The 71,360-nt window shown below is 44.2% G+C and overlaps 3 protein-coding genes, 3 long non-coding RNA genes and 2 pseudogenes across 9 annotated transcripts in view; 3 read left to right on the forward strand and 5 right to left on the reverse strand.

The window, feature by feature from the left end:
• The window catches only part of LOC108158787, a 2,869-nt pseudogene extending 2,489 nt beyond the window's left edge, over positions 1 to 380 (reverse strand).
• An 848-nt stretch (positions 381 to 1,228) lies between these two features.
• Positions 1,229 to 2,490, forward strand: LOC108158789 (annotated as a pseudogene).
• Positions 2,491 to 2,762: 272 nt separating this feature from the next.
• Positions 2,763 to 3,698, reverse strand: LOC108158790 (vacuolar protein-sorting-associated protein 25). Its single transcript, XM_017291472.2, has 2 exons — positions 3,580 to 3,698; positions 2,763 to 3,527 (listed from the first exon to the last, which is right to left on the reverse strand). The coding sequence occupies exons 1-2, from the start codon at positions 3,627 to 3,629 to the stop codon at positions 3,053 to 3,055; spliced, it is 525 nt and encodes a 174-aa protein (XP_017146961.2). The 5' UTR covers positions 3,630 to 3,698; the 3' UTR covers positions 2,763 to 3,052.
• A 4,406-nt stretch (positions 3,699 to 8,104) lies between these two features.
• Positions 8,105 to 8,722, reverse strand: LOC117191746. The gene is made up of 2 exons (XR_004474060.1): positions 8,555 to 8,722; positions 8,105 to 8,477 (listed from the first exon to the last, which is right to left on the reverse strand). It is a non-coding gene; the product is annotated as an uncharacterized LOC117191746 (long non-coding RNA).
• A 7,193-nt stretch (positions 8,723 to 15,915) lies between these two features.
• Positions 15,916 to 31,670, reverse strand: LOC108158785 (latrophilin Cirl). 2 transcript variants are annotated; one of them, XM_033394877.1, is made up of 13 exons: positions 31,190 to 31,670; positions 30,988 to 31,052; positions 30,720 to 30,835; positions 30,266 to 30,455; positions 28,754 to 30,204; positions 28,454 to 28,681; positions 28,182 to 28,395; positions 27,873 to 28,113; positions 20,325 to 20,490; positions 20,024 to 20,253; positions 19,865 to 19,962; positions 18,083 to 19,795; positions 15,916 to 18,015 (listed from the first exon to the last, which is right to left on the reverse strand). In XM_033394877.1, exons 2-13 carry the CDS (start codon positions 31,002 to 31,004, stop codon positions 17,574 to 17,576), a joined length of 5,106 nt encoding a protein of 1,701 aa, XP_033250768.1. In that variant the 5' UTR covers positions 31,005 to 31,052; positions 31,190 to 31,670; the 3' UTR covers positions 15,916 to 17,573. The 2 variants fall into 2 exon arrangements, with proteins under 2 accessions (XP_033250768.1, XP_017146955.2); XM_017291466.2 differs by lacking the exons at positions 30,988 to 31,052; positions 31,190 to 31,670 and having other exon boundaries at positions 30,634 to 30,724.
• Positions 31,671 to 33,710: 2,040 nt separating this feature from the next.
• On the forward strand, positions 33,711 to 34,536 carry LOC117189819. 2 transcript variants are annotated; one of them, XR_004473580.1, is made up of 3 exons: positions 33,711 to 33,813; positions 34,117 to 34,336; positions 34,398 to 34,536. It is a non-coding gene; the product is annotated as an uncharacterized LOC117189819 (long non-coding RNA). The 2 variants fall into 2 exon arrangements; XR_004473579.1 differs by having other exon boundaries at positions 33,712 to 34,025.
• A 15,223-nt stretch (positions 34,537 to 49,759) lies between these two features.
• Positions 49,760 to 50,060, reverse strand: LOC117190915. The gene is made up of 2 exons (XR_004473880.1): positions 49,974 to 50,060; positions 49,760 to 49,917 (listed from the first exon to the last, which is right to left on the reverse strand). It is a non-coding gene; the product is annotated as an uncharacterized LOC117190915 (long non-coding RNA).
• Positions 50,061 to 63,301: 13,241 nt separating this feature from the next.
• The window catches only part of LOC108158788, a 31,230-nt gene continuing 23,171 nt past the window's right edge, over positions 63,302 to 71,360 (forward strand). Inside the window, exons 1-3 of one of the 2 annotated variants that reach the window (XM_033394913.1) lie at positions 63,948 to 64,041; positions 65,046 to 65,997; positions 66,056 to 68,297. In XM_033394913.1, the coding sequence (XP_033250804.1) occupies positions 63,948 to 64,041; positions 65,046 to 65,997; positions 66,056 to 66,587 (1,578 nt within the window). In that variant the 3' untranslated portion in view covers positions 66,588 to 68,297. Of the gene's footprint in view, positions 64,042 to 65,045; positions 65,998 to 66,055; positions 68,298 to 71,360 lie in introns of those variants that run through there. The other variant, XM_033394914.1, reaches the window with a different exon arrangement.

A 71,360-nucleotide genomic window follows, 5' to 3' on the forward strand; every position in this document is an offset into this window, starting at 1 on the left:
GCGAAGCGTGGGATAGCCCATGACCTCGTAGGTCCGACAGATACCATTGTTCTCCTCTGTCGCGCAGTCAATGGCACCGACTATGACCACATCCTGCCAGGAATGCAACTGCTCGGCCACCTGCTTGTAGATGGGAGCGAAGCGCCTACAGTGCCCGCAATAGGTGTTGTAGAATTCCACCAGAGAGCCGTGATTCTGCTCCAAGACGGTCTCGTTGAAGATTCCCACACTCAGCTGGACAACCTTGTCATTTTCGTCGTATAGACTAATGATGTAAATTTGAATGAAAACATCGATGTCCATGTCCATCGATGTTGTCAAAATCAAACATCGATGTTGGATTGATACATCGGATTTATTCTTCGATGCATCGTTGTATGACCGATGTTTCAAAACTTTCCCATTTGATTATAAAACCGAATATTCAACAAAGGAAAAATTAAACTTGAGCTTTCATAGCAGTCTTTTACATATCATAGGACTAAACGAAACAATATTTAACATAAAAGAAATGATTATGCTTTCATAGCAGTCTTTTACATATCACTGTAGATATCATCATATATAACTAATATTTCAAATAATTACTATTTGTCAATGCTTTGCAAAAACCAAAATGCGGCTTAGTCGCACAGGTGAAAGTCTATTACGTTTTCGACTTAATATGTTAGCAGCCGCTGAGTACACCCGTTCAAAATACACCCAGAAGATGCTATTAACGTCAGCATTGTATTTTGCGTAAAAAAAGATTATAGCGAAATTCCGTTCTATTCCGTCGAATATTACTAGGTAAAAAGATCGCCCATACCCTGTTTACACTAGGGTTTCACAATTGCGTTATTGGCTTAGCTACTAAGAACAGAGAGAGAGAGACAGCAAAAAAAACTCTAAAGATAAAAATATGGCTATGGAAAAGAGTAAATACAAATTTTAACGAACTGTGCGTTACTCCAGTGGGCATACGTCTCGCTGTGTTATTACGTCTTGCGTTACGAAAACAGCTGGTTTGTTTTTTAAGACATTATGGAAAGCAATTAACAAATTATGGAAAATATAGAAAAAAGGATGTGAGTTCTTCCTACCCATGAAAACACTCATACAGTGGAATTGTGTTAATTTCGATTAAAATATAAAACGCGCGGCAGTGTAACTGAGTTAAAACTAGCTCGAACTTGAACTAGTTTTTGTTCACTGATGCTCCATTAATCAAAATTAGTAACTGCCAGTGTGGAAAGTCATTTAGTTGTTAGTTTACATTTTAGTTTAAATTTGAAGTGCACCATTGTCACCCGAAACAATATGTCTCTGTCAACTCCCATTATATTTAGAGCAGTGAAACGAACTAGTATAGATGAACCTTCTTATTGGTTCATCACTTATTTGTCAAAACAAACCGTGGGGGCGAAAATAACGGAAATGAAATGATTTTGCGTTCATGGGACCGGGTTCGACCGCGATGCTTCGCTGATTTGTCGTGCTTACTACTGTTGGTGGTGTTTATCCCCGTCACATATGTCTTCCATATGACTCTTGTGCTGCCGGAGTTGTTTGGAGTCGGCAGCTTCTGGTACACGGTGATTTGGGTGGCCGCTCAATTTCTGAAATTTAACACCGCCGCGAATTTTCTTCGCCTGCATGCTGGTGGACACCACAATTAGAAGTAAGTACAATCTTGCTGCTCCAAATGCGATTTCAAAGTTTGCCTTTTAGTGGAGCTTCTGAAGCCGCCTCTAGATCCCGATCTGCGAGTCCGTTGGCATATGTGCAACGAGTGCCAGGCGCTAGTGCCACCCCGGTCCTGGCACTGTGAGGTCTGTAACGTGTGTGTGTTAAAGCGGGACCATCATTGCCGCTTTACCTGCTGTTGCATTGGACATCACAATTACAGCTATTTCGTCTACTTTCTACTGTATCTGATGATTGGGTCTTTCGTTGCGGGCATCCTGGGCGGCATCTATCAGTGGAATGTCCATTTCGACTTCTATTATAGGCCATTCACCATGATCACAGTGTTTGTGCCCGCTGTGAGCCTCACTCTGAGCCCCAGCTGGGAAAGCTTTTATTTACTTACATACCTACTCACTTGGCTGGCCTTCGGTATATCCACTAGTCTACTACTAGTCTACCACTGGCCTATATTAAAATTGGGTTCGGTGGCAAAGGAGCGCCGCAGTCGCAACTACGACCTCGGGATGCGGGCTAACATGGAAATGATTTTCGGCAGGCGCATGTACTTGGGGTGGTTATCACCGTTTGTGCACAGAGAGCTGCCTCACGATGGCATCAACTGGGAGCCGGTTCTCACACATCTAACGAAAGAGGATTAACACTGTCAATCCTCACTAGTCAGCACTCGAATAGTTGGATCTAAATTATATCAATATTATAGTATTTAGCACATACCAAGGCATTTTCTTAACAATCGTGTTTATAACAATCAATTACAAACGAATCTTTACAATAAAGTTTACTACTTCTCAAGGAAGCTTTCGTCGACCAGAAACTTCAGCTGGTCTAGATGCGTTTCGTTCAACGTGAAACCATATTGAGATCCTCCACAGACACTTGCAATGCGCTCACGGCGGGTGCGCCGGGAATACGATGGAAATCGGAGTTTTTACCGGTATGCAGCAGCTAATATTAGCTGCCCAGGCTCGGTATAATGCACTGCAGAATTGCATTAAAAGTGTCCAAATTGGAGTTGCCAACTCTGCTCGGCATTGTCCTTCAGAAAGCTGATGATTTTTATAGCCAAATTGAAACTGTTTGTGTCCACTTTTATAGAAAGTGCATTCATTCATCTCGATACATTTATATATGCTTTAAAAATTGCGATGGAAATTCTTTTAAGAAAGCAGTAAGCTGAAAAGAACTTCCTGTGACAGTATATCTTCAGATGGATATGGCTAACATATATTGACTAGTCTATTGATATTACTTTAAAATATAGGTACATATTACATTTATGAACATTCTTTATGGGACCGCTTTCTTCTTTGTTCATTTTAAAAGCCACAGTCGAGAGAATACATTTACAAAGCAACCAAAACACTTAGAATAATTTGACACCATGGCTACCATCTATCTCAATTAGCTCACATCTGCCCTTCTCTTCCAGCAGTCGTAGTGCATTTAGGAGCACTGACTCATCCACGCCGTGGAAATCCATCTGAGTGGTGCTCTCGCCAGAAGCTATTTCGTACAGGGTGCAAATGCTGTTGGTCTGGCCCGTCTCCTGTATCCAATCGTATACCATGTTCCCATACGCCTCCAGCGTGTACCAATACACTTGCCACTCCTGGCGGCGTTTGTCCAAAGCAGTTGCATGCCCACTCCGCTGCAGTTGCTCCAGTATCACTAGTATGAGCTCCGGCGAAAGGCGTCGCTGAATTGACTCATTGTGGAATAGTGGCAAGCTCTGTTCGTTGATGCTGAGTGAAAACTTATTCGTTTGCTTGAGGTATTTGAGAAAGAGATCCGTCCAGACCTTCAACTGCTTCTGTCTGGTTTCTTCGTGCGGCTGCAAACTGTCGGGAAAGTTTAATAATACATGATTCAAGTATTTGTAAATTGCCTTACGTGAAGAACGGTGGAAATGTGTACTCCCAGGGCCATTGGAATTCAGTCATATTTGTTTATTTTAACTTAATTTAATGAACAATCTCAAACAGCTGTTGATATAGCCCCCTCTTTTTAAATAGTTGAACTACTTGAGGTAAATGGCGGAGAATATTCACGATTGTGAATTCTTCTTGTAGATTCATCCCGTCTTTCTTCTGAACTTAAAAAATAACTACGATATCTTTCACCTGAACTGCGCTAACATTTTTAAATTTTCCTTATTTTCGGTGGAAAATTGAAACACCCCCTTGGTTTATAATAGGTTAATCGTTCTGCGTCCAGGATTGGAAAGCGTATTGCTAGATTTTGATGTTCCGTCGAATATTACTAGCTAGATAGAACCCTTAGTTCTGCCCACATATATTTATACGATTGATGAATCATTTTTCTATTTAACTGTCTTATTCTTAATACTTGCTTTTATTGGATTTTGCGTAAAAAAGGTTTTATCGAAATAGGTCAAACAAAAAAATCGTTTTAGCGAAAATGGGCAAACAAAACAAACGAAGAGGATAGTCGTTCATATTGCTTTATTTTGATATTCCGTCGAATATTACTAGCTATAAAGAACGCCCAGCTATACCCACATAATTTTATACAATTAATGAACCCATTTTCCACTTGTCTGGTTGATTTTTAACTCTTGCTTTTGTTGGATTTAGTCTAAAAAAATGTTTTAGTGAAGAAGGTAAAATAAAAAGAAAAACCTAATAAGACGTAAGAGAAAAATCGTTCCTTTTGCTCAATTTTGATATTCCGTTGAATAATTCTGGCTAACTAAAACCTTTAGTTCTGCCCACATAATTTTAGACCGTTGATGAATCAATTTTCTTCAAGATTGTCTAGTTTTTAGTCCTTGCTTTTATTGTATTTTGACTGAACTATGGCTTAAACAAAATAGTTAAACAAAAAAAATAGTGGCACCGTAACTGAGTTTGAAATGTCACGTCAACCAGAGTATGGGCATGTGAGTACCCTATTTCGTTAATATTTTATAAAGATACTGTTTTCCAAGCTGTTCTAAAATGTAATTAATAAAGAAATTATCTCAAATTTATAATATGAGATGTAAGACTCCCATCTTACTCTAGTAGACTACTATTAGTAAACCTCCCATCCTTAGTTAACCGTAGAAAAATGCTTGGTGTGATATTTATGCACAACTTGATCAGGGGTGACATAGACAGCCCTGATCTGTTGAGCCGCATAAACTTCACGATTCCTATTAGACTGACTAGAAATTTTATACCGTTGTTCCTTCCACTTTGTAGATCGAATTATTCCTTGCATGAACCGTTTAGGGTCTTATGCTCGGATTATAATTCCCTCTACCATATTATATCCACCACTAATTCTCTTCCTCTTATTAAATTATTAATCCTTACACACCTTTCTATTAATTAGTAACTGTAGTGGTATTTGTACTTTGATTGCATGCTTAGTTTCTTAGTAAGTTTAGTACTAATTTTCCTCGAATGTTATTCTAACAGCTATCTTTCTTGCATGTTCGCGTTTGGTTCGGCTACGCACCGCGCGTCATGCGGCAGCGCCCCTCGGTCGGTTGGGCGGGAGGAGGGCTGCGTTTTGCCTGGGATCCGCGCGTAACAGCCTTCTGCTGGTGTCACACGGGCCACTTGACGGTGCAGTAACTGCATCGCCTCTTGAAAGATGCAGTCATTGCATGTCAACGTCCACAATAATCATGCATATGGTTAGGGTCTTGTAAATATATCTCGATCCCGAAACCGATACTTGGTTTCTGTAAGAAGAACACTACCTTAAAAATATCGTTTAAATACCTTTAAAACAGAGACTAGTTTTGGCCTTATTGGTGCATTAGATGACAAACATTTTCTCAGTTCTGGAATAGGGTATTTTCCCAGGGTATGCAACAAATTCCAGAGGAAATCCCAAAAAAGTCCCACAAAACTCAAGCGTGAATGAGCGAAAATGATTTAAATGCAATCCATTGGAATAAATGACGTACGAAAGTACGAATTGAGAGCGAAAAATAAAAAAACCTGCGTATCGAAATTTCTATATTCAAGTCCGCAAAAGGGAACCCTGTATGCATTTGCGACCAGTTCGCAGTCCGCATAGATGGGCAGCGCTGAACAAATATTTAAAAGATGATTCAAAAAATTTAACGGCCCACTTAACCGAAACTGTATCTAATAATTTATTCTGGCAGTTGCTGGAATAGAATCCATTACGTTTCATTTTTACTCAGTCCCGGCCCAACCGAATTAGAACTCGGATTTTCCATTTACATTAAAATGAAATTTTTTAATTGGTCTTAAATAGAAAAAATTGTGTACATAAACATTTCCTCGGGCTTTTTCATACAGTTTGATGGGGTGTGGTGTCTTGCTTTGGTTTATTTCAAACGTTTGTAGTCCGGTTTCTCAAAGAAAGTAAACATGTAGAGAAAAAAATTTTTTTTTGCATTTTGGTGGATAATCAAAGTACTCACACGTATATATATATATATTTAATTGTATCTGCAATATATTCTTGTTTAATATACGTTAAGTACTAGCAGGCGCAATACATTCAATATATTTTTTCTGTTCAGTTAGGGTCTTTTTCTAGAGTCCTTTACTTGTGTTCAATCAGACCTGCGCGGCATTCTATAGGTTTGAAATCATTTACACTAATTTGAGTTTTATGTTATTAGCTGATTTACGTTAATTTGGTTTTGCTTATACAATTTGCATGATGTGGGTGCTTAATAACTATCTTTATCCTCTGTGTGTGTGCCTTGCCATTAACTATCGTAATACATTTATTTATTTTCTTTCTGTAGTAGGGAAAAAGGTTTCCTGTTGCTGTGGGATCGGGTCTAATGGGGATAGAGTTAGGAGGAGATCCTTAGCATGGTAGATACAACATATATGTATATAGTTATCTTTTGGTTTTGCACTTTATTTTATTTGTTTTTTTTTTGTACACATGCGTGAAATTCTCTAGGGAGCGAAGGTTTCTCTTGATAGTACCCTACCGTTTAGAGTATGTGTATTAGTTAGCTAATGTTTAAAGAGCTTTACAGTTAGTTCCTAGTTAACAAGTGAGGTTTGGTTGAAATCTTTCTTTGCTAGATAGGTATTCTTTTGTATGTTGTCTTACGTTTTCCCGCCGTATGCCTGCCATTTAATATCCAAGTCATTTACATAGCATTGCATTCGATTTATTTATCTTCCAGTATATAGGTATTATATAAATAATAAAGCAATTAAGAGTTCTCTTCAAAAAAATACAAAATAAATGGCTTCATGTGTGCGTGCTTAAAACATCTATATTGATGATGTAATGGGTAACGAGTACTTGGGCTAGATGGTATTACTCGGCTATGACCGGCACGTATTGGTTCCGGCTGCTGGCTCGTCAGCAAGGGGGTGGAGTTGTTTTATTGTCATAGTCCGAGGCCATTTACTTTCTTTATTTTAAATTTAACGTGCAAGAAAAAAACAAGCCATACACCTCACCGGACAGAGTTCACTACAAATGACCACATAACACGGACGATTACCTAAAAGACAGACGGACGATCCTCAGCTGTTTCGAGGACCCCTTGCCCACCCTACCTTGGTCATGCCATTCCATACATCTATCTGTCGGCCATGACCCCTTGGTGTCCGACACGCGCTACAGGGGCTTGGAAGGGGAGATCATAAGAAGGGTTTAGTTAAACATTATAATGATATTTATTGGAACTAAATTATACATAAAAATACGGGGTATATGTTCCCTCCCATAGGCTACCTGGGCCTGGTTCCCTTGAACTAGGATCAGGTAAACTTATAAACTAGTATTTGAATAAATGTGCAATGGTAAAGATTAAAATTTAAAGATAGAATATAAATGTTGATTCTTACGGGCTACGAAACGGTGAGGCAATTTGGTCGGAACACCCATAGACAATTTCTTCCATGCCCAAATGATTGTAATCAAATACCTAGTAAATAAACTCCCTTTTACTGCGGATCCACCGTCGAAAGCGCTTTCTGATGGTTGCTGCAAAACTGTGGTTAATATGATATTTTGGGTTCGGGTGTATTATTATTGCATTTCGGTTATAAACATATTGGTTCTTGTTATTTTTTTTGTTTTGATCTGTGCATGGAAGGTTATCTATTAATGGATTTGTTTTAGTTTCATATTCACTCTTCCTCTTGCCCTTCTTTTCCTACTCTATGCTCCCTCACTGCTGTTCTTCATTTCTGCATTTCTTTTTTTATGTATATGTATGTAAACTTAAATAGCTGTTCTGCTGCTCGGTAATATTCTGCTTACTCTTATATTAACTTATGTTACTTCTCTCGCCTTATCGCCAGCCCCCTTCGGATCCGGTGCTGGCGAGCGTTTTTATAGCTCGCTTGCTCTCCTATTGGGCTCTGCCTTTGCTGCTTGCGTGTTCTCTCTCTCCCCCGCTTTCACTCTCTGCCTATGCTCGCATCACCTTTGGCTCCGCTCGCCCTCTTTATTTTTTTGGGGCATTACCCTTGCAGCTCTGAGTATTGAACTCCAACAACACACTAACTCTTTCCTTCCCTATGTGCTGCGGATCTTAATTGGGCCTTGTTAACTGTATTTGCCATACGGCACGTTTAGGTAGGATTTGCGCTATTTTCCTCCTTTTTCTCCGTTCGTATTTCGCCGGTGCTGAACTTTCCGCTATCGCGGATTATCGACCGTCCCGCTTTGTGGCCGCCGCCTCACCGACGTCGATCCGGCTGCCCGCGAAGGTCGAGCCTCTCTGAATTTTTTCTGCGTCTCTGCTCCCTCGCTCTGTGCTGCGACAGATCAGCTGCTTGGAGCGCCGCTGCTTCGCCAGCCCAAATTGCTAGGCGCCAAATCTAGTGCAGGGAGAAAGAACCGTCTAACGTATTCGGCCCCGAAAGATCTGTGGTAACCCACTTTTTGTTCCTCTTACCCGTCAATCTTGGCCCCAGTGGCCGACCTAGCTTCAGTTATCGTAGTCCCGCGACTTTTGCTTTGCTGCTGCTGGATACCACTCGCGCTTTGACAATATTCTTTTCTTGACTTTGGAACTTTTTCATTAATGATTTTTGCTGAGCCTGTTCGGGGCGATGTTGGTCGCTCGACATCCGAATTCCAAAAGGAAGATGGACACGCTCCCATCCACTATGAGACCGGTCGGATCCGCTGGATGACGTTCGAATGTCATCGCTTTCTCCTCTTTCTCTTCACCTGCCATCAGCGTTAACTAACCCCCAGAGGGAGCCAACCTTTCAGAGCACCGTTTAAGAGCCCCTGACTCCAAAACCCCCTGTAGCAGCTAGACTTTGGCTGCCCATACAACGCCGTTGGCGGTCAATTTAGTTTACGCCCTCAGCTACAAGCCTCTTACAAAATCCCCCCTGCCAAAGTCAGACTTGGGGATATTGCCTGCCTTGAGGAATCCACAAGGCTGACTGGCTTGTAGCTACACTTGCCGGATATCCTTCCCGTGGTACCTTCCGATGAGCTTTCCTTGCAGATCTTCCAGCTCATAAATCGAGTTCCCCACTTTCCGTCTAACTCGCGCCTTAAGAAACATTGGCCCTAGCTTAGCGTTGTAGCCGGCTTGAAAATTGCTTTGTTTAAAATTTCGCCGTAGCACTTCCTGCCCCACCTGGTACGATACTTCCTGTGCCCTCAGGTCATAATGCCGTCGATTTCGCTCCCATTGCTTCCGCATCACTTCACACGCTCTCTTTCTGACGATATCCAATGAATCCTCACGTGTGAAGGTCGCTGCCTTGTACTCTAACATCCCCAATTTCCTCAGCAAAGAATACGTTGCGCCTGAAGACACCATCTGCTGGCCGAAAACCATATAGTAGGGCTTGGATCCTAACCCTGAGTGAACCGCCGACCTCAACGCACAGCATATTTTGCTAAGACTCTCATCCCAGTCTTTCTGGTCACTGCGAATATACGACCGAATGGCAGCGATGACCGAACGGTTGACTCGCTCCGAAGCATTGGCTTGGGGAGCGTGGACAGCTGTTAGCGTGTGCGTTATTCGATGCCTTCTGAGCAGGCCTTGAAACTTCTCGGATCGAAATTGCGATCCGTTGTCAGATACAATTCCCTCTGGAACTCCGAAAGTATGGAATAACTCCTCCTCTAAATACCTCAGCACAACATCCGCATTTAATTTTTTTACAGCCTTGAGGAAAACAAATTTCGAATAATGGTCCAGGACAATAAAAATTCCTATATTTCCACTGCGAGACCTAGGATACGGACCTAAGAAATCAATATAGAGACGCTGGAAGAACCTTTGCGACTCGGCCGCTTTTCCCATCGGTGGACGTAACGGAGCGTTTGGAGCTTTTGACATTTTACATTGCTCGCAGGCTGCCACGTAGTCTTTTACGTCATTGACGAGTCCGGGCCAGAAATAATAACGCCGAATCCGCTCGAGTGTCTTGTGGACTCCAACATGGGAAGCCAGCGGATCATCGTGTGCTCTCTTAAGCACTTCTTTGACCATCCCCCTGGGTACCCACAACTTCCAAGCAAACGCGTCGTTAAGGATGTTTCCTTTTACATGCTCGGATCGCCGATAGATCAGAGAATCAACTATTTTAAGGTCGGGGAGTTGAGCCATATTGCTCTTAATTCACTCCATCAGTTCCAAATATTCTCCCGATTTGAAATGAGCTGACTCAATGTCCACCAGCAAGCCATTGCTGAAATCCACTTCAGCCACTTGGTCATATGGGACCCTGGACAAGGCATCCGGAACAACATTCAGCTTCCCTCTTCTGTGTTGGATACTGAACCGGAAACCTTGCAGCTTTAAAGCCCATCTCGCTAACCTCGAATTCAAATCACTTTGAGACATGAGCCATTTCAGCGAGGCGTGATCCGTAATTACAGTGAACTCCTGACCCTCTACATAGGCTCTGAATCTTTTTATGCTCACCAGAGCAGCGAGACATTCCTGCTCTGTAACCGTATAGTTTCTTTGGGCTTTGTTAAGTTTCTTCGAAACAAAGGCTATCGGCAGTTCTTCCCCTTCGACCGACTTCTGTACCAGTACTCCGCCTACACCGCTTTTACTGGCGTCGCAATGTATAAAAAATGGTTTGCTGAAGTCCGGACTTTGCAAGACCGGAGCACTGCAAAGCATGCCCTTTAACCGCTCAAAAGCTTCCTTGCCTTCTGTTGTCATCACGAATTTTTGCTTCGGCTTTAATAGGTCGGTCAACGGGGCGGATACAGACGCAAAGTTGTTTATGAATTTTCGATACCACCCTGCCAATCCCAGAAAGCTTCTCAACGCTTTCAACGACGTCGGCAATGGAAAATCCGAAATAGCCGAGACTTTTTCGGGGTCAGTGCGAATACCACCCTCTCCTATTATATGCCCTAGGTATCTCACAGAGCGCACACAGAATTTACTTTTCTCGATATTTAAGGTCAAGCCAGCTTCCCGAATCCGCGAGGCCACGGTGTCCAAAACGAGTAAATGTCTCTCAAACGTATCTGACACCAGCAATAAGTCGTCCAAATAAACGAAGACTTCGTTTCTAAGCGACGCAGGAATGACTTTATCCATTAAGCGTGTCATGGTTTGAGAGGCATTACAGAGACCAAACGGCATGACTTTATAATGATACAAGGGCCTCCCTGGAACCGTGAATGCAGTTTTACACCTAGATGCCGGATCCAAGGGGATCTGCCAATATGCATCCTTCAGGTCGAGACTACTTATGAACACTGCCTTCGGTAAACGGCTGAGAATGCCATCTATTTGGGGAAGGGGGTACGCATCTTTTTCCGTAACCTCATTCACTTTTCTGCTGTCCAAACAAACTCTGACTTTTCCCGGTTTCCGGACAAGTACTACTGGCGAGGACCAAGGACTCTCAGATTCTTCAATCACTCCTAGTTGAAGCATCCTGTCAATCTCAGTGTACAATAACTTCTCAATTGCCGGGGAAACTGGAAAATGACGCTGCTTAACAGGCTTCGCGTTTCCAGTGTCTATTGAGTGTGACAACACCGAAGTTTTCCCGAGACCCGATGTCGCAAATGATGGAAAACGTTGGACCATTCCCTGCAATTTCAATTGCTGAATGTCTGTGAGAACGTGCTGCTCTGTGGCGGCTGATATTTCCGCCACCTCTAAGGGTGGGGGCAAAAGATCGAACGACATCCAAAAATCAATTCCTAAATAAACATCCTGACTTAACGAAGGGATTATGTATATATCTAATTCTTTACTTATACCTTTATACTCTATACTAGTCCTAAATTTACCAACTTTTTTCTGATGACTTCCATCAGCGGTGCATGCCTTGGACAGCACCTTTTTAAACGGCTTCCTGCTGATAATATATTCTTTGGCCAGTTTCCCTCCGATGCAAGTCAGAGCAGCTCCTGTATCGAGCAAACCCACTCGCTTATTATCCAGAAGACCAACTTCAGCATAAGGGCGTTTGTCCCCTTTATTTCTTCTAATGCTATTTATGTACTTTACTGACTCCCAGAATTTTTTTAACCGCCGACTGCTGCGAGAACTTGTCTTTGCTTTGTCGCCAAAGCTCGGAAACCCAATCTTCCTAATATTTTCCAGCTTAGTATGCCAAAAATACTCTGGCTGACCAGCCGAAAAGGAGTGTGTCATTTCCCGCTCCCCACCACTGCTATATATCCTCACTCCTTTGTCGCCGCTTGCGGGTTGGGAACACTGGTCAGTGGACGAGATGCTGCAGTGCTCCTTTGCGCGTTTTTTTGGCATCGCGCACATGAAGGTTTATAGGCACTAGAAATACCGCATCCATAGCAAAAAATTTTCCTTTTTTCGCGCAGTCTTGATACCTATGCCCCTCCTTCCTGCAATTCCAGCATACGAGAGCAAAAGCGCCTATCTCATCCTCTACCTCTCCTTCAGAAAATTCTACGGCATCATCGATGTTCGCTTCCTCCCAGAGCTCTGATATCTGCTTCTTAAAGACCGATGGTTTCTGATAACCATGATTCTTACGGACTTCTTCTAAAAAGCATTCCCTTTTCCTGCATATATCCCTCAAGGTTTCCATCGAATCTACCCGTATGTTAAGAATTTCATGCTGAGTTTCCGGACGTAAATTACGCCTCACAATTTCAATCAGCGTCTTCTCACTAAGAGGCTGGTCGAGTCTATCAGTTAGCTTTAGGATGGCATCGTAGAAACTTTCGAACGTTTCTTTTTCCCTCTGTTTTCTATCCCTTATCATTTGGCGGATATCCACATCCGTTCTGGAGTCTCGGAATTGCTTCCTCAACGCAGCACAAAGCTCCTGCCAACGAACTCCTCCTACCGACTTGTGATATCGCCAAAAGAAATCAGATGCCTTGCCATCAAATAGCGAATTCGCATTACCACACAGAAGTGAGAAATTTCCCTCTAACGTCTGATGAGTAAGGGCCTCAACTCTATAGATAAAGCTATCGATTCCTATTGTATCGGTGGTTCCTGAAAATCTTAATTTCCAGTTCGACATTATGTGGCCTACTTTGTCTGGTCTTTGGGCCAATTCTGAACCAACCGATCGGGCGCTGGTAGCACGCGGAGGTAACCCCGGATCTGGTTGCTGCCCATTGATTCCTAGTAGCTGCTTCAAAGAAGTATTCCTGCTAGTATTTGGATTTGGCGTTTGTCTTTGCTGTTCCATATTATTTATGTGAGCTTCTACATTGGTTTGAATGAGATTCGCCATTTGTTCTGTCAACTGAGTTAACAGCTCGTTCTGCATAGCCTTGACAGCGGCTGCAATTTCGGCAGACGTCTGGCTCATCTCCACGATGGACGGGTTCTCGCTCGCACTTAGCTCTTCACTTCTCGTTTCGGCCAAATCTGATAAGCTATCTGCTCTTGGGATTGGTACGAGTCTAGATTGCTGCCTCGTTAACACAGATGTGCTAGCTGGATTTGTAATGGTTTGAGCTATGCAAACCGAATCACAAGTTGCGCAAATTGTTTTAACAGTGAAATGCGTTTTTATGCATGCCTTATGAAACGGATGCCCGCACTTCGTTTTATAATTTTCCCCAGTTCCCAACTCGGACTTGGATAAGCTGCATTCTATGCTTCGAGGAGGCTCCCCTTTTCGTGGCGTTCTATCCAGACCCATAGAACTATTTAATTTCTTCCCTGAATTAATTACATCATATTGCGGAATAACCCCCCAATAAATGTATCAAATCTATTTATGTAGCCTGTATAATGAATGTACATATGTATGTGAGTATATATAAAAAAAATATAACAAAAAAAGATATAAAAAAAATTATAAAAAAAAATATAGAAGAAAATATAAAAATGTTTCTATAAAACAAATATATAAAGAAATTTAATTCTTTGAAATTATACCATCAAAAGAAAAGAATGATCTCCCGACTCCCAATAGCTCCCTGCAGAAGCTGCACACCAATTGTCCGCTTTTTTTTTTAAAAAAGGAGGAGGACAGGAGGCATTTCATGACAAAAAAAACTCTCCTTGTTTCCTACTCGACTCAATTTCTCGATCACAAACAAATAGAAGAACTGCCATGTTTCCGTTCCAGTCCATCTGCCGTGGTCAGAGATTCATCCCTAAGGTTGAATCAACTTGATTTCCAATCGTCAGAATGGCTTTTCAACAAAAACATCAAAACAAATAAAAGATAAAGTTAAGTGAAAACTATCGCTAGGTAAATGTGGTCAGAAGGCAACTGCTCGCAGCCGACCCATCCTGAATTCCTATGCATTCCATCCCAGTCGTCCCTTCACTTGTTGAAAATATAGAAATCCCGCTCGAACCCACATCTCACTGGACAGGTTATCGCCTCTGAGGCTAATTTGCCTGCATTCCAAGTTTTTGTCATGGTTCCATGCTCGCAGAAAACTTTGTAGTGAAACAGATATTTGCCATCAAAGCTATACGCTAACCAGCGTAAACTTTACGGACAGCTACCCTACGCTATTCACTCAGACAATACAAGGTTGTAAATAAGACAGATGGGAAAGAAGACAATTGTGGTCAATGTAATGTGTGAGTCCTCCTGGTATTAATTAATCGGAGTCAATCCGATGTACAACACAAGGTGGCCCCACGTTGGGCGCCAAAAATAAAGATCTTCTTAATTATTACTGTAATGGGTAGCGAGTACTTGGGCGAGATGGTATTACTCGGCTATGACCGGCACGTATTGGTTCCGGCTGCTGGCTCGTCAGCAAGGGGGTGGAGTTGGTTTATTGTCATAGGCCGAGGCCCTTTACTTTCTTTATTTTAAATTTAACGTGCAAGAAAAAAACAAGCCATACACCTCACGGGACAGAGTTCACTACAAATGACCACATAACACGGACGATTACCTAAAAGACAGACGGACGATCCTCAGCTGTTTCGAGGACCCCTTGCCCACCCTACCTTGGTCATGCCATTCCATACATCTATCTGTCGGCCATGACCCCTTGGTGTCCGACACGCGCTACAGGGGCTTGGAAGGGGAGATCATAAGAAGGGTTTAGTTAAACATTATAATGATATTTATTGGAACTAAATTATACATAAAAATACGGGGTATATGTTCCCTCCCATAGGCTACCTGGGCCTGGTTCCCTTGAACTAGGATCAGGTAAACTTATAAACTAGTATTTGAATAAATGTGCAATGGTAAAGATTAAAATTTAAAGATAGAATATAAATGTTGATTCTTACGGGCTACGAAACGGTGAGGCAATTTGGTCGGAACACCCATAGACAATTTCTTCCATGCCCAAATGATTGTAATCAAATACCTAGTAAATAAACTCCCTTTTACTGCGGATCCACCGTCGAAAGCGCTTTCTGATGGTTGCTGAAAAACTGTGGTTAATATGATATTTTGGGTTCGGGTGTATTATTATTGCATTTCCCTTATTAACAAATTGGTTCTTGTTATTTTTTTTTGTTTTGATCTGTCCATGGATGGTTGTTTTAGTTTCATATTCACTCTTCCTCTTGCCCTTCTTTTCCTACTCCATGCTCCCTCACTGCTGTTCTTCATTTCTGCATTTCTTTTTTTATGTATATGTATGTAAACTTAAATAGCTGTTCTGCTGCTCGGTACTATTCTGCTTACTCTTATATTAACTTATGTTACTTCTCTCGCCTTATCGCCAGCCCCCTTCGGCTCCGTTGCTGGCGAGCGTTTTTATAGCTCGCTCGCTCTCCTATTGGGCTCTGCCTTTGCTGCTTTCGTGTTCTCTCTCTCCCCCGCTTTCACTCTCTGCCTATGCGCGCATCACCTTTGGCTCCGCTCGCCCTCTTTATTTTTTTGGGGCATTACCCTTGCAGCTCTGAGTATTGAACTCCAACAACACACTAACTCTTTCCTTCCCTATGTGCTGCGGATCTTAATTGGGCCTTGTTAACTGTATTTGCCATACGGCACGTTTAGGTAGGATTTGCGCTATTTTCCTCCTTTTTCTCCGTTCGTATTTCGCCGGTGCTAAACTTTCCGCTATCGCGGATTATCGACCGTCCCGCTTTGTGGCCGCCGCCTCACCGACGTCGATCCGGCTGCCCGCGAAGGTCGAGCCTCTCTGAATTTTTTCTGCGTCTCTGCTCCCTCGCTCTGTGCTGCGACAGATCAGCTGCTTGGAGCGCCGCTGCTTCGCCAGCCCAAATTGCTAGGCGCCAAATCTAGTGCAGGGAGAAAGAACCGTCTAACGTATTCGGCCCCGAAAGATCTGTGGTAACCCACTTTTTGTTCCTCTTACCCGTCAATCTTGGCTCCAGTGGCCGACCTAGCTTCAGTTATCGTAGTCCCGCGACTTTTGCTTTGCTGCTGCTGGATACCACTCGCACTTTGACAATATTCTTTTCTTGACTTTGGAACTTTTTCATTAATGATTTTTGCTGAGCCTGTTCGGGGCGATGTTGGTCGCTCGACATCCAAATTCCAAAAGGAAGATGGACACGCTCCCATCCACTATGAGACCGGTCGGATCCGCTGGATGACGTTCGAATGTCATCGCTTTCTCCTCTTTCTCTTCACCTGCCATCAGCGTTAACTCACCCCCAGAGGGAGCCAACCTTTCAGAGCACCGTTTAAGAGCCCCTGACTCCAAAACCCCCTGTAGCAGCGAGACTTTGGCTGCCCATACAACGCCGTTGGCGGTCAATTTAGTTTACGCCCTCAGCTACAAGCCTCTTACAATGAAAATGTACACTTGAAATGCTTCGCTCTGGATCGCATAAAACATAAAATAAATACAGATGCAACAAAAAAATGGCATTAGAATTCCGCTCAAAATAGTTTAACATTTGCTTCGTAATTGGAAGGAATATTTGGTTCAGAGGTGTAATAATCAGCGGCAAATCAAATAAACAATTGATTCCTTACAAAATACATAAAACATAATCCGCCAGCAGTCAATAGATAATGTACATTTACAGTTCTCAGATCTTATACATACACATTCATATATATATTTGGGTTTTGATAATCTACTTAAAATGGCATGTGCTGACATGTATTACAATACATTATACATATAGTACATACATTTATATCTCATAATAGATCGATTTCCAAGTTGGTATAAAATGCATGCAAGTTGAAGGACAGACAAATCAAGTCCCTCCTATATTTAGGTAAAGCTTGCATTGCTTCGTGTGTTGGGTCTGGTCTTCGTGTGTTTTTCTATGTGTCTTCTGTTGTTGGCCTATGGTCTAGATTTGAGTTATTACATATACATTCATAAAGTTTTGGGATTCTAGAATCCCGTATGCACGTATAGTATGACAGCATGTTGTTTCACACATTTGTTTTGGGATTCTAGAATCCCGTATGCACGTATAGTATGACAGCATGTTGTTTCACACAATGCTCCATATTTTCGACTAACGACTAATACTAGGTATAGCTAGAGACACTAAGCTACAATTTTTGCCTAAGACTGTTCCGGGTATCCAGTGGCTTGCCCTACTTTGCAAGCGGCTCAAGGTAGCAGCGCACCGTGTTGTTATCATCCAGCATGGCCGATAGATGACGCTGTTGATGGTGAGGGGGATGCGGATGGGGGTTAATTTGTGATATATGCGACGACGATGATGTTGTGGACTGCGGTGATAGTTTCTGAAGCTGTTGCCGCTTCTGTGCAGGCGTCTGATTGGCAGGTGGCAGCGGTGGTCCGGCGTTGCCGTGACCAAATAGCTCGTTTACCGCCAAACAGGCGCTCGGTGACTTGGCATGCTGTTGCTGCTGTTGCCTAAGCGCGCCCCGCATGGAGCCCTCACCAACGCCGCCGCTAACCCCAAAAACCGTACCATTGTGTTCTGGGTGCGCTCCTCCTATTGCTGCTTGCACTGTTCCGGGGGTTTGCGTTCCATAATCAACGGGCGCTTCATGCTTGCGCTGCTGACGCCTAAAGTAGGATTGAAATTTACTTGTCGCCTTTTACCCTGAATTCGATCTTTGCGTTAGTAACTTACTGAAACCGCCGTTTAAAGTCCTCATCCTGTAGAGCCATTAATCGACGCATTCGCTCAGCACTTTGGGGTGGTAACCCGTGCGAATCATCCTCCATATCGCTTTCTTCGTCTTCCTCCTCCTCATCACAGACGCCATCGTGCAGTTGCTCTGCGGCAGTTGTCTCTTCATCATCCTCATCCTCGTCGTCGTCCTCGGCGGCAGTGCAACGTCTCGCAGATATTGGCTGCGCCAGCGAATGCTGCTGCTGCTGTTGGTTTCGGGATGAGACACTACCTCCACTTAGACTGCCACCATAGCGCCTACCGCCAGCAGCCACTGCCGCACGCATGTTGTTAAAAACGCCGGTGCCCACGCTGTTGTTATAGACCTCATCCACATCAAAGTCACTCACTTCGTAGTGCTGGACATCAGAGTTGCGATTACTGAGTATCTCCTCGTACACAGGCCCGCCATCCGCTCCGCCGACACTGCCTTGATTATAGTAGGCATCGCCCAGATCACAGTTGGAATGCTTATTTATATATTGACGCTGCATGAACTCCTGCTGGTACTGCGCCATGTGCGGCGGCGGAGCAGGGAGCTGTTGCTGGCCACCAGCTCGTCGCTGCTGCTGCTGTTGTTGCTGATGCTGCAAGTGCAACAGATGAGCATGCTGCTCGGCCTGCTCCTCATCGGAGGAGAGTTGCTGCTGCTGCTGTTGATAATAGGCAGCAGCGTTTGGTGGCTGTGGTGGGTCCAGGGCCTCTGCATAGTGCGGATGTGCTTGTTGTCCTGGCTTGGTCTTCTTGTACGATGGATAGAACAGCACTTGGGAGGCTGCAGTGGCCCGGCTGTGCAGGGAACCACTCGGAGAGGCCGGAATAGCTCCTACGCCACCCCTCTTTTTCTTGCCATGCTGGCTGTTTGGCTTTTGCGTCCAGTAGAACACCTCATGGGCCTGCTGCGGAGAGGATGTTGCTGCCCCAGCGTTGTTGTAGTACTCCCTTTGGGCCTTCATCCCGCCAGCCGTCTGCTTCCAGCTGTAGTAGTCCGGTTGGTGGTAATAGGCCTCCCCCAAAGGTGGCTGTTGCTGCTGCTGCTTGTGGGCGAATATCAGGTGAGTAGATCCTGCCGAGCTCGTTGGCGATGCATGACCGGTGGAGCGCAAAGTATTTCCCCTTTCCAGCACTACATGACCGCCAAGAGACTGAGATGGCTGCAGGGTGCCCTTTATTAGTCCGCTCTTTAATGTGCGTCTCTGCTGGGCTTCGTTGAGCTCACAATCGGAACTGGCGCCCATGATGGCATCTTCGGTAGCCGACATATGCTGCTGCTGCTGCTGCTCGTCGTGGGCGTCATCATTTTTCCCCAGCGGTAGTTTGGATTTCTTTGCAGTCGAAACGCTGCATAGCGTTCCAGCGTTGGTGCCACCAAGTCCAGTACCACCTCCGGCCACTATACCTGAAGAAATTGAGGTGTTGGAGCAACGCAGACACTTGGGAAGCCATGCGTGCTGTCGCACATATTTGCGATACTCTCGGCGAATTTTCTCATTCTGGATGCAATGGAACACAAAGATATAGAGTCCCAAGAGGGTGTTGAAACAGATGAAGTTATATCCATAGATGCCGGTCACGTCCTCATCCATTTTAGCTCCGCGCAAGTAGAAATAGGCTGAGCACCAAACAGCGCTGAGCAGCAGGAAGAACACAAACGAGCAACGTATGTCGAAGCTGCAATCAAGGAGACAGCACCAAAAGATTATCCCATCGGTTATCGACGGAAAGTGTGAGAGATCTTACCGAACAGTGGCAAGGCGTGTGTGCTCTTTGGTCTTCAATCCGGTCCGACTCTTGCGGCACATGATAATCCAGGAGAGGAAGGTGTATCCAATGGCAGCCTGAGAAGATTATTGGCGGTATTGATTGGGTTTTTCCAAGATGGTTTTTATGGGAGCTTACCATAAAGAAGATAAGCACTGGAACAACAAAGGTGGCATAGAACACAGCATTGGCCTCCATAAGGACGCAATAATCGTTTTGGGTGTAAGTGCTGGGATTGATGACCAGCGATATGGCCACCACGCTCAACGACAAGCCATAGGACAGCAGGTAATAGCAGTTCACTTTCGGTGTCTGATCCACCTCCAGGAGCAGCTCGTCCGAAGTGAGAGTGGAGTACGAATGGAAGGCTACAGGTGTGGATAGGATGTTAAAGCTGTGGGAATTTCTTTACATAGAGTGGCAGAAGCGGTGTGCTTACCTTCGTAGCAGAACCAGGAGGTGCCAGAGAGTATGGCACAGTGGAGGAAAACGGTTATGAAACCACAGAAGATGCTTGTTTCGGTCTGTTCAATGCCCAGTAGAAAGAGCAGCTCAATGGCCAGTAAGCAAATATAAATGTTGATATAAATCGAGATGCGTGCAGACTAGAATATCGAGAAGAAATAGAGTAGAAAATGGGGATAAGTTTTGGGTGTTGGATTCCAAGCTGCGAGCAGGCCAGGCAGAAGAAGAAATAGAAAGAGGAATGCCCCTCACCCCTCCCTAAAGAACATCATAAATTGACTGCGTTTAAAAATTCGATGCTCAAACTTAGTTTAGTATTTGATTTACAATAATTTTGGTGGTTGGTGGTGAAATGTAAAAAAAAAAAAGAAAAACTATGTAAAATTAATAAGACTAATAAAGAAAATATAGCGCATAAAGTAAGATATAGAACAAGACACGAAACAAGAAAAACAAAATGGAAGATACATATGTATGTACAAACGAAAAACTAAAAGATAATCAAATAAACAAACAACCAAAATGCAAGTTTTACAGGACAAAATTAGCAACATTTGTATATTTTATTAATTAAATACATACAAAAGAAAATTGGAAATGAATAAAGGAATTATATCAATGGTACGATGTGGACGTTGACATGCAATGACTGCATCTTTCAAGAGGCGATGCAGTTACTGCACCGTCAAGTGGCCCGTGTGACACCAGCAGAAGGCTGTTACGCGCGGATCCCAGGCAAAACGCAGCCCTCCTCCCGCCCAACCGACCGAGGGGCGCTGCCGCATGACGCGCGGTGCGTAGCCGAACCAAACGCGAACATGCAAGAAAGATAGCTATTAGACTAACATTCGAGGAAAATTAGTACTAAACTTACTAAGAAACTAAGCATGCAATCAAAGTACAAATACCACTACAGTTACTAATTAATAGAAAGGTGTGTAAGGATTAATAATTTAATAAGAGGAAGAGAATTAGTGGTGGATATAATATGGTAGAGGGAATTATAATCCGAGCATAAGACCCTAAACGGTTCATGCAAGGAATAATTCGATCTACAAAGTGGAAGGAACAACGGTATAAAATTTCTAGTCAGTCTAATAGGAATCGTGAAGTTTATGCGGCTCAACAGATCAGGGCTGTCTATGTCACCCCTGATCAAGTTGTGCATAAATATCACACCAAGCATTTTTCTACGGTTAACTAAGGATGGGAGGTTTACTAATAGTAGTCTACTAGAGTAAGATGGGAGTCTTACACCCGCATCCCAGTTAAGGCCCCGCAGAGCAAAGAGTAAAGAGTTTTTCTGTACTGATTCTATACGGTCCTGGTGTACTTTGTACTGAGGGCACCATACACAGGAGCCGTATTCTAAGATCGGACGAACAAGCGAGGTATAGAGAGTCTTTGTTATATAGGGGTCGTCAAATTCCTTTGACCACCTCTTTATAAACCCAAGCACGCTCATGGCCTTATTTACCATGGTGGAAATGTGTTCGGAAAACTTTAACTTGGGGTCTAACATAACACCCAGATCATCCACCAGGGTAATTCTCTCAAGAGAACCACCAAATAGGGTGTAAGGAGCCAACAAAGGGCTAGAACGATGAAATGTCATAACTTTGCATTTCGAGGCATTAAGGTGTAACAAGTTTGCACAACACCATGACTGAAAGTTATTGAGATCGGATTGCAAGCGAGAATGAAATGAAATGTCCTTGTACTGGACACAGAGTTTAACATCATCCGCATACATAAGTACTCGAGAGTATGTTAATACTGAAGGTAAGTCATTAATAAAGAGTGTGAAGAGTAAGGGGCCTAGATGGCTGCCTTGTGGTACTCCCGAAGAAACCTTTACTGGGAAAGAGAGGGAGTTTTTGAAGAGGACTCTTTGAGACCTAGAACAAAGATAGCTAGAAATCCATCTCAGGAGGTTGGGCGGAAACCCTAAAAGGTCAAGTTTATGCGCTAAAAGGGAATGGTTTACAGAGTCGAATGCTTTACTAAAGTCGGTGTAAATAACATCCGTCTGTAAGTTACCATGAAAGCCTTTAATAATGAAAGAGGTAAACTCTAACAAGTTCGTGGTGGTTGATCGCCGCCTTATAAATCCATGCTGAGTTGGAGATATAAGTGACTTGCAGAGATGTTGCAAGTGCGGAGTTAAAACCCTCTCAAACATTTTAGGAATAGCGGATAACTTTGCTATACCTCTATAATTTTTTGCATCAGACTTGCTACCTTTTTTATGGAGAGGAATTATAAACGATTCCTTCCAGATCGGGGGGAAGCAAGAAGAATCAATGGATAGGGTGAATAGTTTAAGCAAAGGTCCACACAGAGCCTCGGCGCAGTACCTGAGTACACAACCTGGAACCCCGTTTGGACCCGGTGAAAACACCGGCTTAACTAGTCGAAGATCATGAAGTAGGGAACATTCATTTAACAAGGGACTGAAAATGCCGTTCGACCTCGGTAAACCGTATGGGTACGGATGACCAGAGTAGCTTTCCTCAGAATAGGTGGTTTGGAAGAATTGGGCAAAAAGATCGGCAATTGCCTGATCATTATTTGCCGACGTATTACAAAATGATAGCGAGGATGGGTGTGCGGACGTTCTACGCTTACTGTTTACGAAGCTGTAAAACTGTTTAGGGTCCTGAGAAAAACGTATCCTGCATCGAGATAGGTAGTTCTTATAGCATTGAGCATTAAGAACTGAAAAGTTTGACCGAGCTAATACATAGCGAGAGTGAGAAGTAGGAGAACCCACTTCTTGAAATTTTTTATAAAGTCTTGATTTTAAGTTTTTTAGACTGGATAACTCTTTGGTAAACCAAGGGGGTTTTCCAGATCTAGTCGGACAAGAAAGCGGGACACAAGAATCGAAAAATGTGCCAAGAGCATTGTAAAAAATGTTTGTGCCTTTTATGATATCAGTGCACAAGTACAAAGCGGACCAATCAAAATCCCTAATGAGGTTATTAAGCTTCGCAAACTCGGCTTTACGAAAGCAGCGGACACGTTCGGGCAGCCTACTCGACCGATCCAATACAGTTGGTCCTATATCTAGCGACACCTCGAAAGTAGGGTGGTAGGCGTCTTCAGGTATAGTGAGCGGAAGGGCTCGGGTTAACAACACTATGGTCGGATCCGATACAAAGCACAGATCAAGCAATCGACCCAAGGAATTATTCACATGGTTGACTTGAGACAGGGATAGGTCAAGCAAGCCGTCAACAAAGTCATGTCGTGACATGGGCACTAGGATACTAGACTCGTTTACCGAAGACCAAACAGTTCCTGGCAAGTTGAAGTCACCAAGAACTATCATACGATCTTTATCAGATAGCGAGGAAGAAACAGCGGTTAAAGCGGACAAGTGCTGCTCATAAATTGAAATATCCGAAGAAGGTGGGATATACGAGCAAGTAATGAATATAGCGAAAGCGGGAAGAATCAGTTTTACACACAGGAAATCCAGTTCCTGTTGAACTTGGACTGTGAAGTGTTCCGACGTGAAGTAAGAGTCCACTGCAATTAGAACCCCCCCTACCCGTCGAGACGAACGGTCCTTTCTAAAAGTTGTGTACCGACCTGCCAAAACCTCGGAACTAAGAATGTCCGGCTTTAACCAGGTTTCAGTAAACACAATAACGTGGGAAGCAAATGCAACACTATCCCGGAAAAGAATGCTGAGCTTACTACGCAAGCCTCTTACATTCTGATAGGTTACTAAAAGAGAAGTTAGTTTTTTGGAAAGGTGGAAGCAAGACGGGAAGTTGAGGAAGAGGAAGTTGAGGTTGAGGTTGAGGGTGGCACACTGGAAAGGTTTGGAAGGGATATGGGGGGCCTATTCTTCTTCTTAGCCTTAAACTCCTTCACCACCAAATGCTCCGGCCAAAAATTTGGCGGAGCAAATGGTGTCAAATTGAGTTGGGGAGATGCTTATCTTAAACGAGGCTATCTCCCTGGCATAAGAGAAGTTAAATTTCTCCACCTTTAAACCCACGGCTTTTATTTTGCTTTGAATAAAAGCAATTACATCATTAGATGTGAGGTCAGGGGCCAGCCGTGAAACAAAAACTTGTCGTTTTGGTGGGACTCCCACCAGTGGTTTAGTCACCACAGGCCTAGTACCTGTGGTGGCAATATCCGGAGGTCCGGAACGTCTATTTACTGGTGGGATCGGTATAGACGGGACAACTAGCGAACTTGCGGACACCACGGACACGGACGCTGCAGACGTACTTGGCTGCACATTCTCCGAGGCGATGAATTCGGCTACCGAATCTGCGTCGCCAGCAGCTGTCGTTGCCCTTGGAGTGGCAAACGAGATCAACTGCTGCACACTTGGAGTGGTCGGAGTCAGTTTTTCGGCGGCGCACGGCTGAGTGACGGTTGGCAATTGCAGATCCCGCGGAGTGACCTTTTTGCGCCTCGGAGACTCATTCAGCAGTTTTAAACCGCTAAACTGAGCCTCCATGGCTAGGAGCCGATCGTATTGGTTTTTAAAACCAACGGTCAGCTCCTTAAAGCCACTCCGCGTCTGCCTCATGAAAGCCACCATGTCTTTCTCCACCGCACGGCATGCCTCGCAACTGTAATGCAAGCCATTACGTTTGGCTATAGCATCACTCACGAGGCCAGAAAATCCAGCGCATTTTGCGTGCACTACGCTGTCGCAGAGCCAGCAGGGGACATTCGGCTGATCGTGGGTGATCTGCTTCTTACAGCTTTTTTTGGCACAGACCACAGCGTATTCCATTTTATTTTATTATTTATTTATATATATACTATTATTTGCAAAACAAATTGGTATCAGACCAATGTGCCAGACAACGCTCAAAGCGGAATTGGTAAAAAAAAGAGAGCAGAGAGGAGAGCGGTTATAGCGAGAGATACTAAGCAGAGAGCGCTATTGCTCAGAAAGTTTAAAGAGCGAGAGAGAAAGAACAGTTATTGAAGTTGAGGTGATAGCGAGAGAGGGATAAAACAACAAAAGCTACCAGACGAGAGCGGACTGCAATGCAATGTAATGCGTACTCACTCACTGCAACAACACAAACACAAGCACAAGCCGACGCCGAAAAATAAAAAGTTAAATAATGTTTTAACACAAATCAAAAGGCATGCACTCGCGTAATAGAATAGGTTTCCAGATTGTTGTCTGGTTAGGAAGTAAATTTAGAATTTCGTTAGGAAAAGACCGGCTGTTTCTTCAAAACAAAAGGAAAAAATGCGGAGCGCAAAACAAAAACACGTCTGATCACTACGAAAGATACGAAAGAGGTTACGATGTCTAGGTTTAATTTGTTAGACAATGAAAATGCACACAACGGGATTAGGAATACACTCAAAAGGATAGATAATTATTGTAATTAAATAAAACATGCTAACAGATGATGATATTAATCGTTTGGGTAAGTGAACACAGACATCAATTTAAAACGAGGGGGAACGTTGTGAGTTGCTGCGGACACCGCAACTCTACAGTTATCCCCGATACTTAGTCAGTATGGCTCTCCTCCGGCAGACGCAGCTAATATTAAACGACACGACAAAGAGTGCGTGCGAGAGAGACAGAAAATCAGTCTGAGCGTGACGTCTGGTGCTGCGTAGCCAGTGCAAATTGATTTGTTCCTTTTGGGTATAAAAATGATCCGATCTGATCCAGATTCAGCAGTCTGATAGATATGGTCATTATCTATGATTCTGTGTTTTTAGTTTTCTCGAATCTGCAATATTGTGGATGCAACAGATTTTTGTCCTTTGTGGGGGCGGAAGGGGGTGGGGCGAAATTCTGAGATATACGTTTTATAGTGAGATCTAACAGAAGTGCGGATACCAAATTTGGTTACTCTAGCCTTAATAGTCTCTGAGACTTGTGGATGCCCCAGATTTTCGTCCTTTGCGGGGGCGAAAGGGGGTGTGGCGAAATTTGGACACGAGACGGCCAAGGTCTGATATCACAGGAGTGTGGATACCAAATTTGGTTGCTCTGGCTCTTATAGGTTCTGAGATCCTTGAACTCATATTTTGCAATTGGCAAAGCCGACCATGAAACCTGTGTGTTAGAGAGAGACAGAGCGAGAAAGAATGAAATTGTTTTCTTGATTCTGGCTATAATAATTATACGATCTGGTTGAGATTTTACACTCTAGAACATATAGTCATCCTCTACGATTCTGCGTTTTTGGCTTTATCGTATCTTTAAAAATTTTCGTCCTTTGTGGGGACGGAAGTGGGCGGGGCGAAGTTTTGAAATATTTTTGTAGCAGTGACATATCACAGAAGTCTGGATACAAAACATCGTTGCTCTAGATCTTATAGTCTTTGAGCACTAGGCGCTGAAGGGGACGGACAGACGGACGGACGGACAGACGGACAGACAGACATGGCTCAATCGACTCGGCTATTGATGCTGACCAAGAATATATATACTTTATGTGGTCGGAAACGATTCCTTCTGGACGTTACACACATCCACTTTTACCACAAATCTAATATACCCCAATACTCATTTTGAGTATCGGGTATAATTACCTCAAAAATTTATGGAGGCTTCGGAAAAAGGACACTAAACTTAGACTATGACAAATTACTACGATATAGAACTACATATAACTGAACTGGGAAAGTCTTCAAGTGAAAGCTGATGCTGTCAAGCGAACAGAAATCTGGATTAATTCGTAAATCCTAATCGCTTTCCTGCGCAGCTTCCGAGTCTTATGATTGAATTAGTTTGTCTCAGAGCATACGTTTTAGAATAATTTGAGATACTTAAGCATTATATCACATGTGTCTCTTGATCATAAATACATACATGCATATATCTACGAATAGAGAGCCTAGCCTAGCCTACGGTTTATGCTTGCTTCTCTTCTTTTTCACCACCACCACCACTTATATTGTAAATCATCAATATTGGCCTGATTATAATGTTCGTGTTGTCCATGACGTTGCCGTCCACATTCAGATTGTGGTTGCGGTGTGGGTGCTGTTGCTGCTGCTGTGCCTGCTGCTGCATCTGGTGCTGATGCTGCTGCTGCTGCCTGGCTTGCAGATAGTTGTGGCTAATGTTCAGATTATTGCTGGACACAGGATTGTTGGCCTGGGCAACATGCTGCTGCAGTGCAGCAGCAATCGAAGCAGCAGCTGCTGCAGCCGCCGCCGTTTGCTGGCCATGATGGTGAAGATTCAGATTTAGGTTATTCATTTGCATGGCTCGTTGGGGCTGGTTGGACAGCACCACAGCAGCAGCAGCAGCTGCCACAACTTGTTGCTGGTGCTGCTGTTGCTGTTGCTGCTGTTGGACATTGTAATTCAAGTTGTTGCGATGTGAGTTGCGAATGGAATTGTGTTGAATAAAGTTTGTATTGGTGTGACTTGGTGGGGCGACATTCGTCTGGCTGCTGGGCGTGGTCAAGGTCAAGGACTCGTGTGTCTGATCGCGAATATTATTCTGCTGGCGCCTGCTGCCCGCCCGCTGATGGGGCAACGTACTTGTGGCGTTTCTTACCTTGACAAATACCCCATTGAAAATCTTCAATGTCAGCAGTGCAATAACTATAAAGACCACACAGATGGCGATGCTGATGTAGATAAAGATGCGCATATTCCCATCGAACATTGTGAACAGTGAGTGCTGATGCTCATCCACCACATCCATGAGTATGGCGAAGTTGGTCAGATGATTGCAGCTGCAGACGCTGTGCGTGCGATTGGTTGACTCCAAGCTGCAACCGTTGGCAGACCAGGCACTACACAAGAGAAAGCAATTGTTGAATATCAAATGAACACACAACCTACAAATACTTTGGACACTCACTGATCAATATAATTCCAGAACACACAGGTGGGATTGGTCACATTCTCCGTTTTCAAATGCTTTAGCGTCAGGGTAATGGGTTGCGAGAGCTGTATATGTCGGCCCTTGCCCAAACTGGCCGAGATCACCTTGCTGTTTAATATGCGCAAGCGCTGCTGCAGATCCCCCGCACTAGCATCGCTATCGTTGGTCACTATGGTCACTGTGTTGCGCACTAAGGCAAATATTTGATTATTCACTTGTATTATATTCGGAGTTACTTTGGGACTTACCATAGCTGCGAGAGCTCTTCAGGTCAAAGTGATCATAGCTGGGCTTCAGTATGGACTCCAGGCGATCAAAGGCGGCAAATACAATACGCACCAGGCCGCCTTCGCTATTCTCAATGAGTGCAGCTCGGGGCAATTCGATGCGGTCAGAGCTGATAGGCCACTGATCAGAGTCCGGGAAGACCACGCTGGATTGGATTGTTTTCGTTTCCAAAACTCGGACCGAGAGCACTACAGAGAGAGACGGAGATTGTGTGATGAAAATATTGATGGATTGTCATCCCCCAGAGAGAAGCTACTTACATATATTCTTGACTTTTTGCACCACACTGCGCTCCCTGGTAATCGTATCGGCCAGAAGGAAGGCATTGTATTCCAAGCCTGTTAGCAGGGATGTGGCCACACGCATTTGATCCTCAGGATTGAGATCCAGCCACGAAGACAGCTGCGACTCATCCAGCAAGTTGGAGCCAGTTTTAACCACACAATGCAGGAGTTCCATGATCATAGCCTCCCTCTGCCGCTGATCGGGGAAAGTCTCCTTGTCGTGCAGCATTTTCTCGGACACGGTTTGGATGATCTTGGTGGTGACCAGCATGTCCCCGCCGTAGAGGGTTTTGCTGCTCGTAACCTCGGACATGTCATTGGCAATGGAATTCAGAGAAGAGTCTCGTTGGTTCACTCGCATCTCCAGATTGTTTAGCCACAGGCTGCGACACTGCGTTAGATCTGGAGTTAGTGGATGCCAGGTGGGCTCAAAGTTTCGCAGACGCTGATTGACCTTGTCGGCCATGGTCACTGGCGGCTCACAGCTGCTGCTATTGTGCAGGCAGTCGCCACTGGTGGGCATGGGGGTCGTGGTGCTGGTCCCAGTCATTTCTTCATCGTCCTCATCGAAGCTTGAATCTGGCATTCGTTTCATCAGCACACAGCGCCATTTGGCAATGCCGGCGGCACCGCCCGGGCACGGCTGAACATTCACATCCCCCACACGGGTCATGTTCCAGAAGAGATTCCTGGCATGAGTGGGACCACAGAAGAGCTTGGTCTCGTCATCGGCTCCGGCCATACCAGCAGCATTTAGATTGATGTTATTTATGGTTCGTACAGCGCTTCCGTTGCTTGACACCGATTGGCCACTGGCCGCTGTTCCCGGAGTCCGATTGGGAGAGCTCTTTGTGGTTAGAAGCGTTCCATCATCAGTTCCACCTCCTCCTACTCCAGTTAGGATGCGAGTATTTGAGGGTGCTGTGGCATTGCTTGCAGCTGGAACCTTGCCGCTGGGCTTGGTCTCGTCTGTGTGATGGTTATGGAGCTGTGGCGGCGGCGGTAGACCATCGCGACGACCAGCTGGATGCTTGGTGGTAGTGGTGGAGGTCGCTACTCCCTTGAGACGTCCGCCCGGCAGGGTGGCTGTGCTGCCCGGCGGCGTGGCAGGTGGTGGTACATTAAACATGCCACCGTTGCCATTGATTCCCACCACGCCAGGCAACGTCGGCAGACGGGGCGGAGCAGACGCACCTCCATATCTGCCGCCGATATTCGTCGGATGTATCAGACCGCTGCCATTGCCAAAGATTGGCGGCCCATTGTTCAGCACCCATGGCGGTGGACTGGGTCTGTTCGTCGTGGTCGACGTCTGCGCCGCCGAAACGCACTGATAATGTGCCTCGAGATATTTGTGTGTGCCGGGACAGGGGTCCCCGAACATGCTGGTCGCCGCCAGCACACTGCAACTGTTCTTGTGAGCACATCTGCAATTGGAATTGGATTGGAGAACGGGCTCCCGTCACGCAGTTCAGTTTTACGACTTACCTTGAATTCAGAACCGTGAGGGACTTGGGAAACATGCAGTTAACACTCCATTCCACATTGCCATGATCGTTGCATATGGTAATCGAGAAGCGTCCATAGTTGGCCCGTATCAGATTGATTAGCTCTCCTTGCTCGCACTCAATGGTCAGTTTCTTGCCTTCGCAGGCATAGGCTGTTTGGTACTTGGGAGCTGCAAATCGAACGATTCGTAAGTTGAAGATCATATGTAGAGTTGGTCGGATGCAAAAGAATATATGTAAGTATATATATATATATATGGCATATAGAGAAAGTATTGGGCGTTGCGTTGATTTGTTGTAGTTTGGTTTGGTTTGGTTTTGAGATGATGGATCTACAAATACACTTACGCTCTATATGGATACAAATATACAGATATTGTAGATAGATAATGTGATATTTAGCATGATACGCTTTGACGCTGCCTGGGATATACTTAGTATATATTTAGTGGCTGTTTGTGGTTTTGGTGGATCGATAGCGATGGATGCTTTGTTGCAAGTAGAATAGTAGTCATAAATACAAAGTCCTGCCAGCTTCGATTTGTAAAATCTTAAAGAAGAGAAAAGAAAAATATAAAGACATTGTTATTGAATTACTGAATATTAGTTGGCCTATTTTCAGAAAAGATCGAAAATGCCATCGACCCGTCTAAAACTTCTCTATAAAAAACTAGTTTGGTGACCTATTTTCAGATGCATTACCTCTTATAATATTCCATTCCGTAGCTCTCATATGGCAAAGCAGGCTTGAATGACTAATGTCTTATCTGCAGAAGACAAACCACACATAAGAAAATTATTTACTGAAATCCATTACAACACACACGCACGCACAGACACAGTGATAGACACTCAGGAAAAAGACAAATAAAAGATGGGAGAAAGGGAGCCTAAAAATACACACCCTTCTCCATGATCTGTATGTACATAGTTGTTGCTGGCCATCGATTTGCGCCTCGTCGTGCAGAACAAAGACCCGTTTTCTTTGTATACGTACAAAATGCAGTTGCATGTAGAGAAAAGTTGGCGCTGGCTGCGCTGCGACTGCAGGCAGTGCGCTTGCTTCATGCTACATACTCAGCACGCACGTATCCAAGTTTTTGCTGCTGCACAGTCGCTGCTTTGCCCCTTGGAGTACCATTTTCTATGGTTTTCTTTGTTCTGTCTTGTCGCTCCACCATATGCATTTTCAAGCACAATTTTCAGTGTTAAAATCAAAGAATTATGTGGGGTTTTGGTTTTAAGTTCCATTTTGGCACTTTAATTAACACTTTCTGGTTAATTTCGCTGGCTAATGGTTTTTCCAGACACTCGAAATATGCTGACGTTGGCTTGTATTTGGAAAATTGTGATGGTAGACTGGCTCAAGCCGCAGTTTTCATTTAACGTGATTCCCAATTTTCAATTTTTTAATCACAATATTTTTACAATAGGCCTTTGAAATTTTATTTCTCACTAATTCGAATAAGTTAATTTTTAAACCGTGGCTCAAGAAGAAAATTCAAGATAAATTCTGTATACTTGAATTTGTACAGAGCATGATGCAATTATACAAGGTGGTCTCGTCGGGAGCCGAAGTTCGTTCGTGTTGTCCCTTATCGTCAGTGCATGCTTATTATGTTATGAAGAAAAATTATTAATGGCTGCATAAAATTTAAATATTAATATATCAGTAAAATCATTTTATTTTAAAATTTTAAAACCCACGGGCCTGTTAAGGGTTAATCAACATCAACATATACCGTCTCACTCACACTCACTATACTATGTGCCCTTCACTCGCACTTATTGCTAGCATACGTTAAGGGACTAACTTTTTCCGACGAGACCACCTTGTATAATTGCATCATGGTGCAGCCACTTGTCCCTCTCCCTCTTTCTCTCATTCGCTCTCTCTCTCTTTCTCTATGTGTGGCTATTGCACCTTAGAACATTCAAGTATGCTAAGGGGATGGGTAGACGCTTGGAGGGTAAAGAATGAAGCTGAACAAAACCTGATCTGTGTGAACTAAAAGTAAATAAAAAGAAATTATAATTGAAGCAGGAGCTACCGAGAGAAACTTTGCTCACACATGCACATACACACAGGCACAGAACATAACTACAACTACACTAACACACGAGGGTTTCACGTAACGTAACGTAAGCTAAACACACGCACTAGTTTTCGCCTTTTACCCAATTTCTGGTGTACATATACAATACATATGCATGTGTACATATATTCTTGCTTTCTGGTTCTGTTCTGGCTAGTGTCCAGGTCAAGTATAAGCAATTAATTAATTAACACACAGCAGCCCTCTCTCGCTCTTCAATTACGACATGTCTATATTTGTTTCTATAGTTTTCTGGTTTCGCATACTAATTCGATTGTGTGACTGGCTCTGGCAATCAAATTAAACCCTATAGCTTCAGGCTCAGCAATAATTCAATATAAAACGAATGACGCGCTCAGGGTTCGGTTCCGTTTCTGAATATGAGTCAAACAAAACAGAATTTCATTTCGTTGGGGACACGGAAGCCCCACACTGTCTCACTCACACTCACGTGTAACCACACGCACAAGCATCACAAAATTGACCCCTTTCTATATGTTTGGGAATGCTTTATCGCTATCTGCACTTGTCCATTTTACATAAGCAGGCAGAGCACTTTATTATCATTTAAATTAACACTTTTTTGGCCTTACGTTGCGACGCCCGCGGGCGACAATAGTGTCAATGTGCTCCGCGCCAGTCAGAGCAAATACGTCACAGATCTCAAAATATACCGTAAATCTACTGACGAACTATTTGTACTCAAGTTCCATCATATTCCATCGCTTTGATATTCGGTTGAATATTACCAGATATCTAAGACCCTCAGCTCTGAACTCAGTATTTTATCCGATTATCACATCAATTTCCTACAAGACTGGTTAACTTTAACTTCTCATCTTTATTGGATTGTTTATAACATAAACTTTAAACAAAACCGGTCAACAAAAATTTCCACTAAATTAATAGCCTTACATGGTAACTACACGAAAACTTCACATTTGCTACATACATACATACATTTTTATGTAATTAAGGCGACACTTGACTGGGAAATGTGTACGTTTGCCCGTAGCTTTTTTCATATTATCCCCATGGAAGCGCCAGTGTGAAAAAACCCGTTATCCACTGTTTGACATGCCTTTTTTCGACATTTTTTAATAAGTGAGATTTTGATGGCAAACGATCAGGAATTCGGTGCTGATCACGAATAAGTATTCAATGTGGCCTGGGACATAGCTTTAAGTGGCATTTCTACACGGTTTCTACATTGGTGTAATGGACAAGAGGGTGAGTCCATAACGCGTCTTAAAATATACTGGAAAATACTATGAAAAGTATAAAAATTGCAAGATGTGTGAGCTAGACGTGGTGGCAAGAAAATAAGAAAATCCGATAAAGTATCCCTCTAGTACTGGCGGTGGCGATTGACCATGCCCGAACTACTGATTTGGCTGGTTCCTACATGGGTACTTTCCGGACTAACCCTATGGTAAACGAACGCCGAACCACTCAAAGAAGAGACAAAAAATGTTGCTCTGTATACTCTACAACCCACCGCGCACCAGCCACCGAACTAGTTCGGTTTGGATGCAACGTCTCACCAGTAGACGAAGAAACGAAAAAGCATGAGAGGAAAATGAAGAGAGCAGGTAGCTACAAATGATGCTGATCTGCTCTTCTCCTTTCCCTTTTCTGTTTTCGGTAATTTCATTGCTGGAATGTTCTTTGCGTTTGGCGTTTGTGCAAGTCAGTGCGGCTGTCCAAGTGATTATAATTATTCAATTTTAAACAGTAAGTCAAAGCAAATGTATAGCAAACGGCATTTGTGTAGGCTCAATAAAGAAATATAAGACAAATATGCAGCCAAACATAATCGTGTTAGCGGAGAAACAGTGTCGTGCAGTGAAATAGAAAAAGTTTAAGGCCGCGAAATAGGAGAGACAATCGACGAAAATGAAACAAATGGAAAGTGACACTGAAAAATTTAAAGAACTTCTTTAGAGTTTTGATTGGTAAGCTTATATGCTTTTGGTTTTTTTGTATGCCTATTATATCTGTATTTTATATTTATAGATGCCATAACTGTAGATACGGGGACTGGATCAGCTGAAGTCCAGATTAGGAAGGCCCTACAGCTGCAAAAAAAACATTTTTTCAAAAACAGTACCACCGCGAACAGCAGACCTTAATTAGTCAATTTAAAAACTTAAATGAAATATATAATAAAATAAAAATTTAAATATGAAATGAAATGAAGATTGATAACCTACTTCATGGGGACCCATTTCACTAGCTACTACATGGGTACCCATTTCACTAGCTACTACATGGGTACTCCTTTCACTAGCTACTAGACGAGTACCCATATTACTAGTTCGGGGGTAAACGATGTGGTGTCGCTGGTCCCCATGTCGTAGGACATTGCGGCTTAAAATGGAAATGATGAAAAGCATTGTTAAGGGTTAGTAAAGAAAGTACCCCTGGTCTGTTAGGGAGTGGTGATATCACCACCTCCGAACTAGTTCCCAGTACTGCTGGGATATGATCGACCCTCAGAAATATACCAATATATACCATCTCTTTTTGAAAATATACCGTAAATATACTGACGAATTCTAGTTCTATCATACATATTCCTCGATTCTAATATTCCGTCGAATATTACTAGCTTAAGTTCTTAGTTCTGCCCACATAGTTTTAGGCCGTTGATGAATAAATTTTCTTCGAGGTTGGCTAGTTTGAGTCCTTGCTTTTATTGTATTTTGGCTAAAACAAGGCATAAACAAAATATTTAAAAAAGTGGAAGTGGAAGGAACAACGGTATAAAATTTCCTGTAAGTCTAATAGGAATCGTGAAGTTTATGCGGCTCAACAGATCAGGGCTGCCTATGTCACCCCTTAGCAAGCTGTGTATACCCTATTTCGTTAATTTAATATGAAGATCCTGTTTTCCAAACTTTTTTTAAAACGTAATTAATAAAGAAATTTTCTCAAATTTATATGTTTTAGACATATTTATACAAATGATTAGTGTTTAGCTATTAAGCGTTTTTAACAACTGTTGCAATTTGAAGTTAATGAAAGTCGAGAGCCTGTTTATAATTCACAATTTATTTGCATATGTAAACCAACTTATCGCGGGGATGATTGGGGCGAACGATTGATGCGAGGATGTTAGTCTAATAGCTGCGACGATTAGCTCAAGACTGCCCATGCAAGGGCTGACGGGCCAAATTGCCGGGCCCTATGCAGCAATCTTAGACGCGAGCGAGAGCGTATGATAGCCCGAGAGCGTTAGAGCTGCTCGGGGACGCTGTTAAGCCGAGTCCGAGAGATTGCGACATAAGGAGACGAAAGAATTCCGCTGCATGCGCATATGCGGTAGCAAATGATCTTTGCAGTGGGGGCATTGGAAACGACAACACCAAAATGCATTTCCTTTGGGCCGCACCACTGGCAATAATTTAAAATATTTAAGCTGCTTGACCCGACAATTATTATCTTGTTTATATATATATCTCGATCCTGATACCTACACATACTGGGATGACAAACATTTTCTCAATTTATAATATCCTTTTCCATAGGGTATGAAAATTATTGTTGTCAAACGGGTTTTACAACGAATTCCTAGTTTTTGATCTTCCGTCGAATATTCCCAGCTACATAGAACATTTAGCCATGCCCACATAATTTTATACGATTGATGAATCAATTTTCTACTTGATTGGTTGATTTTTAACTCTTGCTTTTGTTGGATTTAGTCTAAAAAAAAGGTTTTAGCGAAGAAGGTGTAGCGCTTGTAGCAGGGAATGCTGAGTTTTTTTGTGGCGCCATCTAGTGCTCAGAGTGGCAGGCGAACGACAGGTCAAGGGAAAACCAAAAAGACGGTAACAGGTCAAAACGTCAGGCTATCTCTGTTGAAAATGCATCCAGGGACCTGTTAGAGGATTTGCCGCCAGAACGTTGGCGTCCCTATCGGCTATTCCCTCGTGAAAGTCAATTGAGTCGGTTGCGTATCGGTCCGACGGAAAGGAAAAACCAAGAATTTAGTGAAGAGAAAAACTCTAGGGAATCTAAATATCTAAATCCAAGATTCGACTGCGAGATTCTTGGTTGAAGGCGAGTGGGCTATTCAGTCGTCAGAAGCCGTATAGCGCTGAGTCCGGTTGGGGTAAGTGCTGAGGGAAGAGAAGAGAAGGGCTAAAGGAGAAAAAAGAGTTGTCCCATTTGTAGTCTTGGCGCTTAGTAAATCGAGTTAAGCAGTGCGGATTCGATCGTCCAAGGAAGCCAGCCAGCAAACAACAGCAGCCGCAAGCCTAACAAAGTGGCTTTTAAACCTTTGGGAATGTCTGGAAAGCGCTCAGCCATCGGAGAAGCGAGCGTGGAAGCAGAGGGAGAAGACATTTGGGGAGCGCTCGGTCCCCCCAAGCGGCTAGCTTCCCGAGGCGTTGGCGTCGGCACTTTAGTAGTCGAGCGCGACGCGGCAGATAAGGAGGGCCCGTCCCTTGGTCGCGAGCAGATCGGCGGAGAGAAAGTGTTAATCTAGCACCGTCGGAGATTGGCCGTTTGGCCTTTTTCTTTGCTTTAGCGTACCTTTCACCTGCAGAAGCAGGGGAAAGAATTTGAGCTGTTCCCGTTCGCCCAGGAGGTGGAAAGGAAACATAGATAACCGTCGGGAGAAAGAGAATAGAAAAAAAAGAGGAAGCAACGGATTGACGGAGTAATTGTATTCGTGTTTGTAAACGTGTAATTAATTATGATTTCTGTGCGGAGTTAATTAGGAGAGATTTAGATTTGATTCCGGTAGTGGCTTCTCGTGACTCTCGCCGATCTGCAAATATGATTTCCCCCAACCTTGTGCCCATTTAAGTGTTCTTCCACCACAGCAGCTTTAGGTATTCATCGAGGAAAGCGCTTTCGCCGATGGAGCCATAAACTGGAGAAAAGGTATGAGTGGACTTAAATTCTATTATTAATAAATACAACTTGAAACAAGGGAACTAGGGCCGGTCGGTGAGTGAGAGGGAGAAGTGCCCACTCGAATTGGTTTCGTAACATTACGGAGTCAGCAAGCAAGTTAGTTTGTCCATTTCGGACTTATTTAGTATATCGTTTGTATGACACATAGCCAAGTATTTGTAGGAATTTTATACATATATTTCATTTAGCCACTCTTTTAATGTGGGGTATTATATTATGGTATTTGCGGGTAATGTTAGTGTTTTAGCCAGTAAGTGAATAAACTTTATAATGTATTAATCTACCACTTTGCTTTCGCTGGCAAATTCCCCATGTTGGCCGCCCCGGTCAAACGGGCCATTCCGTCATTAAATCGAACGGTTTGGAATGGCCATGGTAGGGTGGGCGACACGACCTCGACAACACCAGAGGCGGAGTTGAGATACCTTTCCAGCACACATCCACAATTCTATTCAGGGATAAACAGTGTCTCCCGGTTAAGCATTTTCGTCGTGACACGCTACTTCATTCGCGGTATGCGTATAGGCCACCAGCAATAGCCGACGAGCAGAGGCCGGAAACCCAAAGCGTGTGCTTCCCTTCGCTGAATGACAGCTAGCCTGGCAGGATTTATATACACAGACGTGCGTAGATGACACGTTACATTTATGAATCATAGATATAGTATTATAACTAAAAATTGGCGCCCAACGTGGGGCCACATCTATTCAGGTGTGACACCATCAACACTGTGACATCCTTTTTTTTTGTCTTTAAAACTTCCCGATTCGGCATAGACGGCATTGACCAAAATTGTTTCTCTGGAAGTGGTCATTGCTCAAGAATATCTTCTTTTCTCAACACCAAGTAGAGGGCGATTCAGACGATTCGGAAAACGGAAGCAGAAGTTTTGACTTTTCATCCGGCCACGTCTGAGGAGCGTTTCGAAAAGTGCATCGATCTTAATAATACCCTACTTTTTCTGAGGCAGGAGTCTTAAACATGGTCTTTCGGGCGCATAGGACTGCAGAGGGAATCTCGTTTACTTACGGAACCCTGCCCACGGCTGAAGGACTGTGCGGAAGGCTTAGCCATTGCTGCTGATGAGCTTTAGCGCGTTGGACATACTCGGATTAATCTTGATTATAGAATTCCGTTGGCCACGAGTGAAATCAGAAGCAGCATGCTCATTTCAAGTGTAGAGTGCCGAGCCGAGATGTTTGGACGACAGCGGCGCGAATCAAAGCAGCAGCTGGCCACTGCTCGCGCATGCAGTTGTTGTTGGTTTTGATTAGACAGCGACAAGTGCAAGGCGTCTGCGCGCGTACACATTCTTTTCATTTTCTTTTGTGCTTAGGAATTGGGGTCTCAATTAGCATAGGGTCCGTTTCGCATGGGGATTAGCTATGCGTAAGGCAAAAATTTTTATGACTTTATTTTATCGTATCATATTCTTTGCGTTCTATTCTTGTGGTTTACATTCCATGTGTGTTATTTGGTAGGGCTGTTGATTTGCTAGCTCTCTCGCTGTACAAGGGAAGCGAGACTTGAGAACAGCTGTGCCGTTTGCTGGGCCATTGACCCTAAGTTGGCAACGTAGGAAGCTATGAATTATAACACGAGGAATCAGTTCTCTTTGCAATTTGAGTTCACGTACAATTACTTATTATTTTTGAATTTTTAGGTCATCTTAGGTTTGCTAGCATAAGATATCTGACTTTTAACTAGAATACTTAATTTAGTTTTACTATTAACACATTTTTTAACTTTGGTTTTGTCTGCGTTTGATAAGTAAGTGTTTAGGTTTTGTCGTGTAGTTTTTGTGGGACATATTTTTGTCAGGACAGTTAGCAATTAAGTTTGATTTATTTTTTTTACAATGGAGAACCCCGATATCGAGCCTGAACCGGCTCCGGCGCCAAAATGCCAGTTGTGTGGGAAAACTTTAGCTTCGGCTCCTACATTGAAAACAAAGTGCAGCCACGAGTTTCACAAAACTTGTATTGAGTCACATGTCAAGACCCATACTACCTGTCCCACATGCAAGACGCTATGCGTCGATAGAAGTACTCCTCATAATACCAGGTCCCAGGCCAAGCAAAACGATGCAGCAGCCATAACCGCTGAAAGAGTTAGTAGCATGGTTACACAGGCCATCAGCACGATGCAAAACGAGGTGGTAGCCCAGCTCACGGACAAAATGGCTCAAATCATTCAGTCCAGCATAGCAGCACATTTCCAAGAGACTGGCAATAGCATTCCTCAAGGGAATAGACGTGGGGAAGCGGATAATCCGGTCCAACAAAATAGGGACAGAGAAGGGGAGGAAACATTCCGACAGGGACTGAATAGTCAGTATTCAGCACAGTTTCCGAGCTACGACCGTCCAAGCAGTGCAGTCTCAGATCTGAGTCAGCGACCGGACAAAGTCGCCCATATCCTCAATAGTTGGAAATTACGTTTTAATGGGACCCAAGAAGGATTGAGCATTGATAATTTTCTCTATAGGGTAGAGGCTTTGACGCATCAGACTCTCGAGGGAAATTTTCCAGTTCTGTGCAGTAACGCCAGTCTGCTTTTTGACGGAAAGGCCAGAGATTTTTATTGGCGTTACCACAAGACTTCCGGATCGATGAGATGGGACCGGTTATGCCAAGCCCTAAGAAAGCAGTTTAGGGATTCTCGAACCGATGTGGATATCAGAGAAGCGATAAGGGACAGGAAGCAAAAAGAAAAAGAAAATTTCGATTCCTTCCACGACGCCCTGATACAGCTGATGGATGATTTGGAAACTCCCATGTCAGAGAAAGCGATTGTGGAAACCTTACGGCGCAATTTGCGACCTGAAATTAGACATGAGCTCCTGAATGTCCAAATCGACTCCGTAGAACGTTTGAGAGAAGTCTGTCGTAGAAGGGAGGGTTTTCTCGACGACGTTAGGCGGAGTCATGGGTACCAGAAATTGATTCCTTTCCGGAAACAGGTTGCGGAATTGGTAGAGGAAGCCCAATTAGAGGAGGCCTCCGAATTCTCGGATGTAGAAGAAGAGGACGAGGTGGCAGCCATGGCACTGATTTGCTGGAACTGCCGAAAGGAGGGGCATCGCTACCACGATTGCGATAGCAAAAGGAAAATTTTTTGCTTTGGGTGCGGAGCACCTAATAAATATAAGCCGTCGTGTAGCAAATGCCAAAAAACGGCAAAGTGAACACCCAGCCTCGCCAGCCGGTCAGTGTTCAGCGCAAGCAGTCGAGTTCAGAGGCGAAATCCCAGTAGGGATACTTAAAACTACCGCCCAGCTTCCGTCTGAGAAATCAGAATCCGACATACACCAAGCTTTAGTCTGGCCACAACTAGTCCATGCCAGATCCCATTCGCTTTTCACCAACGACCAACCCAGTAATAAGTCCCTCACAAGGAGTGCAAGAAGGATGAGAGCGTTCCGGCAGGCGGCGAAAGCGATAAATTGCATTCGTTACAAGCAGAAGGACAAGCGTCCATATGCGGAAGTTCGCCTGTTGGATCAAACGGTCCTTGGTCTATTGGACACCGGAGCAGCTATGAGTGTTATAGGCGGAAAGTTAGCAGAACGCGTAATCCAAAGCCGAATTCCTTTTAAGAGAGGAGTTGTAAATGCTTCCACTGCGGATGGACGGAGGCAAGAGGTAGTGGGACGACTGCGGACACCGGTGCAGTATAAGGGTGCAGTGAAGGACCTTGAGCTGCACATTATTCCATCGCTCAGCCAGGACTTGTATTTAGGGATCGACTTTTGGTCAAGTTTCGATTTATTACCACCCAGCATGTCGCTGGCAGAGATAGTTCATGAACCGCAGAACCTCAGCCGAGGGGAAATGGACCAGTTGCAAGCGACCATCAATTTATTTCCTTCGTTTTCCGTTTCCGGTCTAGGAAAGACGGCTCTGCTTTCGCATTCAATTGATGTAGGTGATGCAAAAGCCGTGAAGCAGAGACACTTCCCTGTATCTCCTGCGGTAGAGAAATTGTTATATGCGGAGATAGATCGGATGCTCAGCTTAGGGGTGATAGAGGAATCCGATAGTGCGTGGTGGTCATCACCGGTAGTATTGGTGCAGAAGCCAGGAAAGGTGAGGCTATGTTTAGATAGTAGGAAAGTTAACGCGGTGACCAAAAAAGACGCGTATCCGTTACCACAAATTGATGGGATTCTAGGACGTCTTCCTAAGGCGTTGTTTATTTCGGACCTGGATCTTAAGGATGCCTATTGGCAAGTTCCCTTAGAGCCGAGCTCACGCGATAAAACAGCGTTCACGGTTCCGGGGAAACTTCTCTACCAGTATAAGGTAATGCCTTTTGGTCTCACTAATGCTTCGCAGACCATGACAAGGTTAATGGACAAGGTAATTCCGGCCAGTTTAAGAAATGAAGTTTTTGTGTACCTGGACGACCTTTTGATTGTGTCGGACAGTTTCGAGTCACATCGGAGGGTGTTGAGTGAAGTGGCAAGTTACATAAAAGCGGCAGGGTTAACGCTGAATGTGGAGAAAAGCAAGTTTTGCATGAAGTCAGTGCGGTATTTGGGGCATATAGTAGGCGAAGGGGTGATTCGTACAGATCCGGATAAGATTTCGGCCATGTCCGATTTTCCTTTGCCAAAATCCCTAAAGTCTCTGCGTCGCTTCCTAGGTATGGTAGGCTGGTACAGGAAGTTTATAAGCAACTTCGCATCGGTAGCCGCGCCTCTCACGGACTTGCTCAAACCCAGACAGAAATTTTCAATGACTCCAGAGGGTCAGGAGGCGTTTGAAAAGTTGAAGGAGATGCTTTGCTCAGCGCCAGTTTTGCGTAGTCCTGATTTTAGCAAACCATTCTATGTTCACTGCGACGCTAGCAAGACAGGCGTTGGGGGAGTGCTGGTGCAGAAGACGCCGGAGGGGGACGAATATCCGATTGCGTTTGTATCGAAAAAACTCAACAAAGCCCAAAAGAATTATTCGGTCACCCAACAAGAATGTCTGGCCGCAATAGTTTGCATAAATAGGTTCAGAGCTTATATCGAGGGGCATGAATTTACTGTAATCACTGATCACGCCTCTTTAAAGTGGCTCATGTCACAAACTGACTTACACTCACGTCTAGCCCGATGGGCATTAAAGCTGCAGAGTTTCTCGTTTAAAATCGAGCATCGTAGCGGCAGGCTTAATGTGGTTCCGGATGCTCTTTCTCGCGTAAATGAGGAGGAAGTGGCGACTCTAGACGCGAGCAATGGGTTGTTGGTGGATTTGGAATCGCCAGAATTCAAGGCAGAAGATTACGTGGAGATCGTAGAAAGGGTTAGGGCCAATATTGATAAGTTGCCAGATCTCAAAATTGTAGATAACTTGTTGTATCGTAGGTCAGATCACGCAACAGGAGAGGTGCTACATGATGTGTTCACTTGGAAACTCTGGATTCCTCAAGGGTTAGTGGTTGACGTTTTGCGTAACGCGCACGACAATCCACTGGCTTCCCATGGAGGCATTCACAAAACCCTAGAAAGGATACGGCGGTATTATTACTGGCCTGGTTTGGTTGCCGATGTGAAGAAGTATATCCAGGCTTGTGATGTCTGCAAGACTACCAAGGCCCCCAATACAATCCAGAGACCGAAGATTGGAATTGCGCCCGAGTCACAACGTTTCTTTCAGAAATTATATGTAGATTTCCTGGGGCCATATCCCCGTTCAAGAAGTGGACATATAGGCATCTTTATCGTCCTCGATCACTATTCTAAATATGTGTTTCTTAAGGCAGTGAAGAAGTTGACCGCGGACGTGGTAGTCAAATACATGCAGCAAGATCTTTTTCATGCTTTCGGGGTTCCGGAGACAATAGTATCCGACAATGGCACACAATTTAAGTCTGAGACATTCCAAAAGCTACTCCGGGAATATAAAGTTTCGCATACTCTCACGGCCCTGTACGCACCCCAAGCTAATGCTTCCGAACGTGTAAATCGCTCGGTGATTGCAGCAATCCGATCTTATGTGCGCGAGGATCAGAAGGACTGGGACGAGCACCTCAACAGCATTTGCTGCGCATTGCGTTCGGCGGTGCATGCAAGTCTGAATGCAACTCCTTATTATATGGTGTTCGGACAGCATTTCATCACTTCCGGGGCAACATATAAGCTTCTGAGAGCATTGCGGGTGATGGACGACAGGTCAGCAGTTTTCTCGCGGGAGGATTCATTAGACTTGGTTCGAAGCAAGGCTCTAGAAGTCATGAAAAAACATAACGATAAAAATGAACGGCAGTATAACTTACGGTCGAGAGACATATCCTACAATGTCGGCCAGGAGGTGTTCCGAAGAAATTTCAGGCAGAGCAATTTTCAGTCAGGGTACAGCGCGAAGTTGGGTCCGGCCTTTCTGAAGGCCAGGGTCAAAAAGAAGATAGGGCAGGCCTACTATGAGTTAGAGGATTTGCAGGGTCGTTACGTAGGACGGTTTCACGCGAAAGATCTTCGTCAGTAAACCAACTGCTTCAAGCTGTCCTGTTATCATTCTTGGGAGCCTGATCTTTCGGGGGGGCTTTTGTAGCGCTTGTTGTAACGAACTTGGCAGGTGTCGGGGAGTGAGAGAAGGGGGCACGCAGATATTCCCGGCTGGGAGGCTCGTCGGCTAGGTGGGGTGGTGATCTTGCCCTCCTCTCACTTAATGCCTATTCTCATTATTACAAGGTTATAATCTGTGCGTGCTACGACGAGAGTTAATTTGGACCTAAAATTCGACTGAACACATAATTGGCTCTTTCTTCTACCTGTTCCCGAACGCTTTTCCTCGCCTCCGATCTCGGTGAAGCGGATTGACCCTACATTCCTTGGGCATCCCTAGGTCGCAATTTTCACGGAATGACCCTTTTGCGTTCTCATGGGGCTCTCAGGGTCATCTGGCTAGCCGAAGGCAAACAAAAACTATATTCTAGAACATTATAAAATTTATTGAACCCTACATAAACAAATTTCTAAACTAAAACTAAACCTAACCCAAAAATAGGTACGCATAAAACAGATAAAATAGATGGAATTTCAAAATGACTTAATAATAGTGATAAACAAAATGAATAATTATTTCACATATAAAAAGAAATAGAAACAGTAAGGGGGAAGCATATAAAGTATTTGTCCCTCTCCTCTTTACTTTTTCAGTGGGACTCGAGTCAAATCGTTCGAGCTGAGTCTTTTACATTTCTCTTTCACACTCACCCGCAGATCCGCATGTCCACCGACGAAAGCGCTTTCCGGAGGAGAATCGGACCTGGAACGAGAACTCCGATAGGGAGTGGCATAAAGCACAACAAAAACTCACTCACAAATTCCCCACTTTCCTCTCTCCACACTTACTTTGAGCGACTCATTACATTAAAAAAAAACTTTCTCGCCCCTTTTCGTGACCTCCCAAACCTAGCCCATAGAGGGTGTATGCTCTGCCACGGCCATTACGGTGCCGACCACTAGATGGCGCTGCGAACTAGCTCTCTCGGCTGATCCAAGCGTTACAAATACCCCCCGCCGAAGATCTGACTTAGTGGTATCACACAAGTCGGATCCCAAACTGCGCGGATCAGCTATTGTTTTAAGTCTTTCGCGTGGTATCGACCAATAGACCGTCCTTGCAGATCCTCTAATTCATAGTAAGCATTCCCTATTTTCTTGCGTATTCTGGCCTTCACATATGCTGGGCCCAGTTTGGCACTATAGCCAGCCTGGAAGTTACTCTGCTTGAAGTTCTTTCTGAACACCTCTTGGCCCACTTGATACGAAATCTCCCTTGATCTCAAATTGTAAATCCGTTCGTTTTTCGCCCTTTGCTTCTCCATTATCGTTAAAGCCTTGCTACGTACCAACTCTAACGAATCCTCCTTGGAAAACACTAGGGATTTATCCTCCAACAATCGAAGAGCTCTCAGAATTTTGTATGTTTCCCCGGAGCTAACGAACTGTTGCCCAAATACCATATAATACGGCGAAGTTCCGAGGCTGGAATGGACCGCGGTTCGCAATGCGCAACAGATACTGCTCAGCTCCTCGTCCCAATTTTTCTGATCTGCCCTCACGTATGAGCGAATGGCGGCAATTACCGACCGGTTTACTCGCTCTGACGCATTCGACTGCGGAGAGTATACTGCTGTGGCCGTATGTGATATCTTGTGCGCCTTGAGAAACTTCTGGAAAACTTCCGACTTAAATTGAGAGCCATTGTCCGATACAATGATCTCCGGAAAGCCAAAAGTATGAAACAGATCTTGCTGCAGATACTTGATCACAAGATCAGCCGTTAGTTTTTTAACAGCTTTCAGAAAGACGAACTTTGAATAGTGATCTAACACTATAAATATACCAATGTTCCCGCTTTTTGAGCGTGGATACGGGCCCAGAAAGTCGACGTATAGCTTTTGGAAAAACCTCTGCGACTCAGGTGCCACTCCCATCGGGGGTCGATGGACAGAGTTCGGTGCTTTAGTAGATTTGCACGTGTCGCACGCGAGTACATATGCTTTTACATCTTTGACTAAACTTGGCCAATAGAGAAACTGTCGCACTCGCTCTAAAGTCTTATGAACTCCCCCATGCGATGCTAAGGGATGGTCGTGAGCATTGGCTAATACCTCTGGAATAAGACTCTGTGGGATCCATAACTTCCAGATAAAATTATCATGAAGAGTACTCCCTGTGGCGAAATCACACTTCCTGTACACAAGACCTTCGACCACCCTCAGATCCGGCAGGTTAACGTCATTGGCTTTTATTCTGCTTGCCAGTTCTACATACTCGGCGGACTTAAAAGCTGGGGACTCGAGATCAACTGCTTGACCATAACCACCATCCACGGCCGCCAAATCTTCTTCATTGACTCTGGACAAGGCATCGGGTACAACATTTAAACGACCACTCCGGTGTTCAATTTTGAAGTTAAAGCCCTGTAACTTTAATGCCCATCGGGCTAGCCGCGAATGTAGATCCGTCTGAGTCATGAGCCATTTCAGAGATGCATGAGCGGTGATAACCGTAAAATCATGCCCTTCAATGTAGGCTCTGAAACGGTTGATGCAAACGATTGCCGCCAGACACTCTTGCTCGGTCACAGAATAATTTCTTTGCGCCTTATTAAGTTTTTTCGACACAAAAGCTATCGGAAATTCGTCTCCCTCTGGAGTCTTTTGAACCAAGACGCCTCCAACTCCTGATTTGCTGGCATCGCAATGCACAAAGAACGGCTGGTTGAAATCCGGACTACGAAGAACTGGCGCAGAGCACAACCATTTTTTAAGTTCCTCGAACGCTGTACGTCCTTCTGGTGTCATGACAAATCTGCACTTAGGTTTCAGCAAGTCAGTGAGAGGGGAAGCTATCGACGCAAAATTTGCTATAAATTTACGATACCATCCAACCATTCCAAGGAATCTCCGTAAGGCTTTCAGAGAGTTCGGTACTGGAAAGTCCATCATGGCCGAAATTTTCCCGGGATCCGTTCGAATGACCCCCTCCCCGACGATATGACCAAGATACTTCACCGAACGCATACAGAATTTGCTCTTTTCCAAGTTAAGCGTTAATCCGGCCAATCGAACATGCTGCGCTACAACTCTCAATACCTTTAGATGCGACTCAAAGCTATCGGAAACGATTAACAAGTCATCCAAGTAGACGAAGACTTCATTGCGAAGTTCCGCCGGGATCACCTTGTCCATCAATCTGGTCATGGTTTGCGACGCGTTGGTGAGACCGAACGGCATGACCTTGAACTGATATAGAGGTTTACCCGGAATTGTGAAAGCAGTTTTGTCCCGAGACTCCGGATCCAAGGGTATCTGCCAATAGGCATCCTTGAGATCCAGACTTGAGATGAACATTGCTCTGGGGAGGCGACTTAGTATACCGTCTATTTGCGGCAACGGATAGGCATCCTTTCGTGTAACGGCATTGACCTTCCGGCTGTCTAGGCAAAGTCTAACCTTCCCGGTTTCTGGACTAGCACAACTGGAGAGGACCAGGCGCTATCAGATTCCTCAATAACTCCTAATTTGAGCATCCTGTCCACTTCAGAAGACAGCAATTTCTCCACTGCTGGTGACACGGGAAAATGCCGTTGTTTTACGGGCTTGGCATCTCCTGCATCGATCGAGTGCGACAAAACCGATGTTCCACACAAAAAAGAGACTGCAAAGGATGGAAATCCCGACACAACCTTCTGCAAATCCTCTTTCTGGCTTAGAGTTAGTTCATGCGATTCCTGACAAATTTCTGCTACCTGCATCTCCGGAGGTAATAAATTGAACGTGGACCAAAAATCGATTCCTAGATATAAGTCCTAGCTAAGCGACGGAATGATATGTAGTTCCAAGTCCTTCACAACCTTATCATAGGTGACTGGAGTTCTCAATCGCCCCAGAACCTCCTGCCGCTTGCCATCTGCAGTATGAGCAACTGAGATTCCCCGTTTAAATGGAATCCTACTGGTGATTATTTGTTTAGCCAAATTCCCACCAACTACACTCATCGCTGCCCCCGTATCTAACAACCCAAGCACTGGCCGCTCAAAAATGTTTACCTCTGCGTACGGACGTTTATCTAGCTCTTTGTACCTAATCGCATTTATTGATTTAGCTGCCTTCCAAAATGATCTCATCCGTTTGGAGTGTCTTGAATTGGATTTACGACGGAACAGTGTTTCTGCAGCCTCTGCATCTGAATGAGAATTAATGAAATTGTGCCATAAATTTGTTGCTACACTACTGACGGACTGGACTGGAATGGTTGTATCTATAACTGCCTGGTGTTGCTTTTCTACTGGCTGGCGTCTGGGTTCGCGGATTTTTGGCGACGCACACTTTGAAGCTGACGAGGCTGTGTGCTCGCCCTGCCATTTTTTTTCTGACATTTTTCACAAGCTGGTTTGTAAATGTTTGGAATGCCACACCCATAGCAAAAGATCTTGCGTTTGGATTCGCAATCCTGGTACCGATGTCCTTCCTTATGGCAGTTCCAACATACCAAGGCCAACGATCCTATTTCGCCTTCGCCCTCCCCTTCGGAAAACTCCGTTGCGTCATCAGACATGTGCTCCTCCACCAACTCAGCCACTTGCCTACGGAAAGGGACACTCTTTTGATAACCATAATTCCGTCTCACGTCATCCAGGAAACTCTCTCTTCGTCTGCATATTTCCCTGAGCTCCCCAACCGAAGTTATGTTTATATTAAGCAACTCGTGCCTTACTTCGGGCCTCAAATTCCTTCGCAGTATGTCTACCACAGACTTTTCTGACAAGGGAGACTCTAAACTATCCATTAGCTGAACTATGGCGTCATAAAAAGCATCGAACCCTTCCTTTTCTTTTTGCTTCCGGTCCCTGATCGCTTCTCGAATGTCCACATCCGTGCGAGTGTCTCGGAACTGTTTCCTTAATGCCTGACAAAGCAAGTCCCATCGTACAACTACCACTGACTTATGAAACCTCCAAAAGAATTCACGAGCCTTTCCGTCAAAGAGGATGCTAGCGTTGCTACATAGCACCGCGAAGTTGCTTTCCAGCGTTGAATGGGTAAGAGCTTCTACTCTATAGATAAAATTATCAACGCTAATTCCTTCCGCATTCCCGCTAAATCGTAGCTTCCAACCATTCATAATGTGTACGACCTTGTCCGGCCTTTGGGACAGGTCGGAAGCTAAACTTCTAGGAGTGTCTCTGCCCTCTCTGTAAAATCCTGTCGATTCTCGGCCTCCGCCTGCTTCCTGACCCTGCGAACTATGGTCCTGAGCTAAGTTTCGAGTATGATGATCTCGGCCAGTCAGTTGAAGATGAGCAGCGACATTGGTTTGTATTATTTGCGCCATCTGCTCCGACAACTGGGATAAAAGGTCGTTTTGCATGGCCCGCACTGCTTGGGTAATCATGATCCCTATATTCCCGCTATCCACTGGAGCCGACCCTGGGTTATTAACGGGTGCTCCCGCCGCTGGGGTGCCTGAAGCTTTTTCTTTGCCTCCTGCCTGCTGTTTGGCGGTTTGCATGCCCGAGCCCGATGCGCCGCCTTGCAAGTCAAAAGTGACTCTTCCACACCTAGGACATTTGGCATTTTCCCTCGAATATGGCACTATGCAAGCTTTATGAAATTCGTGGCCACACCTGGTCTTGTATAACTGCTGAGATCCAAACTCTTCTCCACACAGAATGCAGACGGACGGATCTACAGGTTCTCCCTCCATTATTAATACGTTCCCTTTATCTCCAACTGCTAACTTCCGCTTACTCTGTCACTCACTATCAACGAGATTTAACGATTCGAGATTCAAAACAGCTGACCCGCTCAATTCCCTTCGGTACTTCAACTAGCCTTTCCTTCTTCCGCGCTCACAACTCTCTGCCGGTCAATGACCTATCTCAACTGAACCAGCTGTTCCGCGTTTTATCACCCTTGTTCTCTCCTAACACCTTCGTTTGTGACACTTTTTTTTTTTTGTTTGCCGCTTGAGGAATTGAGACGCGTTTATTGTTGAAAACAAAACATAAAACAAATTATAAATAAAAAATAATATTTTGTAAAAACCGCAATATATAAAGAAATACAAAAACATTTATTTGCCTTCAAGCATAGCTTAGTTCCCCTGAAAAAAAAATCTTATTGGAACTGGTGTGAGAAGAAAGAACAAACATAATTTACCGCTACTTGTGCCGTGCTAATCAGCCCTCGCAACAACCAAACGTTTTGTTGCTTTGGCGCGCCGATCCGCAAAACAAAAACAACGACTGCAAGCTAAAGTGCGAGTAAATCGAAGCTCATCAGTTTCGTCTTCTTTACTCTCCTTCGCACTCTTGCTTCTGCGGACAGGTATGCTGGTTTTCCATCACCCGTGGCCAGGCAAACTCTTTATAAAGAGATTGTTCTGTCTTTCCAAGCGTTTGATGGCTAGCTCTGCCGCATACTATTGCTGAAAGTGGATGGGTCTTTGCCAAAACTTGTTATCCGTGGTCAAGGTAGACTTATCTAAAGACTTCTTCCCTGCTTTTCCAAACGTCTAACTAGTTGGGCTACGGACTCCATTACTGTAGGGTATTTAATCGCCTACTAAGCTCTACGTCTTCAGCCGTGGCTTGTCGATCGCTGCTAGCAACTTCTCAACAATAACTCCTATGCGACTGATTTGCAAAATTTAGCTGACTGTGAAGCTCGTTATTCTGGCCCAGATGCTGCAGCAACCGTAGTTTGAGAATAAAAGCGGACAAACGTATATGCTTCTCTTCTCAAGCCCACTACATAGTATCTAGTTTGCCAGAAAAATCGAAAGTGTTTTTGATGTGTGTTCCTGCGATATTGTTGACCACATCGAGATGCGGTTCTACCAATTATTTTGGGTCCCATTGTTGGGCGCCACTAACTTTATAATAATGAAATTAATAATTACTTATAACTGTAACGAACTTGGCAGGTGTCGGGGAGTGAGAGAAGGGGGCACGCAGATATTCCCGGCTGGGAGGCTCGTCGGCTAGGTGGGGGGGTGATCTTGCCCTCCTCTCACTTAATGCCTATTCTCATTATTACAAGGTTATAATCTGTGCGTGCTACGACGAGAGTTAATTTGGACCTAAAATTCGACTGAACACATAATTGGCTCTTTCTTCTACCTGTTCCCGAACGCTTTTCCTCGCCTCCGATCTCGTTGAAGCGGATTGACCCTCCCTTCCTTGGCCATCCCTAGGTCGCAATTTTCACGGAATGACCCCTCTGCGTTCTCATGGGGCTCTCAGGGGCATCTGGCTAGCCGAAGGCAAACAAAAACTATATTCTAGAACACTATAAAATTTATTGAACCCTACATAAACAAATTTCTAAACTAAAACCCAATCCTAACCCAAAAATAGGTACGCATACAACAGATAAAATAGATGGAATTTCAAAATGACTTAATAATAGTGATAAACAAAATGAATAATTATTTCACATATAAAAAGATTAACAACGGCCAAACCGAAAGGGGGGAAGAAATAGAAACAGTAAGGGGGGAAGCATGTAAAGTATTTGTCCCTCTCCTCTTTACTTTTTCAGTGGGACTCGAGTCAAATCGTTCGAGCTGAGTCTCTTACATTTCTCTTTAACACTCACCCGCAGATCCGCATGTCCACCGACGAAAGCGCTTTCCGGAGGAGAATCGGACCTAGAACGAGAACTCCGATAGGGAGTGTCATAAAGCACAACAAAAACTCACTCACAAATTCCCCACTTTCCTCTCTCCACACTTACTTTGAGCGACTCATTACATTAAAAAAAAACTTTCTCGCCCCTTTTCGTGACCTCCCAAACCTAGCCCATAGAGGGTGTATGCTCTGCCACGGCCATTACGGTGCCCACCACTAGATGGCGCTGCGAACCAGCTCTCTCGGCTGATCCAAGCGTTACATTGTAGCAGGGAATGCTGAGTTTTTTGTGGCGCCATCTAGTGCTCAGAGTGGCAGGCGAACGACAGGTCAAGGGAAAACCAAAAACACGGTAACAGGTCAAAACGTCAGGCTATCTCTGTTGAAAATGCATCCAGGGACCTGTTAGAGGATTTGCCGCCAGAACGTTGGCGTCCCTATCGGCTATTTCCTCGTGAAAGTCAATTGAGTCGGTTGCGTATCGGTCCGACGGAAAGGAAAAACCAAGAATTTAGTGAAGAGAAAAACTCTAGGGAATCTAAATATCTAAATCCAAGATTCGACTGCGAGATTCTTGGTTGAAGGCGAGTGGGCTATTCAGTCGTCAGAAGCCGTATAGCGCTGAGTCCGGTTGGGGTAAGTGCTGAGGGAAGAGAAGAGAAGGGCTAAAGGAGAATAAAGAGTTGTCCCATTTGAAGTCTTGGCGCTTAGTAAATCGAGTTAAGCAGTGCGGATTCGATCGTCCAAGGAAGCCAGCCAGCAAACAACAGCAGCCGCAAGCCTAACAAAGTGGCTTTTAAACCTTTGGGATTGTCTGGAAAGCGCTCAGCCATCGGAGAAGCGAGCGTGGAAGCAGAGGGAGAAGACATTTGGGGAGCGCTCGGTCCCCCAAGCGGCTAGCTTCCCGAGACGTTGGCGTCGGCACTTTAGTAGTCGAGCGCGACGCGGCAGATAAGGAGGGCCCGTCCCTCGGCGGAGAGAAAGTGTTAATCTAGCACCGTCGGAGATTGGCCGTTTGGCCTTTTTCTTTGCTTTCGCGTACCTTTCACCTGCAGAAGCAGGGGAAAGAATTTGAGCTGTTCCCGTTCGCCCAGGAGTTGGAAAGGAAACATAGATAACCGTCGGGAGAAAGAGAATAGAAAAAAAAGAGGAAGCAACGGATTGACGGAGTAATTGTATTCGTGTTTGTAAATGTGTAATTAATTATGATTTCTGTGCGGAGTTAATTAGGAGAGATTTAGATTTGATTCCGGTAGTGGCTTCTCGTGACTCTCGCCGATCTGCAAATATGATTTCCCCCAACCTTGTGCCCATTTAAGTGTTCTTCCACCACAGCAGCTTTAGGTATTCATCGAGGAAAGCGCTTTCGCCGATGGAGCCATAAACTGGAGAAAAGGTATGAGTGGACTTAAATTCTATTATTAATAAATACAACTTGAAACAAGGGAACTAGGGCCGGTCGGTGAGTGAGAGGGAGAAGTGCCCACTCGAATTGGTTTCGTAACATTACGGAGTCAGCAAGCATCGTATATCGTTTGTATGACACATAGCCAAGTATTTGTAGGAATTTTATACATATATTTCATTTAGCCACTCTTTTAATGTGGGTGATTATATTATGGTATTTGCGGGTAATGTTAGTGTTTTAGCCAGTAAGTGAATAAACTTTATAATGTATTAATCTACCGCTTTGCTTTCGCTGGCAAATTCCCCATGTAGGACGCCCCGGACAAAGGGGCCATTCCGTCATTAAATCGAACGGTTTGGAATGGCCATGGTAGGGTGGGCGACACGACCTCGACAACACCAGAGGCGGAGTTGAGATACCTTTCCAGCACACATCCACAATTCTATTCAGGGATAAACAGTGTCTCCCGGTTAAGCATTTTCGTCGGGACCCCTATTATGTTTGCGTCAATCGATGGACCGAAAAGATGATCGCCTTTGAATTAATGGAAGAAATAAAATTAAGCCCAAAAAACGGAAGCCTGTGAACAAAATAAAGCCTTTCAACTCTTTAAAAAAAAATAAAATGTTTAATGGTGGTGTTAGAGTTATTTTTATGATAATTTGAATTTAAATTCAAAAGCATAGGATTTTTTGGGATAGTTTAGTTTATTTTGTATGCATATTGTATAATTTGTGTTATTGCGCTTATCATAAATAAATAAATAAAATTATACTCTTTGTAGTGTAACAAACAAGCTTTTTGGTTCGCTTGAGTTGGCTGGGATCGCTCAGCGGTCGGCCGATTCGTCGCAACGTATTTTTATTGTTGCCCCCAACGACAAATGATAAGACTGTAAACTTTTAATAGCACGGTTTTATTATATGTTCTTCTTTCTTGATCGGCGTATTCGAATGAATGTGTGTTGGCATATCGATACTTGTCGAGGACAAGTATCGATATATCGAGTACATTGGTATTTCTTATAATACTATCGATGAGTAAATCTTAAACTAATATTCAAATCTTATAAACTAATATTCATATCTTACATTCGGGCAACCTGACTACAGATCGCCCACGATCTACACACTAAGGCATAGTTTAGTTTATTTTGTATGCATATTGTATAATTTGTGTTATTACGCTTATCATAAATAAATAAATAAAATTATACTCTTTGTAGTGTAACAAACAAGCTTTTTGGTTCGCTTGAGTTGGCTGGGATCGCTCAGCGGTCGGCCGATTCGTCGCAACGTATTTTTATTGTTGCCCCCAACGACAAATGATAAGACTGTAAACTTTTAATAGCACGGTTTTATTATATGTTCTTCTTTCTTGATCGGCGTATTCGAATGAATGTGTGTTGGCATATCGATACTTGTCGAGGACAAGTATCGATATATCGAGTACATTGGTATTTCTTATAATACTATCGATGAGTAAATCTTAAACTAATATTCAAATCTTATAAACTAATTTTCTTTTTTTACTTTCGGGCAACCTGACTACAGATCGCCCACGATCTACACACTAAGGCATACAGTTGGTTAAACATTTCTTATTCGGTATTGTCTTACTTAACATACTATTTCATCGATTACCAACATGAGACCATGGTTTTATCCTTGCACTCTACCCAGGGTTTAAGCCTTGCTGGTTCTAATATACTTCGGAATGGCATTTGCGTCAACTGACAGTCCTCAATGTCGACAACCTCATAACGATCATTATCCAATACTCTATTGATCCTGTACGGTCCTCGATACTTTGGTGCGAACTTCTTATTGATCCCCGGTGTTGTGTCCACATGCCGGACTGCTACATAGTCACCAGGTTCATACTTTAATGGGGCTCTATGTTTATGGGCATACATCTTTCTCATTTCTTTTCTGCGACAACCGTATGTTCTCACTTGCTATTTCTCTTATAGTTTCCAACTCTCTAAGTTCTGACGCTAACTTCTCCTCTAGGTATTCGGTTAATTCATCTACAACGGGTCCTTTCTGGGGTATTCCAAATAACAATGTGCTAGGTGTCTTTTTCGTACTGCTGTTAACGGAGTTATTAATGGCGTGCTCTACCTTGCTCATCAACCTATACCAATCGGCTTGCTCAAGGGGCTCTGACAGTTTTCCTAACATAGGAGTAAGAACACGATTCACCCGCTCCACTTGGCCATTCGCCTGCGGTGCACCTGTAGCTACCTTAACGTGCTCTATCCCTCTCTCCTGCAGAAAACTAGAGAACTCTAACGAGGTGAAACAGGTCCCACGATCTGATATTATCCTAGTAGGGCGACTATAGAAATCAAAATATTTACTTAAGGCATCCTTCGCTTCCCGCGTGATGGTACTATTAACCGGGAACAATTTGACAAACTTAGTGAATGCATCTATTACCACAAGGAGGTGTTTTCGCTTAGATCTAATACTCGGCAACGGACCCAAATGATCAACATGTAGGGTATGAAAAGGAACACACGACTTTGGGATACTATGGAGCGTTCTGTTATGGATTGTTTTAGGCATCGAGTGTAGTATACACGGTAGACAGTTTCTGATGAACCTTGCCACTTTACTTCTAATTGACGGAAACCAGTAGGTCCTCAAAAGGTCACTCACGCACTTCTCTGCGGCCAGATGTCCTAGTTTTTCGTGTGACCGCCTTATCAACTGCTCTTCCATACACATTGGTACATAGAAACATAGTTTGTTTTCACAACTCCTCTTGTAAACAATACCATCTATCATTTCAAAATCTACTTCAATTCCATCCTCTAGCATTTTTCGAATCCTAACTACTTCCTTGTCTCGCATCTGTTCTGTTTGCAATATCAAATCAACATCTTCTGGCGTTGCACCTACTACCCCAACTATCAATGATTTTAGTAATCTTTCCTCCTGAAACTCTAACTTGTCCCTCTCTACTGTATCCTCAACACATTTTTTCTCTTTATCTGAATTCCTATTACTAATGTACTTTACTCCCCCACCACATCGTTAACGCTTCTTCTACATTGGCTCAAATCTCTAATTTCAATCTTCGATCCATCCTCTTCCCTATATTCACTATTCTCTATGTTATCTCTACAATCACTACCAAGGTTCTCTCTATCATCAGACTTCCACCTATTTCCCAATCTACTTCCTACTGCACTTGATTCTCCACACTCAATGGCAGGGTTCTGTACGGTACTACTACGCTCTCTACTGATATTTAATTCTCTACACTTAATCACAGGGTTCTCTACGGTACCTCTATGCTCACTACCAGGGTTGTCTCTACTTACACTATTCCTTGTATATTGCTTTCTACTCTCATCTTTTTCTAAATTAGACTTTTCTAAACCGTATTTGACTCTATAACCATCCTCTAACATATTCGTCACTTGATCTTGTCTGCTCAGCGCATCAACGTGCGCCATACTGGCTCCAGGTCTGTGCATAATGGAGTAATCATAGTTCTCTAACTCTAGGGACCACCGTGCTATCTTAGGACTAATTGACTTTCTGGTTAACGTCTGTACTAACGAATTACAATCCGTGATTATTTTGAAGGACCTATGCTCCAAATATGCTCTAAAACGCCTCAATGCATAAATTATAGCCAATGTCTCTAGTTCGAAACTATGATAACGTGATTCTCTTTCTGTTGTTTTGCCGGAATAATAGGACACAGGGTGCATCTTCCCATCATCTTGTCTTTGCATCAGTATTGCGCCATAACCGTATGAACTTGCGTCTGTATGTAATTCCGTTTCTCTATTTGGGCTAAAAATGGCTAATACCGGAGGATTTGCCAACGCATTCTTAAGAGTTTCAAACGTCTTCACCTGTTCTCTATTCATGGGAAACGGACCACCTTCTTTTAACAACTGCACCAAGGGCTTAGCTGTCGTCGCAAATGACAACATGAAACGTCGAAAATACGAAAAGAATCCCAAGCATGAGTGCAGTGCTTTTACATTTTGAGGGACTGGGTATTTTTTCAAGGCCTCAATATGGGAATCACTAGGAACTATTCCGTTTTGATTAACTTTATACCCCAGGAAATCGATGTTTCGATTGACAAACCTACACTTTTTTAGATTTATCTCTAAATTTTGCTCGCTAAACCGAATGCATAGTCTTTTTAATATATCCATGTGTTCTTCAACTGTTTTAGTCGCTACTAATATATCATCCATGTACACTACAATGCTTTTGTTCCTAATAAAGTCTCTCAAGAGTTCCGAAATAAATCTCTGAAAAATAGCGGATCCATTTTTTAACCCAAAGGGCATTCTCAAGTACTCATACTGTCCTTGCGGTGTCACAAACGATGTATACGGAACTGATTTTTCTTCTACGCCTATTTGATGATACCCACTTTTCAAATCTATAATGGAAAAACAGCACTTGTTTTCTAAAAACTCAAGACAGTCCTCAATAAGGGGCAATGGGAAATTATCTTTAACAATTCGTTCGTTCAGACCACGGTAATCGACACACATTCGAAGTTCTCCTGATTTTTTTTTTACTAGGACCAACGGGGAAGCATAAGGAGACTCACTATGACGGATTACTTTCTTTTCTAACAGATCATCTACTATTTCAGCTACTTTCTCTCTCTCATGGTAGGATAAACGACGCGGAGTACAATGAAATGGTGTTGTTTCTGTTACACGAATCTGCATCTGATACTTTGGTGGTGCTTTAAAGTCAAATTCTTTGTGTAAATAGTATGTCTTAATAACTTCCCTACACTTTTCTGCAAGAGTGAGGCCAAATTCGAAACCTACGTTAATATGTTCCTCTTCATCAATCTCTACCGACGCACAAAAGTTACTGAATTCGTCGCCTTGATTCATATTCTCGATGGCCATTTTGTCATTCCTTGAGTTTTCTTGTGTCTGATTTTTAAATGGATTGATTACCATCTAACTTATCATATAGTCTTATGTTAATATTATTTTTAAGTTCGGTGAATAAAGACGCGCAGGTTAAACTAATAATTAACGAACTTAATGATGTGTGTTGCTTCGCATTGATATTTTTCTTATGAACTAATTTTACTTCAATAACTTTAAGGGCATCGCGTCCCAACAATACCGGCAAAGGCAGCATGTTATCATCTACGATGTTTAATAAAACGATATATTTCTTTGTGCAAAATTCAATATGGCACTTAAATTTTCCCCATATGGGAATTGGTTGTCCTCCTAGTCCATAGTATTTCCTAACTTCATTATAGGCTTCAACTATAGCCGACTTCGGTATCAAAGACTTATGAATAAAACTTACAGGGCTACCTGTATCAAATAGACTAAAAATACTGACGCCTCTTTGTTCACCAAACGGAAGTCATAAAGTGATTAACTGAACAGCCGCTAAATCGTCGTTGTTTTTTTCTCCTGGTCGCTCCTCATCTTGAACTGCAGCTACCCTAGTGGCCATCTTTCGTTTCGGGCACTGCGAATATAGGTGGCTGGTACTCCAACAGTTAAAACATGCCCCATCCGGTCTCTTTGGCTGACTGCATTCCTTCATAACGTGCCCAAATTGCCGACAGTTGTAGCAACGCATTGCGCCACCACCTTGCTGCTGCCCAACTGCCATACTCACATTTAGTTTTCCCTTTGTCATACCTTCGCTACGAATTGCTACGACGCCAGGAGCTCTTCTGACCTTATCATAGGTGACCATCTTGTCACGCAACTCGTTGAGTGTGCTGCAATATAGCATGGATGCTGCCATGCCCGTCTTGTTCTGCAGTCCCTCTACGATGAATTTGACCACATCGCTCGTGGCCATGTCTGCTTGCGACGCTATGCTGCACATTGCGACGAAATATTGCAATGCGCTTTCATTATTTGCAATTTTCCGTGCCTCCAGTCGCTTTCCAATGTCCCACGCTGTCACTTTCTGCTCAAAGACGTTGAGCAATTCTGCTCGCATCAATTGCCAAGTCAAAGGCGCCACATGGTCGATGTACGCCTTCGCCGATCCGCCTAGCAGCCGCTTCGCTAATATCCAGCATTTGGACTCGGACACACCATGGAAATTCATAATGTCCTCAAAGTTACTTATCCAACTGGTCCAATCCAACTTACAGCCTGGTCGTCATCTCCAGAAAATGGACGCATCAACGCCTCAATGTGTGTCAAGTCGATGCAATCTCTCGGTGTTTCCAACTCCATAGCCTCTTTCTCCGTTTTCAATATGCTTAATTTGAGATCAGCTAAGCGCTTGCGAGAAACGTTCAATTGTTCCAACTGCTGCAAACGGCGCGATTCTTCTTCGTATTCATCTGATCGCATGGTCAATTTCGAACAAGCGTTGTCTTGTCGCGGCATGAATGCTTCTCGAGCCTTCTGCACATTTTCACCATATTCTTCTGGCGCCGCTTTTACTGCGTGTTGTGCACTACGGTTGTCTCTATCTATCTCGCGCTCAACCGGGACTGCAAAAATGTCTGCCTGCATAGTCTCGTCTGCGCTTGGCGCCGTATTTCCTAGCTCATGCGTGTCTTCCATGATTTTTTTCACTGCTGTACGTAATTGGTGTATGTTGGCATCTTGATCAAAATATACGTTATGTCGCTACGCAATATGTCGCTAAGTTCACTTTTGGTTTTCGCTCTTATGTCTGCATTGTTCATCGCAGAGTTTTTTTTTTTTTTTTTTGGCCAAACCCCACACCTTATATGTAAACTTTTAATAGCACGGTTTTATTATATGTTCTTCTTTCTTGATCGGCGTATTCGAATGAATGTGTGTTGGCATATCGATACTTGTCGAGGACAAGTATCGATATATCGAGTACATTGGTATTTCTTATAATACTATCGATGAGTAAATCTTAAACTAATATTCAAATCTTATAAACTAATATTCATATCTTACAAGACCTTCCTTTTCTTTAATCGAATTTCTCTTTATTCGTAATTATATTAGGACTTAGGGCTAGATGCTACAATTTAACTTATCTATGGATCTCCACCACGCGTGGGCTCTCGTCGGGTGTGGCAGCGTTGAGGCTAATGATTGGGGCAATTTGACCTCCGCTATTGCTTTGGCCCGCCACGCAAATCCGCACTCTACGTCTCGCACTCCCCTCTTAGCTTCCGCCGGCAACTGTGGATCACCTCTTAACTTAGACTCACTCTGGGGGCAGGCGGGGCTGTCTTCCTGTTGCTATTCACTTCACTGCACTTCTTCGAAACGTACCGGGTATCACTCTTACGTTTCGGCGGGGTTTCAACGTGCGCGCGCGATCACTTTTCCCGGAAGTACAATAAAAAGAAGATAATGAGACAAAAAAAATAAATAAAAAATACTGAAGTACACTGAAGCACTGAAGTAATCGATGCCCTGTTCTGAGACAATTTATACACAACGAAAGCGGCTTGGCTTCTTTATGGCGATTTGTGGGGGACAGCGCTTTAACCTTCTGGGAGTGCTGGACCTCGTGAGCACCATCGTTGCACAGCGCGCAGCGTGCTACGGTTTGGTTCGATGTAACCAATGTGGACCTAGAATTATTATGCTTTCTACTTCTGCCCACCTGATTGCTCAACGCATAGCTTGCCATAGAAAAGTCCATCGTCTCCAATGATTCCCACGACGGAATTAAGTTTGCGAATGCGGGGTCGTTGAATCGTTCCTCCCACTTCTCTTGGCTCGCTGGATCCAGTTTTCGGAGAATTTCCTGCACGACGATGCATCCTGCGATCTGCTCAGTGGTGCCCAAACCCTGGAGCGCGCGCATATGTGAATTGAACTTGTCTGAAAGCTCCCGAAGCATGACCACTGACCCAGGTTCCACAGCCTGGAGCGCCAAGATCTCATTGATGTGTGCCTGAAAGACCAATCGCCGATTATTGAATCTGTTTTCCAACAAATCTAATGCCACAGCATAATTGCCATCTGAGATTTCCAGCGACCGAACAGTCTCCAATGCCGAATCCCGCAGACAGGAACGCAAATGCTGGAGCTTTTCTATGTTTGTTAAGTCCGGATGGCTGTCGATGATGGTGGCAAACATTGAATAAAAGTCCGTCCAGTTCGCATACCCGCCGCTAAACGTCGGCAATTGTATAGGAGGCAGGGATGGTACTTGTCTACGGTGAGGTAGAAATTGCGAGCCGGCAAACTCAACCGTAGTATTTCCTCCAGCCAAGGTAGAATGAAACGGCATGCGGCCGCTACTCTTAGCCATTTCCCTCATAATCGCCGCCTTCAGCGAGCTTGCAAGTGACTCGAAAATGTCACACAAACCACTGTGAATTTCGCTTCGATCCAATTCCTCAAGCTCGCCGTGAAACATCTCAAATTTGCTGATCAACTTCTCCACTTGCATGCTTGCTTGTTGATGATGAAGGTTGTTCACGGACGAATTTTTTGATATATTCTTAACCCTTATGTCCCGACAACAACAAAATTATAAAAAGCATATAAAAAAAATACCACAGAATTAGAAGTAATCTTTATATATTATGTTATGAAGAAAAATTATTAATGGCTGCATAAAATTTAAATATTAATATATCAGTAAAATCATTTTATTTTAAAATTTTAAAACCCACGGGACTGTTAAGGGTTAATCAACATCAACATATACCGTCTCACTCACACTCACTATACTATGTGCCCTTCACTCGCACTTATTGCTAGCATACGTTAAGGGACTACCTTTTGCCGACGAGACCACCTTGTATAATTGCATCATGGTACAGAGTGTGCCCGCCGACCGCGGAAAAACGAACTTAGCCCACTTAAGACCCCTATATTTAAATAGTTCAACTACTTGAGGTAAATGGCGGAAAATATTAACGATTGTACATTTTTTTTGTAGATTCATGCCATCTTTACTCTGAACTTAAAAAAAACACTATATCTTCCACCTGAACTGCGCTAAAATTAATCAATTTTCATTATTTTCGGTGGAATATTGAAACACCCGCTTAGTCTACAATGGGCTAATCGTTCTCCGTTAAGGATTGGAAACAATATTTTCGATTTTGATATTCCGTCGAATATTACTAGCTAGATAGATCCCTTAGTTCTGCCCACATAGTTTTAAGCCGTTGATGAATAAATTTTCTTCAAGATTAGCTAGTTTTTAGTCCTTGCTTTTATTGTACTTTGGCTAAAACAAGGCATAAACAAAATAGTTCAACAAAAAAAAAACAGTCGCAATGTTGCTGGTATTTGAAGACATGATGCGTGTAGGCCTCAGTATACCCTATTTCGTTAACTTTATATGAAGTTGAAACGTAATTTATAAAGACCTTTTCTCAAATTGATATTCTTTAGACATATTCAAGTACATTATAAGTATCTTGTGTATATTTATCTCGACCCTGATACCTACATACGTATCATATCATTTTCCCTTGGGTATGCATATTTGTGTTGCCGGGAATCATTGTTGTCAACCGGTTATTCACCAATAAATACTCGTTTTTGATCTTCCGTCGAATATTCCCAGCTATATAGATCTCTCAGTTTTACGCAGATAATTTTATATGATTGCTGAATCAATTTTTTTTAAGATTAATTACTTTTAAGTACTGGCATGTTTTTTGTTTTGACAAAAACACGGTTTCAACAAAAATGTTCAACAAAAAAAAACAGTGGCAACGTAAGTGAGTATGGAATGTTACGTCTCGTTAATGAATTGGAACTCGACTTGGAACTGGCGCCGCGCAGATTCGGTTCGATTACTATCAGTTCAAAGCTTAAATTCAAACTTAACTCTGGTTTTGGATCTCAGCTAAGCTTTTCTTAGCACGGATAAGCTTTCAGCCTTTGCATGAAAACCTTTCCGTGAGGCAAACCTCACACTAAGTAGCCATTTTGCAGCCTTTTCATGAATGGTAAGGAACTCCCGAAGGAGTTGTGGAAAGTTGCTCATTTTAGTATACCTAATTGGCTAGATCGTTTAGAAACCATATATTAATTTAAAAATGTTCCGTGTCATTGACGTACTTTGGGTAGAGTTGCACCATCAATTACCGATCCTTCCTTACTGTCTAGTTTAGGGACCTCCCAATCCTACTTACACATTCATCTGCATAGCAGAGCTTTCGGGCGGAAATTCATTGATAAAAATCCACCGAAAATCTGGTGGAGCAGGGAGGCGGACTGTCGGGGGTGGCCCCTCTATTGCCAGACACAGAGTGTGTGTATTTGTGGCAGCCACCTGCTAGCTGATGGAGAGTCGAGTCTTGCCTTGGCTTTTTCATGAATGCATCCGAGTTTATTCTAAGAATGGTGGTACGTGCAAAGCTTTCTTTTTTTGATGGCTCGCGCAAGCGCCTCTCGAAGGGACAGTGCTCGGACTGCCCGCAAAAGCTACCCGCAACATTTAACAGCGCGGGGGCGGACAACGGATAACATTTGCGTCACAGCTCGGTGGCTGTTGCTGTTTTTGCCGCCGCCAGGCTCATTCAAACAACGACGAACGAAGGCAACGCACGGCGAACGGATCGGAATTTCGTATCCCCATCCATATCCTTCCATATGTATCTGTTTCCCATTGAAGAACAAGTTTTCCCCTCTTCAATCTGAAAGAAAACTGCAACATTTGACATTTTAACCATCCTTTGACACTGCAACATCATCTTGTTCAACGGTAGACATTAAAAGAAGAGTGAAAAAGTTCCGTTAAGTGTCGAGAATTGTGCAAAAAACTGGACGCCCACGCGAAACGAAACTTGTGCGGTACGGTCTATGGTATACGGTTGTACCTTGTTGTTCAGTGCAGTTCGGGCTTCGGCTCTGGAGCAACCACTAGCAGCTGGCAGAACTTTGCCCATATCGTATGTGTATTTGTGCTGAAAATCAATAAACTCTGTCGTCGTCGTTGTGTAGGCTGCTCTGCTGAAAGGGCAAACCCGTCAACGTCAACCCGTCAGTAGCAGCCACCGTTAACCGGCCATATGGCAACTGTGCATTGTTAGGAAATTGTTATAGAATCGCGCAATAAAGGAAGGGAATCTTCAGCAATCGGTTATGCACCTGAAGACCTAGAAATTGTACAATTATAAAGTGCCAGAGAGCCTTGCAATATGGCGTCCAGATTGGAAATGAACGTTAGCATGGCACTGCTTGCAGCTGTGGTGTGCAGCATAGTGGGTCATTGCGAAATGTCCGTATACCCAGGTATGCCTAAACATAGCACAAATCCACTTACACACAATCATATAGATTCATGCATACATACACACATATAGTTTTAAGTTTTGTGCGTCGTGAATGGCGCAGGAGGAACGAACCAGCGACCGAGAAGCCAAGCCAGGATATTTGCCACTTCGTTTTGTGTATACTGTGCACTAGATATAGGTACATGTACATATACCTACATACATTTATAGATATGTATATGTAAGTATGTATGTACAATGTATACTGTATGTATCATATATTCACGAATCAAACCAAAACACCCACGCGCCCTTTGACTTCGTGTTCACGTCCGCCTTACGGAATACATACACTAGTATAGTATATGAAATGCAGCGTCAGAGAGCACATACACATATACATATGTATGTGTATGTAGTTGGATTTACAGTGTTATTGGTGTATGCATGTAATTGTCCGCCCACACAGGTGGGAGGCGGGCTTTGGTTATTTGCAATCTGTAAAAGGGATTTCAGCTTGATTTTTTTCGAAATATGTTTCCGTTGGGCATCTCCTTAGCCCCATTCTACAGAGTTTCCGCAGGTCCTTCCTCAATTGTATGCGCAACACATAACGGTACACTAAACACGATAAACTTTTCAAAGCACGTCACAGGCCCGTGGCCTGTACTGACTCTCGACTTCCTTTCTTTCTCGCCTTCTGGCGTGTTTGCTTTTGGCCTGTGCGCGTGTGTAATTGGTCTATTTTTAGGCCATTGGCGATTAAATGGACTTTTGTTTGTTTATTTCGAATCCTTTTTCTGGTATTGCCTTGGCCCAAAGAACGCGAGAGAGGTGGGCGGCGGCGGGGCACAGACCGTTTCGTGTTGCGACTATTTCGGACTGCTTCTATTTTCCGACTACTTTCTATTTTTCGACCGCTGACACGCACGAAATTTGTCATTAACATAATCACACCACGCCTCTCGTCAAGTTAACGCCCACTAATCAATTGCTCCTTTTGCCTACCCCCCACTCTACCAGGACTACGCCGCCGACCCATACAGGCCCCCGCTATGGATCCGCAGAACGAACAGGAATACGCTTTCCTTGCCCAAATGATGGAGCAGTACGCCCGCCGCCGGCTTCAGCATCAATTTGACCAGCAGCTGCACGAGATAAACATGAAGCTGGAACGCCAGCGGCAGCTGCTCGAGATGGAGCGCTACCGCCAGCGACAGCAGGAGCTGCAAGTGGAGCGTGAGTCGGAGGATGACTATGACGGTAACCTTAACAACTTGAACAACCAGCAGTACGACCAGTACGACAACGCGGAGGCCGAGCCCAGCTACGGCAGTCCCATCAGTAATGTGCCCGATATCCACTCGCCGGTGTATTTGCCCAGTCTTCCAAATCTTCCGAATCTGCCCAGCCGCCACGGTCTTCCCAACTTAGGTCGGAATAGTGTACCACGCGAGAGGATTCCCTTCGCGGTGGGACCCAACGATGCGCGCTTTTTCGACAACCCGAGCGATCCCTCGGGCGAGCTGGACTCTCGAGCCCTAGAGGACTACGAGGAGTATGCTCCAATTCAGCCCACACCCGAGGCGGCGACGGCTACCATCAAGACGAAGATTGACACGCCAGTTCATGCACCTGTCCCAGTGGAGCCGCCCAAACTGTTCGATGCCGCCAATGACAACTTCCATCGTATCAATCCCAACTCAGCGGCCGCCGCAGCTGTAGCGGGTGTTAATATACCCCAGGGTAAGGATCAAACACCCCACAAGCTGAACGCCCTGATCAGTAAGCTGCAGAAGCAGAGCAAGTCCCCGCATGTGACTCTGGTCAATGGAGGGGGCGAAGCCAATTCCGATCAGATTGTGCTTCGCCAGCACATGGGAATGAGTAGCGAAATGGGTGTCTACATTGTGGCCTTGATAGCGGGCATGAGCGCAGCGGTGACTGTGGGACTTCTAGCGCTAGGAGTGACCTGGTAAGTCACCCCCCAAGCTAGACGGTATCGAGTAAGTTGTAATACAATTTCTTTACAGGGTCCAGAATCGGAGCAAAGCAGCAGCGGACGTGGACTACCCGGCGTATGGTGTGACCGGACCCAACAAGGACGTCTCGCCCTCGGGCGACCGCAAGCTGGCCCAGAGCGCCCAGATGTACCATTACCAGCACCAGAAGCAGCAGATCATAGCCATGGAGAACTGTCAGGCTACCGATGGCAGCTGTGGAATGTCCGACGTGGAGAGCGATGACGACAACGAGGAGGGCGACTACACGGTGTACGAGTGTCCCGGCTTGGCGCCAACCGGTGAGATGGAGGTAAAGAATCCACTCTTCCTGGACGAGACGCCGGCCACCCCGGCCAACAATCTCTCCTCGGCGGCTGCTACCAACAACAACATTACCCAGGCCACTCCCCAGCAGCCACCCACCCTGAAGAAGGGTACGGTAAAGCCGAACATGAATCTGTTGAATGCCGCCGCCACAGCTGCCGCTGCCGCTGCCGCTGCAGCTGCTACTGGGCCAACTAATGGAGACGAGTCGAAGCAGAAGCGCAAGAGCAAGAAGTAAGCTGGAGATTGGATCTTTTTTCCCCCTTGGAAATGCCCGCAGGACGTGGCAACTGGTAAAGTTTGACTGATCCATTGTCAGCCAAATCCCACACAAACAGAAACGCAGATCATAATAGAAATTTGTCTATTCCATGGAATCTAATTCCCCGGCTGCAGCCCGCTCGAGTGCGCAAGAAAGCTTACACATAACATTCCAGATGGCAAACCCAGATACTCGTACACACACGGCAACTGTCTCTTATCTTCCCTTTGAATAAGCATATAAGTCCTATTACATGTGGCATTGTATTGTATCGTAATCGCATCGCTATGGTATATGTCAAGCTTCCCAGTGCATCTGTTCAGCCCATTGCAAATCCCAACCCCAACCCCATCCCCAGCACCCAACCCCAGTCGAATCCAGCTGTCAGTTGCAGAATGGGGAAACCAGGTTATGGCATTGCATTGCCTTCACCTGTGCACATTCAAGCGCAATTGATTCTCTCTTTACAATCCAAGATCTGTACTTATTTATGTCATAGGACAATTACCCGCACATACTCGTATGTGTATATTATATATGTATATTATATATTGTATATCAAACTCTTTTTTGGTTTCTGCAACTGGAATCAATTTATATGGGAAGCATACTTAAAAGTCTGGAGCAAAGGGCGGCCACAAGGCGAGCAACCAACTAAATGCTAACTAACATATTATATTATTATATACATACACACACACACACATATTGATATACACATAGATATATATTCATGTAATTATTGTATACATACATACATACATACATATGTACATATACCCGGGATTGGGAACGGAAGCGCAACCGGAATTCCCCTTTTACTTCGTAACTTCGTAGCTAACTATCTTTTTTATTTTTACTACGCTTTGTGATCGAATCCTAAATTATCTGTGTCAATTTAGAAATACAATTCTGGTAACCAAATCCAACACCTATACCCACTCACACATAGGTATGTACTATTAGATTGGAGAAGAGATACGAGAGATACTATGTTTTGAGGGAGGCATTATTTAGCGGAGAAGAGAATTATTTACAATTAAAACTTAACAGTAATTTCCCTGCACATTCATGTAAAGTAAATGAAAAACGACTGATAACACACAAAAGATAACACGCGTCTATTGTACAAAAATGAAAACGAAATGAAAAAGAAATGAAAATGAAATGAAGGAACGATTAAGCGGGATACGAGTACAATTTATTTACTGACTAGCAGAGAAAACTATCAGCGGAAACAAATCCAACAAACAAACAAAAAACCCAAAGAGAAACAGTTATAAGAAACTGTAACGAAACATTTGACTATTATTATAATATATTCCCAACTGCTGTAAATAAAACATGAATCGTTTAGGAGGAGGAGGAGGTAGACAGAGAGCTAGCTAAAGCTGGGAACCATTGCGGCCGAAACAATACACTGAAGACAGAATTGAAGAACTAACGAGTTGAAAAACCAACCAAAAAAACCCAAAAAAACCTAATTGATTGATTGATTACTAGAACATGCAAAGCATCTGGTGGAGGCATTGGAAATTGAATTTGAAATTTAAATCGCAACTGACTTGGCAACAATAAAAATGCAAGCAGAGCAGCATATGTATGTACGTTGAGCGTAATGTTGAGTTTGAAATATATATTTTATGGTGTTTGGCTAGAGACACGACAAAATAATCTGATTGAAACTGTGAAGGCATAAGCCTCCACAAAAGAAAACCTGACCACAACACTATCCCCTGTCAGCCCCGGGGGGGCTTATTATCCCATTATTACTTCATTTTTTATTACTTCATTTTTTAGTACTATTATGACAAAGACAACGCTGAATCTTTATTTTCCCCAAATTAAAAGTAAGAAAGAGGTTAAGAGAACCCCAAATGGTGAGGCCTTTTTACTTAGTAGTAGAATTAAGAGAACCGACACGAAAGAGAGACGCATACTACGCAGCAAAGAGAGCCAGCATGGAAGAGAGCGAAGCAGCAGAGAAGCCGTCGATCGGTCTTACGCCCACGCAGCCGAGGGAGAGAGCCGACGGCGAACCATGCAAACACCCCCGAGCCGAGGCCGGCAGCCGAAAGCTGCGCTGCAGCGAAGCGGCAGGCAGCCCTGATCTCCAAGGGCTGAACCAGAACGGTTGGGAAAAATAAACAGTGCCCCGACCCCGCGAGAAGTGAAAAAAATATATAAGTCGTGACCACCGTGACGAAGACCGGCCGCCGGACCCAAGGGGTTCTAGTCCAAACTCCTTAGCCAGGCTCTGCAGCTCGTCCTTCCTGCGGGACGCTATCCAGCGGATGTTCATCCTGATCCTGTTCTACTAATCGGGGCACCGGTGTGAGTCGTTATCAGCACGGTACTGGGTCAGGGCTCCTGTACTAGGATACACGGCACTGAGGTGGGGGGTCCTGTTCGAAGGACACGCGGCACGGTACTTGATTGATGATCCTGTACTAGGATACACAGCACTGGGTTGGATGATCCTGTCGAAGGATACGTGGCACGGTACAGGGAACGGTTCCCTGTGGAAGCTCGGTAATCTCTCCCTGACTCGGTAGTGACTCCCTGACTGCTTGGTAGTGACTCCCTGACTCGTGTTCCTACTCCGCCTTATATTGGCCGTGGCCATCCCGTTGTGACCGAGGGCTCCTCTGCGTTCGCCGGCTGTCCCTCGCTGCTCCGTTGTTCTACCGCTGCTTCGCTGCTTGGCTTCTCTGTCACTGTCCCGCTGCTCTGTCGCGGCGCCTTCTCCGCTCTGCCGCTGCCTCGCTGCTCTGTCGCTGCGCCGCTGCCGCTGCTTTCCTGCACTTCTCCGCTCTGCCGCTGGCTCGCTGCTCTGCCGCGGCTGCTTTGCTGCTCTGTCGCTGGTGCCGCTTTGTCGCCGTCGCGTGCCAAAGTTCTAGGCGCCTTCCGGGGCCATTTTCTTCCGGCACGCGGTGTCTTCGGCGTCTCTCCCCGTCTCTTTCTACTGCGTAGGTGGCTGGCTGCGTGGTTTTCCCCGGCGCGTCTGGGACATGGGCCGGCGGCTGTTGCTTGGGGGGGTATTAGGTAAACCAGCCTCAGCTGTACACAAGTCGAGGGATCAAAGCTTGGTGCTGGCTATTCGCCGGGGCTCTGATTTTGGGCTGCTAATCCCTGATTTGAAGTTTTCTGCTGCTGCTTAGTTCCCTTTTCACTTTTCACTGCTTTTCACTTCTCCCCTATGCTTACGGACTCTCCCCTCGTGTGTCCCTGCTCGGGCGCCATCTGTAAGGAAGTTCTCAGGCCGAGGTACAGCTTCTCAGTCTGTCCAGGGCCCGGTCCTTCCCCACAGCAAAATTTGTTGTGTGAGGACCTAAGGGGAGAGCCGTTCGCCGCGAAAGCGCACCCGTGGGGTGGATCGAGGCGTGGGTGAACCCGTGCTTGGAGAGCTGCAGAGACGTGCGTTGGGGGTCATGCGTGGCGGGAGGAGGGGGTTTGTGTCAGGGGTCGGAAGGGTAGGAGAGAGGGGAGCCCAGCTTAGCAGATGCCGCATGATCCACGTCTCACATCTGCGTCGCCGAGTCCCCAGGGCGAAGGTGTAGGAGAGGGAACCCAGCTTTGCGGATGCCGCATGATCCACGACTCACATCCACTTCGCCGGGCCCCAGGGAATAGGGAAGAGAGGGGGAGGGGCTGAGGGACTCCTACGGGCGAAAGTTCTGAAACCGGTGGGTTGAGGTGGGTGTCTTTATTGTGGGGGAATAAACGACAAAAATTTAATAGCTACCATGTGGATATCGATATCGATACGGATTTAACATTTTGGGAAACTTCTACTCCTGAGCTTACACCCTGCCTACTGCACCGATCTATCCCCCCAGAGCTCACATACGTGAGGTGGCTCATCCTTGTTTTCCCTTCCTTGGGTCCGGCGGCAACAGCAGAAGCAGAATTCATCAGCTAAGTCTCATATTTCAAAATGTTTTTAAGCCTAATTAAGTAAAAAAAAAATTAAACTAAGATGTTGTCGGAACAAATAATTAAGCTATTAGAGGCTATTAGAGGGAGATTAAAAAGATTGAAGCTGGTCATTTGACCAGCGATGTAATCCAAAGGTTAGGAGACCTTAAAAACAAAGTTACAGGCAATAATTCTGCACTGTTAACATATGGAGTAGTCGATCATGACTACTATAAGAGACAGCAGTACGAAAAAATGATTAAAAATATAGAGGACATACATAAAAAGTATGTAGAGTCAAAAAATAATGAAACATTAACGAAAGGGAAGGTAGAAAAAATAAACTTACAACCAGTGGAGACTGGAACTTTGAAGGAAAACATAGAGCCCAAAATTGACAATAGCATAGAAAAAGTATCTGAGGAAATCGACAGAATAGTGCAAAACGTAAGGACATATTTAGAGCAAACCATGCAGAGGTTTGATCAGGCTAAAATGGGAGAGTGTAGAATGAGAAAGGAAAAAATTGAGTTCCTCAGTAAAAAACTGAGCTCAAAAATTGAGGAGTTTAATCATAGCTATGAAACAAACGACAGCTTCAACGAGCAGATCGTCGAGTTGGACTTTGATATTCAAAGCATGTTGAGCAACCTAGAAGTTAGGATGCAAACCATAGCTGAAGAAAACAGCATTGATACTAAAGGGGCAATGGTAAAAAAGAAGATATCGATTTACCTGATCTTCCGAAAGTGGAAGTACCCACATTCTCGGGCTAAGAAAAAGAGTGGGACGGCTTTTCACAAATATTTTGTGAATTAATTCATAACAGAG

Source organism: Drosophila miranda, assembly GCF_003369915.1.
Source record: "Drosophila miranda strain MSH22 chromosome Y unlocalized genomic scaffold, D.miranda_PacBio2.1 Contig_Y1_pilon, whole genome shotgun sequence".
Taxonomy (NCBI): domain Eukaryota; kingdom Metazoa; phylum Arthropoda; class Insecta; order Diptera; family Drosophilidae; genus Drosophila; species Drosophila miranda.

Coding starts and splice junctions, on each gene's coding strand:
- LOC108158790 (XM_017291472.2), bottom strand. CDS start 3,629: ATGACTGAATTCCAATGGCCCTGGGAGTACACATTTCCACCGTTCTTC. Junction 3,528..3,579: donor ACATTTCCACCGTTCTTCAC/GTAAGGCAATTT, acceptor CTTTCCCGACAG/TTTGCAGCCGCACGAAGAAA.
- LOC108158785 (XM_033394877.1), bottom strand. Junction 30,456..30,719: donor AGCCACTAAATATATACTAA/GTATATCCCAGG, acceptor TTCGATTTGCAG/CTCCCAAGTACCAAACAGCC. Junction 20,254..20,324: donor CTCCTGGTTCTGCTACGAAG/GTAAGCACACCG, acceptor CCACACCTGTAG/CCTTCCATTCGTACTCCACT.